Genomic DNA, 72089 nt, shown 5'->3' on the forward strand with positions numbered 1-72089 from the left:
CTCTGTGGAGACTTATGAGAAAGGCGCGTGTGATAGGGATACCCCAAAACCTGGTGTGTAGGTCACATACAAACCATCACATAGTCCCCATGGGCCAAATTTGATGAAGCAGGACTCTGGCTTGGAAAGAACAACATGCCATTCATCCTTGTAGATTCAGTGATTCACTGTTCAGTGTCAGAACAGGATTCTGGGATGTACATCTCAGCAAACCTAGAGACTTGTGCATAGTTAGTGATCGAATGTGAGCACATGAGCACTGGTGGGAAGAAACAAGAGTTGGGTAGCAGAACCTTTCCTTGGAAATGCTGTCTAGGAAGGCTTGGAAGCAGTGGTCTGACTGGGGTTGATTCAAGTTTTACAGGGTAAGTCAGCTTGTAGTCAGCCAGTTTGGGAATGATTGGTCAGCGTTCTGGGGGAGAAAGGAAGTGTTCTTGCAGATTAGTAGACATTTTTGAGCTATTTGCATTTTACCCAGAGGGAGGGGGGCGAGTGGTCTGAGCTAAGGGCACGTGCAAGAGGGTATGTGGAAGAACGACCACAGGCATCAGGACATACAAGGATGGCATGGGAAACTCTCAGTCCTTAAGGATCTCCGACAATAGCCACAATATTAACAGTGATAATATTGAGACACAAGAGAGGAGGAGGCCCTTTAGTGTTTACAGGATGACCAGCAAGACCTTGGGGATGATGAATTCCTTGTGGCAGTGATGGCCAGGGGTATCCTGTGATTCTGTGGAGGATCCCTGGAGTGGTGTTGCCATTCATGATAGTGTTCCCGTATGGTAGAAAGTTTTAGAGGAAGGCTCTATACACTCATGGACTGAAGACTGTCCCCTAGTTGATGTCACCCCTGCCAATGGAGATGTCAGGATGTAGTTAATTGATCAGGACTCAGCGGACAGTTTAAGCTTAGAGTCTGGAGTCCCAGCCTAGGTGAGGGAAACAATGTCCTGAAGATAGATGGGACATTTATAGCTCCTGGACTCTTACGGGTCTGCAGTCTCCCACCCCCTCCCTCCCATGTTCTTTCCTCCATCCCAACCCAATCCAGACCACCGGACATGGAAACTTGTTGGACTTGGTGGCAGTAGAAATAAAAACCAGTCAGGCAAGGCTTTCCATTAGAGCTTCTCCTAAGAGAAGGAAGATGCAGCCCTGACCAGAGTGTCAGGAGAGCTCCCCAGACAGAGAGAGAGGGCTAGTTTTATTCATGTGAAAGGGCTGTTTGGGGCAAAGGTTAGGAATGTTGTCTTTAGGTACATTTCAAAGATGCCTCTCTTTTCCTATGAGGGCACTTGAACTGAGGAAGTCATGATCAGTTGGTCATCGGAGCCAAATGTTAGTTTTTCATATGGATACCACATGCTGCTGTAGCGGTTTAAGAGAACCCATAGGTGAGAAATGGAAGAAAAGATAAACTATGGCAAGTACAAGTGAAGGGCCCTGGGAATTTGCTGTTTTGATGGCGCCTCACAATTTTTATTCTTTATGTTGTTTGTCCATGGAGAGTCGTGGCAAGAGCATCCTGACCCTAGTGATGTACCTAGTCTCTGAAGCTGATAAGGGGGTGGGTAAGGCACATACCAAGATTTTTGTACCCAATAAGCTGTGAGTTAAGGTGAGAGAGCAGAGGAAAAAAACTTATGTTATCTTTTAATGGCTGTCAGGTCATGAGTTAAGGCTCGGGTATGTATTTGCCCTTTGTCCCTATGGTGGTCTGTCTCAGATATACAGCTGACCACATGACCCGGGGATACCCATGTGTCACCATAGATACCAGATAAAGGACAGCCTCAAGGATTACCTTGAGATTCTGTTCATTTGCTGCACAATAACTTCAGCCATGTCCTCCGTCCCCCATGTTCCCAGCCCTCTCTGTTCCATTGCACTCAGCCAGATCTGTCCTTTAATAGTTGCCTGTTGATATGCTCTTTTGCTGGGAAAGGTTTGCATCAAGCCTGTAACTGTGTCCACATAAGTCAATGCACATTTGATCCCTTCTGATAACAGGAGAGGGCCAATGTATTCTATCTGCCATTGCTGAAGAGAGACCTCACTTCTTTTGATATGTTCCTTGGTGGCATCCAGTCACTACTGGCATACAGCAACAACATCAGACATCTTTATGGGCAGTCCCTAGAATATCACAGCTGCCCACCTAGTCTTTTGACCTTCATGCTTTAATCTATAATATAGCAAAGTGGCAATTTCTTCTCCAGGGGCTTCCCCCAGCCATCTTATCTTTGCCAGTTGGTCAGCCTCATTAGTTCCTAGAAATTGAAGAAGGCAATGAACACTTCCATGGTTCTTTGTGACAACTTTGTTTTTGACACATCCAGTATCTTCCTACAGTTCTTTCCCCATAAAGCCTTGCCATTAATTATCTACTGTTGTTGCTATTGGGGTATCTTGCATGAATATGTAAGGACACAGCAAGAAAGCAATCATCTGCAAACCTGAAAAGAGCTGAATTTTCCAACATCTTAATCTTGAACTTCTATCCTCCAGAACTGTGAGGACCTAAGCTTTTGTTGTTTAGACTGCCCATTCTGGGATATTTTGTTATGGCTGCCCTAGTTGTCTGATACAGACATTTTGCAAGATCATTTGTCAATTTCATTTTTTAAAAATTAAATATGGTTTTACCATATGATACAGCAATCATACTCTTATGAATTTACCCTCTTGAACTGAAAATTTATGTTCATGAAGAAACCTACATATGAATGCTTATAGGAGATTTATTCATAATTTCCTAAAATTTTAAAACAACCAGGATGCCATTCAACATGTGAATGGATAAAAGTGTGTGTGTGGGGGGGATCTCTGTACTGTATCCATACAGTGGAATATTATTATGGGCTATCAAGGTCCTAAAAGGTCTAGAGTTTCCTTCCATGCATACTCCTAAATAAAAGAAGCCTGACTAAAAAGGCTATGCAGTGTATGACTACAATTGGCATTCTAGAAAAGACTATAGATAACTAGATTGCCACAGATTAGGTCCAAGAAGGTCCTCAAAAGAGGCACAAGTAAAGATTTATTCAGGAAAGCAAAGAATAGAGCAGCATACACACTCAAAGGGAGAAGGGCACTCAAGAGTGAAATGGACTTTGGAGGTCTCAGACTTTTCTTTTAAAGGAAATCTTGTGAAGGGTGACCATGAGAAGGATAAGGGGCGGCATCGGCCTAAAGAGCTGGTATTTTAGTCAGCTCTTTCACCCCCGTAACTAATAGATCTGACCAGAACAATTGTAGGGGAGGAAAAGATTCTTTGGAGGCTCACGGTTTCAGAGGTCTCAGTCCATAGACAGCCAAATCCATTCCTCAGGGCTCCAGTGAGGCTGAACGTCATGGTGGAAGAGCATGGCAGAGGGGAACAGCTCACATGGTGATAAGGAAGCAGAGAGGCTCCACTTGTCAGATACAAAATATATACCCCAAAGCCAGGCCCCCAATGCCCACCGCCTCCAGCCACACCCCACCACCCTGCCAGTTAATCCCTGGCAGGGGATTAATTCACTGTTGGGGTAAGACTCACAACCCAACCATCTCTCCTTTGAACCTTCTTGCATTGCCTCACACGTGAGATTTTGGGGGACACCTCACACCCAAACCATAACAGCTGGATTTCTTTGATCATGGAACAAAGCAGGTCACAAAGGTCTGATTCTCAGAATCTTCATGTTGATGTTATCTACTTAATATATAGCATTTGAACCCTACCCATATTGTGAGAGTCTCACAGTATCTTTCTCTAGGCTTCTTTTAGTTAGTCTGAACACACATTCTATAAATTAACAAAGTATATAGTCACTAATTTTTTAATATTTATTTTTTAGTTGTAGTTGGACACAATACCTTTATTTTATTTATTTATTTTTATGTGGTTCTGAGGATTGAACCCAGGGCCTCTCACTGCTAGGTGAGCGCTCCACCACTGAGCCACAACCCCAGCCCCCTAGGCACTAATTATTGGAGACAGTAAAACCTAGGTAAAGACCATTCCCTATAGTATTCAGCCAATGATGAACCAGGGGAGGGATCTTTCCCTCTAGGGAATAAAACACTGGTTGTACCCAATCTGTGTGCCCCTGACTACCAGACACCCAATCTTGCAAGACCATCATTAAAGCCTCACTTTTTGCTGTACATTGTGTCTCTTAGTCCATTCTTTGGGCTTGGACAGGTAAGTGTGTTTCTTACAGCAAGAAAAGACAAATCTCCTGTGCGGAATTCCAAATATATTAGGTAGATACTCTATGAAGGAGGGGAAGGGAAGTATAACTCCTTAAATATGGGCTGTGCACAATGACTTCCTTTCAAAGGTACAATATGGACAATGCGGGGGAGTAACTTAACAGCAGAGAAATTTGAGGAACACTATTTCAACCAGATGATCACATCACTTTGGTGGTATGTATGTATCCTTAATATGATGTAATAACAATGGAACTCTTCATCTGTGATCTTCCTCCCCCATCAAAAAAATTCATAACTTATTGAGGAAAACCCGTAATCATGAGAAAATCATCTAATAAGTTCTAGCAGAAAGATATCCTACAATATGCCTGACCTGACTCCTCAAAACTGTTAATATAGTGCTCCCTTTGACAGCACATATACTAAAATTGGAACAATATAGAGAAGATTAGTATTGGCCCCTGCACAAGATGACACACAAATTCATGAAGTGGGAGGGAAAGGGAGAGAGAAGGGAAAATGCATGGAAATGGAAGGAGACCCTCAGAGTTATACAAAAGTACATACAAGAGGAAGTGAGGAGAAGGGGAAAAATAATACAAGGGGGACAAACGAATGTCAGTAGAGGGGGCAGAGAGAGAAGAGGGGAGGGGAGGGGAGGGGAGGGGGGATAGTAGAGGATAGGAAAGGCAGCAGAATACAACAGACACTAGTATGGCAATATGTAAATCAATGGATGTGTAACTGATGTGATTCTGCAATCTGTATATGGGGTAAAAATGGGAGCTCATAACCCACTTGAATCAAATTGTGAAATATGATATATCAAGAACTATGTAATGTTTTGAACAGCCAACAATAAAAAATTTTAAACAAACAAACAAAAAAAAAAAGGTCAAGGTCATCAAAATCAAGCAAGTTCTACATCTTTCCATCTCCTCACTCCCACAGATAATCATCATTTTTTCCTTCTATCTCTGTGTATTTAACTTTTTAAAGATTTCACATATAATGGATATCATGCAGTATATTTACAGCTTTTTTTATTGGTTGGTTGGTTGCTTTTTTTGGAGGGGGGTTCATTGTACTGGGGGTGAACACAAGGCCTCCTGCATGCTAGATGAGCACTCTACCACTAAACTATAACCCCAGTCCTTTTTCTTTTATTCTTTTTTTCTATTTTTTTTTTAAATAAATGACAGCAAAATGCATTACAATTCTTATTACATATATACAGCACAATTTTTCATATCTCTGGTTGTATATAAAATATGTTGACACCAATTCGTGTCTTTATACATGTACTTTGGATAATGGTGTCCATCACATTCCACCATCCTTGCTAATCCCCTGCCCTCTCCTTTTCCCTCCCACCCCTCTGCCCTATCTAGAGTTCATCTATTCCTCCTATGCTCCCCCTCCCTATCCCACTATAAATCAGCCTCCTTATATCAAGAGAAAACATTCAGCATTTGTTTTTTGGGGGGATTGGCTAACTTCACTTAGCATTATCTTCTCCAACGCCATTCATTTACCTGCAAATGTCATGATTTTGATCTCTTTTATTGCTGAGTAAAATTCCATTGTGTATATATATCACATTTTTTTATCCATTCATCTATTAAGGACATCTAGGTTTGTTCCACAGATTAGCTATTGTGAATTGTGATGTGTCTGTGTTCCTGTAGCATGCTGATTTTAAGTCCTTTAGGTGTAGACTGAGGAGAATAGCTGGGTCAATGGTGGTTCCATTCCCAGATTTCCAAGGAATCTCCATACTGCTTTCCATAGCTGCCATAGCTGCCATTCTGACTGGAGTGAGATGATATCTTAGAGTAGTTTTGATTTACATTTCTCTAATTGCTAGCAATTATCAAGTTTTTTTCATATATTTGTTGATTGATGTATATCCTCTTCTGAGAAGTGTCTGTTCAGGTCCTTGGCCCATTTATTGATTGGGTTATTTAGGGTTTTTTTTTTTTTGCTTACCTTTTTGAGTTCTTTACTTGGAAATCAACTTAATGAAAGAGGTGAAAGATCTATACAATGAAAACTACAGGACCCTAAAGAAATAAATCAAAGAGGACCTTAGAAGATGGAAAGATCTACCTTGCTCTTGGATAGGCAGAATTAATATTATCAAAATGATCATACTTCCAAAAGCACTGTACAGATTTAATGCAATTCCGATCAAAATCCCAATGGCATTCCTCATATAAATAGAAAAGGCAATCATGAAATTTATCTAGAAAAATAAGAGACCCAGAATAGCTAAAACAATCCTTAGCAGGAAGAGTGAAGCAGGTGGCATCACTATACCAGAACTTAAACTATACTACAGAGCAATAGTAACAAAAACAGCATGGTATTGGCACCAAAACAGACTGGTACACCAATGGTACATAATCAAGGACACAGAGACTAACTCACAAAATTACAATTATCTTATATTAGACAAAGGTACCAAGAACATGCATTGGAGAAAAGATAGCCTCTTCAACAGATGGTGCTGGGAAAACTGGAAATCCATATGCAACAAAATGAAATTAAACCCCTATCTCTCACCACGCACAAAACTCAACTCAAAGTGGATCCAAGACCTAGGAATTAAACTAGAGACTCTGCATCTAATAGAAGAAAAAGTAGGCCCTAATCTTCATCATGTGGAATTAGGCCCCAACTTCCTTAATAAGACTCCTATAGCGCAAGGATTAAAACCAAGAATCAATAAATGGGATGGATTCAAACTAAAAAATTTCTTCTCAGCAAAAGAAACAATCTGTGAGGTGAATAGAGAGCCTACATCCTGGGAGCAAATTTTTACCTCTCACACATCAGATAGAGCTCTAATCTTTTTTTTTTGTTCTATTACAGGGTCTCACTTATTTGCCCATTTTATTTCTGTGTCTGTCTTACTTCATTCAGCATAATGTCCTCCAATTTCATTCATATTGTGGTAAATTCAGGATCTCGTTCTTTACGTCTGAGTAATATTTCATTGTGTATGCAAATGTGTGTATCAGGTTTTTTATCCACTTATCTGTCAAGAAACACTTCAGCTGTTTCTGTATCTTGGCTATTATGAATAATGCTACAATGAACATGGAAGTGCAGATATCTTTACCAGATAGTGATTGTATTTCCTTTGGGAGTATAATGAGAAGAAACATTGCTTGGTCATATTGTCATTTTATTTTTAATTTATTTAGGAATCACCAGACTGTTTTCCACATGGATGCATCAATCCATGGAATCAGAATTCAATAAAGGAAAAAATAGGGACATATAAGTCAAAGGACAAATAGTAGTACATATGTAGAATGAGAAATCTAACATACAATGTGAGGTCTGCAGTTAATTATACTGTATTTTGCCCAAATTTTAGATTTTAGATGCTTGTTGCAAAGTAATGGGTAACTGTGATATTATTAATTTGCTTGACTATAGCAACAGTTTCACTGTATCTATATCACACCCAAATATATACAAGTATATATTTAAAACAACAAGCAAAATCTAATAAACTGTTACAGCTAAGGAGACATAACTAATGCAGCATATATCCTGGATGGGCTCTTGAAACAGGAAAGTTATATTTAATAGACACTAAGAAAATATGAATGAGCTATGGACCTCAGTTAATAATAACGATTCCGTATTGATCAATTAACTGTGATAAATGTACCACACTAGTGTAAGAGGATAACAATAAGTGAAACTTTATTGTGGGAGAGTGTAAATATAAGAGCCCTGTATTATCCCCAGAACTTTTCTATAAATATGAAACTGTTCTAAAAATAAAGTCTACCAGTTAAAAAAAAAAGGAAAACAAATTTCAAAACTCAGAGAAAATTCTTACATAAGCCATCCACTTCAGTATTTGTGTTTTGAAACATTAATTCTCTAACAACCTGGCAATGTGGAAACTTTTATTGTATCAGTGGGGTAGTTAAGGCTCAAAGAATGAAGTGACTTCCCCCAAATCATGCACCCAGCAAATCTTGGTTTCTAGAGGCTGGACTGAAACCCAGAGTTTGGCTTCAGAGCTGGGACCCTCAGACACTTGACTACAGTTCGTTGAACCCCTCCGCATGGTGCCAACACCCACCAGGGACCACTGGGCTCCTGATGCTGCTGTTGCTGTTAGCTTTGTTGTAATTTTTGTCAACATTTCCTCACCCTGACACAGCAGAGCACCTGCTGTCTGCACCTTGTAGTCCCCTTCTCAGTAGTGTCTCCAGTAGCTTCCCCATAAAAGGCTTTTTTCTTTGACTCAACACACAAGATCCAAAGGCAGCATCTGCCTCCACAGTGAGCATGTCACAGAGTCACTAGATACGCTTGGTGATTCAAGCCTTGGGTCTGTCTGCACCTTTACCAGGGACGCAGCAATAGGCTCTGATCTCATCCAGCCCAAGGCCAATATGTCTGTGTTTGACTTTTCAGTTGTCCATGGCCTTCCAATACTTAACTATGATCTTCACCTGGGAAGAATGGGGGAAGTTGGACCTGTCCCAGAGGACCCTGTACCAGGAGGTAATACTGGAGACCTGTGGGCACCTGGTCTCATTAGGTAAGCCTCACCTCTCTCCCATGTGTAGACAGCCTCTTACTTCAGGTCTGCCTAGTAGGAAAGGCCTCTGAGCCCACTCTCCCTGCCCAAAATTCCTGCTATTTTTGTTTCACTTCCCCCTATCTTATTATCCCTGTCTACCCAGGCACCCTGAGGGGCCGAATACAGGAAATCAAGAACCAAGCCTGCACTCTCAATTCTAATATCTAGCACAAGCTGCCCCCTGTCTCAGGTCCTTAGTCCTGATTCTCACCAGAGGGAGATTGAATGGGCAAGTTTTGTTGGTTAAGTGTTCCCATGACCCAGTTTGCTTGGGCTGCAGATGATGGTCCATTCTCAAAAAAAGTCCATGAGTCTAGCAGGCCAGCTGGCAACTTTCTAAATTACACAGTATCCATTACGCTCACTTTTTCCTGATGTCTACACCATCATCCTTGATTCCTAGGGCCTGTCTCACAATCCTCTTTAGGTGCAGATGATTTTAAAAGGTGCACAAATGTATCATTAATGTATCGTTGATGGCATTGAATGGAGACCTCTGTGCTGCTTTCTGATTGTTGTCAGGAGAAAGTTTTAATTAGTGATGAGTCTCTGGTGCCTGCCCTAACTTTTGCTAATTTTCCTTTTCAACAGAGGAAGTAGCCCTAATTTATAGCACAAGAATCTATAGCATTATTGTTATTTCATTGTTGTATTGTGATGGCAAATTATTTGTGAAAAATGAAACTAGTTTTCCCATTTAAAAGTCATACAAGATTCCATTTCTGAAAGAATCTATTTAAGTAAACAAAATGTGTGTCAGCCCAAAGAAAAAATAGTTTACAGTAATGGTCACATTTATGTCCCTTGAGCACTAACACCATGTTAAGCCCTGTTCCAGTCACCCCCCCTGCTCCACTGATTTAATCCTCACAATGTCCCTTGTGAAATGTGGCTTTATTGTTGTTGTTGTTTAAGGCTACTGACTCTGCACCCAGTTCTCTCCCCTGTAGAAAGCTGCTGCCCAAAGACAACAATGACATTTTTAGCATTAGGGGTTTTTTTAATAAGCTTCCTTATTGAGGTATACCTACTATTTGGTAATATGTATGATCCTAAGTGTTCAGCTGGATGCACATTTCATCTGTGGCTTTCATTCCTGTGATTTCCACCTGGATCAAGCTTGGACATTCTCAGCCTACGACAGATTTCCCCCACTGCCTCCCAGTCAGTTCCCCACAAAGGCACCGCTCCACTGACCTCTGTCCCCATAGATTAGATTGGTCCCTTCTTGAACATTATATGAATGGACTCACACTGTATAATTCTCTGTGTCTTGGGTCTCTTGTTCAACATCCTGTTTGAGAAATTCATAGCACAAGTATTACTTTCTTTCCTGAGATCATTGATGCAGATGTTCCCTAGTTCATACACTTTCCCTTCGCTTCACTCTGCTTCCTTAGAATAGCTTCGAATAGCTGTTTTCCCAAATAAAACCAAACAAGGTCAGAGTCAGATGTAGATCAATTTGAACCATGCTTTTTCAATCCTCCCCGCATACTTGGAGAGCTTTTAGAGCTACTAATGTTCAGATCTAATCCCCAGAGATTCTGTTCCATTTGGTTCATGAATCACATCAGACATTCCCAGGTGGTTTTAATGTCCATGGAGATTGAGACCTACTTACTTAGGTTAATTCGAAAATAGCTTTTTCTAGAGGGGGGAAAAGGAAAAGAAAGATAGGGCCAATCTCATGTAAATTAAATGGAGATCAGTAGAGGAAAGGGCCTAAGGGGTAGGAGGTGGGGAGGGAGGGGGGAGTGCTCGGGATTGATATTGGCCAAATTATGTTGTTATATTGTGCATTATGTGCATGTCTGAATATGTAACAACAAATACCATCAGTATGAACAACTGTAACGCGACAATTTTATAAAATGTAGGAAAAAGAAAATAGTTTCTTGAATGAAAGGTCTCATTCTGGGGGTCCCATGATTCGTGTAAAGGGGGAAGGGCTGCTCCTGAACAGAGTCAGATTCTGCAGGATGGAGATCCAGGGGAGTGGCTGTTAGGTAGATGGCCATCACTACCCTCTGCAGACTTTTGACGCAAGGATGGTGTTTGTGCTCTTGGTTTCCAGGTTACAGGTCAGCATTTTCTTTGCATGGTTGGAAGGAGTAGCCACATTCTAAGATCTTGTTCTTATGTTGAATACCATATTGAATATAGAGGTTCATTTTGTCTTTACCAGAATATTGCTGTCCTGTTTCCATGTTCAGGGTATCCTGTTCCCAAACCAGAACTGATCGGCCTGCCAGAAAATGAGCAAAATCTATGTATGGTAAAGAGAGGCCACTCCTAAAGTTCCTGCTCAGGTGAGTGTCTGAGATCCAGGCAAGTGGTGATGGTGGGGGATCCCTGTACCCTACAGACAGTAGGGAACCTCTTGTTGGGAACAGGAAAGGATCTTGTGACTTTCCTGGGGGCTTGGGAAGCCATGTAGCCCTGTGATCTATTCTTTCCGCCTCATCTTAGTACATACTTTTTTGAGACTCTAACGTGGCATCTTTCTAACTTCGCAGTGGAACATTAGTCATTTTATACAGATAATGAGCAATGTTTTTAATCCACAGATGCACTTCTGTCTCAGATCTTCATTTCATCACTTATCGAAGATATTTCACCTGAGATGACTTTTCATCATCCTTAAATAGAATTTCCTTAAATAAGAATTCCATCTTATGCAGTTTATTTTTCATTAAACTTTTAGCCTGAAGTACTTTCATCTCATGCTTTCTTCAAAGACATTTTTACTACGTATAGAAATTTAGGCTCATGTTTCTTTCTTCAGCAGTTTCAACTGATCCCCGAATCATAATTATGTATACATAGGTAGAGAGTGGTGACAGATAATTTATTCTAGTCATAGCTTTCAAGTATTAAGTTAGGATGGGAGCAGAAAACCCTAATACTGAGAGAGCAGTGATTATTGGAGAAACTTAGGATTGTTGGTAAAGAGAATGAGAGTATTGGTATGTAGGAAAAATAATATGAATATCTGCTAATCAAATCATTGTTCTGTGCTAGGTGCTCAGCAATCCCTTTCTCCCTTCCTGGACCTGGCTTCCCTTACACTTAAATTGGTTCTCACTTGAGGGACTGCACATTCAGGTAATGGAATAATTAAATCTTGCTGAGGGTGATACCAGGTAACTGAATCACTGAACATCAGACTCTGCAATCTCTCAATCCAGACTTTGTACCTGGTATGGCTGCCCTAAAGGTCAGAGGGGAGGCAGAAGAGAGGTGAATTTCCTGAGAATTAGACATTTGTCAACTGATGTTAGACGTTTGAAATCATGTCATCTGCACTCTCCACTTTGGCCGATGGGCAGTTAGCTAGTTGTCAAGTGTTGAATCATGTAGCCTGTGAAAATTCATCACAGGCAATAGGCCTACCTATTCATGCATGATCTGTTTTTAAAAATAAAATTTTAAAAGGAGCCACATGTTACAAAGATGTACTTTCATGTAAAAACTTTAATGAATACTCTGAGGCCACTTGCTTAATTGTAGTGATTATATTTTATATTTTTTAATATTTTTAGTAGTTGATGGACATTTATCTATCTATCTATTTATCTATCTATTTTTATGCAGTGCTGGGAATTGAACCCAGTGCCTCACACATGCCAAGCAAGCACTCCTCGACTGAGCCACAAACCCACCCCCTGTATTTTATGTTTTGACAAATATCCCAAATGCAATACAAACGGGACATCTTAGACTTGCAGTATAAATGGAAGTCTCGTGATGATTCATAGAATATTTCCCAGAGACCTTGGAGTGCTGGTTGGCCATTGTCATGAAGAACAGATACGAGACAGAAACTATACTACCCCAAAGTGTTTCTTTGCCTCCACTGGAAGAAGGCATTTTCTGTACCCCACAAAGACAGTAGTGGAGTTTCTGGAGATGCTGTTAGGGATGTTCATCTGGCAGTGGTGGGTCACTCACTCCACAGAGACCAAGCTGATTCCCAGGCAGGTCCTCAGGACTGTTTAAAAAGTATTCATAAAACTTATAAAGAACAATAGAACAGATTTCACTCAGAGAGAGTATTGCAAGAGGTGTAGAAACCACTTTGTGATAGGGTTTTGCAGTGGGGTGGATAGATTAGGCTCAACTCCAAACACAAGGAAAAGTCGGGATTTATAGCCAAGGAGAAGGGCGGTGGTCAGTGCATGGAAAATTTCTAAGAGGAAGCATCAGAAATAAGGGGACACTCAGGTTAAACTGACTTAGGATTCTTGCTAAAACTGAAGAGACAACATGGAAGTCCAAAAGTCAAGTTCTAGTTGAGAATAGAATTTAGAAGAATATGCTAGAGTCTCGTCGAGTAAAGATCTTTGTCAGGACCAAGCAAGGAAACAGTGCCAAGGAAAGGTCCTTCCTCCGCTCCTCTGTATGAGCCATGAGTCCCCAGATCAGGAGTTTTGCCAGGATCCTCCAGAATGTCTGCACCCACCCTTCATCTCCATGATGCCACAGGACTTGTGTGTATTTTATATTGGTGGAGACCAAATCTTGGAGTGCCAAACATCACACCACATCAACTGTAGAACAAAGTGGGAGCTGGTTGAGCCTGGGAGGCACGCTTGTCTCTCAGCTGTCATGACCCTACTGCACCCACTTTGTTCACTGGTGGTCCTGGTGCTGACAGACCCAGTGAGTGAGTAGAAGATCTCAGGCCCCAAGATGTTCAGACTCCTACTCTCAGGTTCTTGGTGCCAAGATATAAAGAATGATGTTGACCTGCGCCTTTCCCGCTGCCCACATGTGGTGATTTAGAAAGAGGAATTTTCTGGTCATGATGGCAACACTAGTATGTACAAGTAAAGGGGGCAAAGAATGGGTCACCTTGCTTGGGCAAATCATTGGGTAGTAGGTGTCACAGGGACAGGAGAGTGGCTATGAGAGGGTACATATAGGGAAGATCAGAATATGGCAATGTCAAATTGTCCCAGGGAGGGTCAATTTGAGAGGGATGCTAAGGCTTAGAGGGAATGGAGGTCAAGTTACAATATGACCTGTGAGGGAGCTTATTCACCCTTGAATGGATTCATCAGGCTTTGGTGGTGACTGGACACCACTCCCTGGGTGAAGAGACACAATATGAAACACAGTCGAGAAAGAGGATATGAGGGTATTAGATGTATGTATGGTTGTGAAAGGTTGAAGCCCCAGATGGCCAGGCAAGGTCTTCAAAATAAAGTTGGTGCTGTCCCTGTCAGTGGGAACCATCAAAGGTGTATTGAGTTGAATTGTGCCCCTCTCCTCGCCAAAAAAATAGATGTTGAAGTCTCAATAATCAGTACATCGGAAAGTGACCTCTTTTGGAAATAGTCTTATATAGAGGTCATGAAGGTGAACCTTAATCCAATATGACTGGTATTGGTATGAAAAGGGGAAATTTGGACACTGAGACAGAGAGGGAAGACAACATAAAGACACACAGAGACCTCAGAAAACTTGGAATGAGACCACAGTTTGACCCAATTATCCCCCTCCTTGTTATATATCCAAAGGACTTAAAATCAGCATACTACAGTGACACAGCAACATCAATGTTATAGCAGCTCAATTCACAATCGCTAAACTATGGAACCAACCTAGGTGCCCTTCAACAGATGAATGAATAAAGAAAGTGTGGTACATATATACAATAAAATATTACTTGGCCATAAAAAGAATGAAATTATGGCATGTGTCCGTAAATGGGTGGAACTGGAGACTGTCATGCTGAGTGAAATAAGCCAATCCCCCAAAACCAAAGGCCAAATGTTTTCTTTGATATGCGGATGCTAGCACACAATAAAGGGGGATGGAAGAATAGAAGTTTGTTGGATTAAACAAAGGGGAATAAAGGGAAGGGAGGGAGATGGGAATAGGAAAGACAGTAGAAGGAATTGGACATAACTTTCCTATGTTCACATATGAATACATGAAGAGTGTAACTCCACATCATGTACAACCATGAGAATGGAATCCTAATTGGAACAAGTTATACTCCATGTATGTACAATATGTCACAATACACTCTACTGCCATGAATATCTAAAAAGAATTTTTAAATGATAAAAAAAGACACAGAAGACAGCCACATGATTGGAGTGACGCCTCTTCAAACCAAGAGACACCAAAGATGTTGGCACCAAGTGTCAGAAGTTAGAAGAGGCAAGGAAAAATTCTCCCCAGAGCCACCAGAGAAAGCACAGTCGTGCCAACACCTTGACTTAAGTCTTCTAGACTCCAGAACTGTAAGAAAAAAAGTCTGCTGTTTCAAGCCACCCAGTTTATGGTACTTTCTTACAGCAGCTCTAGGAAACTGCATCTAGGGCAGGATGAGATCCTCATTGCTTTTACTGACAATCTCTGAATGCTGTGTGCAGAGAGACTTGCAGGGAGCCCATGCAGATGTTGGTTTGCAATGGCAATGGGGTTCACAGGTGGGATCTAGAGTGATATGCCTGTGGGAGGAAGCATTAGCTTTTGGGCCTGGTGTTAGGGGTTAAGGAAGACGATCAAGTTCACTTTTGTCTGTATCTGGAAGGTATATTTTATGATGCTTTGACATCTTGGGGCCTGGCTTCAGTCTCCTGGAGAGCCCCCCTTTCCTAGAGCTGGATAACTCATTTGTAATAAACAACTGGGCAGTAAGCAAGTTACTGATACGTAAACCTATGAATCTGAGTCCATATTCCCGCCTACCTTCTGCAGTCCAGGACACTATCCCTCTGCCCTAAACCACTCCAGGCCAGGTACAGAACCTCTAGGAACCAACCACACTTATAGCCCAAGATTCACCAAAATTATTCAAATTTTTCAAATCCTTAACTGACTCAGCTTACCTGATCTGACCCTGGCTCATGTTTTTCCCATCACTTTTTCTTCTTTTGTTTTTTCAGAATATCAAATTCTGTAGCACTTTATTAAGTAGTTACAGCCATTCTAAACATCAGTCAATAAGCCAGAGACTTAGCAAAGTCACTGCTTTCCCCCCTCACTTCCACCTCCTGACTTCGGATGTCTGTCAGCTCTATAGTGATCTCTTCTCTCTCATTCCCGGCAGTAGCAATTTGTATATTTCTTGGTAAAACTTAGCTAGATGATTATCCATTTTACTGATCCTAAGGATTTTGATTTCATTACTATTCTCTATTTTTTCTGCTCATACACACACACACACACACAAACACACACACACACACACACACCTGTGAAACCAGTATCACAATTAAGGTAATGAGCACCCCTGCCACCTCCAAGAATCCTACTCTGTCTGTCCCACTCTTGTAATAAGAAGACCTTAAAATTCACTCTTTCAAAAAAATTTTTAAATATTATATCATAAGCAAATCTAGAACTTATCCATCTTGTATAACTGAAACTTTATAATTTTTTAATATTTATTTTTTAGTTATAGGTGGACACATATCTTTATTTTTTTTATTTTATGTGGTGTTGAGGACTGAATCCAGTGCCTCATGCATGCTAGGAGAATGTTCTACCTCTGAGCCATGACCCCAGTCCCCACCCCATAACTGAAACTTTATACCTTTTAGTCAGCTTTTTGTTATTGTGATCAAGATTCCAGACAAAAACAATCCAGAAGAGAAAAGTTTATTTTGTCTCATGGTTTCAGAAGTCTCAGACCAACTCTATTGCTCGGGCCGGAAGTGTGGCTGAACATCATTGTGGAAGGGTGTGGCAGGAGAGAGAGAGAGGTGGGGGGGAATTGAGGGCATCCAGGGACACTCCTGGTGCTCTACTTTCTCTAGCTATGCCCCACTTGCCTATAGTTACCATCTAGTAATCCATTCAAATTATTCTCTACCAAATGGATTAATCCATTAGTTACGTTATAGCTCTCAGATTCTAATCATCTCACCTCTAAACATCCCCAAATTAGTAAGATCCATTCAAACCATAACTATATCTGTTGGACAGCAGCTCCCCATTTACTCCTTCCCCAGTCCCTGGGGCCACCTTTCTACCCTCTGCTTCTGAGTTTGAATATTTTAGGTATCCCATGTAGGTGAAACCATGCAGTTTTGTCTTTCTGTGCCTGGGTTATTGCATTTGTTTTAGTGCCCTCTGGGTTCATCCCTGTTGTTGCATATGGCAAGACACCACTCTTTTTAAGGCCAAATGATATTCCTTTTTTGTATATCCAAGAGCAATCTTTTTTAATTGGTAAGGTCTAGTATTTCTGAATTTTCCCCTTTTATGCTTTTGTATCTTGTTCAAGAAATTTTTACCTAGGCTTGGTCCTGATCATTTTCTCTTGTACTTTTTCATAAACCTTTATAGTTATACATTTTGTATTTCAGTCTGTGCTTCACTTTATATTTATAAATATAAAAAAATATGAGGTTTAGGTGGAGCTTTTTTCGCCCAGTTACTCCAACATTATTTATTGAAAAAAACTGACCTACCTCCATTTAGTTGTTTTGTTCATTTATTAAAAATCAGTTGATTTTATTTTGGGGTCTACTTCACAGTTCTTTATTCTGTTTTCCTTTGATCTGTGTGTTTATCACTTAGCCAGCACCACATTATTGTATCTTGTTTACTGTAGCAACATAGTGAGCTTAACATCAGGCTGAGTGATTCCTCCTATTTTATTCTTCTTTCTCAAATTGTTTTAGCTACTCTAGATCCTTTACCTTTCCAGATATATATATATATATATATTTAAATTTCCTTTTTAGTTGTAAATGGACACAATACCTTTATTTTGTTTATTTTTTTACTGTGGTGCTGAGGATCGAACCCAGTGCCTCACACATGCTAGGCAAGTGAGCCACAACCCCAGACCCCAGATATATATATTTTTAAACTTTTCTATTATTTTATTATTTTAACTTTATTATTTATTATTTTTATGCGGTGCTGAGGAAGGAACCCAGAGCCTTGGACGTGCAAGGCAAGCGCTCTACTGCTGAGCCATAACCCCAGCCCCGCCCAGATATAATTTTTTAAAGTGTGCTTATATCTATAAAAACTATTTCAGTGATTTTGACTGACATTTTGTTAAAGCTACAGATCATTTTGGGAATAATCAACGTTGTTATTGTGTTGATGCATAAAAATCCATGAACAGTATACCTGTCCATTTTTTTAGGTCTTTGATATCTTTGTGTCTTGTCATTTTTCACATATTCAATACACATTTTGCACAATAGTGTTCCATTTCTTGAGTGATTATAAATGAGAGTGTGCTTTTATTTTCAGTATCTCCATGTCTGTTGCTAGTACATTAAAATGCATCTTAGTTTTGGGTGTTGATCTTATGTTCACTTACTTTATTTAATAGTTTTATTGCAGATAACGTGGGTTTTCACATAGATCACCATGTTCTGCAAATGTAGACAGTTTTATTTCTTTTAATCTTATTCATTTGTATTTTATTTCCTGCCATGCTTTGTTGCCATGGCCAGAATTCCAGTTATAATAAGAATAAGAGTAGTGTGATAAAATATCCTTTCTGTTTTCCCAATCTTAGGAGGAAAGCATTTATTCTTTTGCCATTAAAATTGATGTCACCTACAGATTTTTTTCTGTAGATATTCCTTATGAGGTTGGAAGAATAACTTTCTATTTTTAGTTTATCTAGAATTTTTTATTATGAATAGATGTTGGAAAATTATATTCTAATTTCCATTTTAATATTTCTTTGATCCATGGATTATTTATAGATTCCACATATTTGGAAATTTTCAAGATTCCATATATTTTTAATTTTTATTGAATTCCATTATGATTAGAAGACAAATCTTGTGGCTTAAAATTTTTTTTAATTTATTCAGATTTTCCTTGTAGCTTTAGTATATAGATTATATTTGTAAATGTTCCATGTTCACTTGAAACAAATGTGTTTGCTGCTATTGTTGATTGTGGGATTCTGAACTTGTCAATAGTATTCTCTAGGTTTTCTATACTCTTACTGATTTTCTATCTATTTAGTCATCTGTTATTTGGAGGATTTGATTATTTTGTCATGCATTTTTGTTGTTGTTGTTTTGTTTTTTGGTACTGGGCATTGAACCTAGAGGCACTTTACCACTGAGCTACACCCCAGTCCTTTTTTATTTTTTATTTTAAGACAGAGTTTAGAGTCTCCTAAAGTTACTGAGGCTGGTGTTGAATTTGCAATCCTCTTGCCTCAGCCTCCTGAGCTTCTGGAATTCAGGTATGCATTACCACACCCAGCTTCTCCATGCAGTTCTTTCAGATTTTGCTTCATGTATTCAAAAATTATGTTATTAGGGGACTAAACATTTTTAATTCTTATATACATGTTTTGTTTTCGTTTTTGTGGTACTGGGTGTTGATTCCAGGAGCACTTTACCACTGAGGAACATCCCCAGCTCCTCCCCTCACCCCTTTTCTTTTGTATTGAGAAAGGGTCTCACTAAATTGCCTAGGCCGTCCTGGAAGTTGAGATCCTCCTGCTTCCAACTCCATAGTAGCTGGGATTACAGGCATGAACCATTACGTTCGACTTGTTGGAGCATCAAAACTCCTAGAGGACACAGTGTCTGATATAATGAATCTCAGGTAGGGTCTGAGAACTTGTATTTGTAACAGATGTCCAGGTAATACTGACATGATCTAAACATTTAATATTATTATGTTAAAGAATTATCTTCATTTTTCTTATAAATCTCCAATTTCAAGGCTCAAAGACATTAAGTGTTGGTGCGGGGCAGGAAAGTCAAGGCATGGGTCACCTGTTAAAGACTCTGGAAGATCATACTTCAACGCCCTCTCTTTGGAACCTTAGGTGGCAGTTTCATAGAGTACAGGAAGTGTGCGCCAAGTTCCACTCGGTTCAGGTAACTACATTACCCAGAAGGCAGTGCTTCGGTCGTCGAGGGCAAGCAGGCGCCGAGCCAATGACGGAACACGAAGGGGGCGTTGCCCAGGGCCGCGGGGGCGGTGCTTCTGGCTTCCTATCCTGGGATGTCCCTGGGCTGTGGCTGATCTGTCCTTACCCGCGCTGGGCGGAAGCGGCTTCCCAGGCCTTTCAACACCAAAAGGAGAAGGACGGTGTGGAGAATAGGACCAAATTCCACCTTTTGTGCGAACCGCTACCCGCTCCTGCCCGCCCCTCAGCAGGGTTCACGGCTGAGCGCTTTTCGGGACCTTGGCATCACCGGTCTCCACAGCACCCGGAGGCGGCGCCCAGAGCTTTGTGCTCATTTTACGTGGCAGAGACTGAGGTCCTAGGCTGCCTCGGTCTGAAGTGAGGGATCACCTGAGGCCGCCGGACCAGCTTTTGTAGCCTCCACTCGCGGCCTCGCTCTGCCCACTGGGTCCCATGGCTGCGCCAGCGTTGGTGAGTGGAGGGTTCCTCCTGGATCTGGGGATCCCGGGGAAGGAGGGCAGGAAGGGACAGGGGCACTGAGCACTTCCAACCCAGGATTTCAATCTAGGTCGGGGTTTGTAGGAAATACCCATTTATGGCTCTACCTTGGCGCTTGTTGCCTGGCCACCCTTGTCCTCTCTTCCCGGGTCTGAAACGGGAATATTAATAATTATTTTTGAGGAACTGAGGAAAGTGACTTGTGCCCTTCAGTGCTCAGTACATAAGCATAACTGTCATTTCTGGGGAGGAACTTCTCAGATCCTGCTGTTTTCTTAGGGGCTCACTGTTATCTTAGGGGCCCTCTGGCCTTCCTGTCTAAGGCTTCTATCCCCCTGAGAGCTGGGAGACCAGATGAGAATCTCAAGGACAGAGGTGAGTTGTGAGCAGCATTTTTGGGATTGCTGCTCTTTGACAGGAGTAGAAAGTACCCCAGGAGGTTAGGGGACAAGATCACTGGATTCATCTTCGCAGATGTCATCTGTTTATTACAAGTGAATTTTGCTTACCACTTGACCTCAGTGAATCCGTTTTCCTGTTTAACACATTTGTCTGTATTGGCAAAGCAAATCCATTGCAGTATTCATTTCATGACAGTGTACCAGCAGTGTTTTGTCTCTTGGAATGTGAACACAAAACAGGCCCCAAGTTACTCTCCAGCATGCCACCCTGGTTACTCTCATTATTACCCTGATTACCTTCAGAACCTGTCTTATTAATTTTGGTCGCCTGACCTGCTTTCTCACTTCATTCCAGCCTTGTTCAGGGTCTCTTCAGAGAAGTCTTCCCTGGCTGCCTCATCTAACATCTCCCCTAATCTTTATGGTTATCTCACTCTCTTGTTGTTTTCAAAGCCCTTAGAATCATCTGATTTTACCTTGCTCATTTATTATCGAGAAACCATCCTCAACCCTGGAATGTGAGCTACTAGAACAGGTAGGACCTGAACCACTTACTCAGTAAGTGGTTGATGAGTGAAAGTCTCTGCCTTCTGGAGCTTCCATTGTCCTTAAATTAACCTTCCATGTGGTTAATCTAAACTTTTCACCATGGCTGAAAGTTTCCACCAAGCTACTATTTCATTCTTTTCTCTACCTTACCCTTGGGCCATGCTGGCCTAAATGTGCCAAACTGGTTGCCCACTTTTCTCTGTCACATTGTCACCAAATCTCTGCAAAACTTCCCCTTGGAGGTGTGTACATTGAGCTTTCCCAGGGTGCTAAGAAGCAAGTGGAAAAATTCTTAACAATATTCCACCCACAATGGGTTGGGGGCTCTAGGGTTGATACCCAAAGTAATCTTTGCAAGAGGAAGGTACAGGCCTATCTCTGGCAGGTGGCCATGGGAACAAAGGGGATTTTGGGAAACTTCTAGGCAAAAGGAGCTGCCAAGGACAAAAGCAGGCTTTGTTCAAGAAGGCATGAAAGGACCTGGGGGATTTCCAAGGGGTCTCATAAGCTACTGAAGTGTGTCTCTGGAAGGTGAGATTGTGTAACCCTGAATCCACATCAATCATTCCATCTTCAACCAAGATAGACCTCTTACTAAATGTTGCTGCCCATGTTCTGAGATCCATAACCTGCAGTATCCTTTGTCACTTGTGTTACATGGTGCTTAGGTAGCAATATCTTAGGGAAATGTGCTGACAGTGGCTCAGAATGACAAATAATAGACTGGTGATTCCTTATGGAATCTTTCAGGGAATCTGCAAGTCCCAGCTATAGCTTGAGGACAGGGAGAGGTTGTTGGAACCCTGCCAAGCCCCAGTAGTTGGCACCTGCTCAGATATCTCTTCTGTAAGGCACTTGACAAGGGCTCTGCTCTTCTATATCTATGGGAATATTTTCAGGAGTGGCTGAAATGCTTTTTAATGTCGATATTGGAAATGTTTCTTGCCCTTGTTACTGTGGATTCACTGTGGTAATAGAGGATTATACCCTTAGACCTCGAATCAGAGGATCTGGGTTCAAGTTCTGCCTCTTCTCATTACATGTACAGCTCTGAGTGACTTGACTCAACCTCAATTTGCTGAGTGTGACATGGAGATGATGATGGCATTTATCTTATGGACTATGGGATGATCATAAAATTTGCAAACACACAAATCTATCCCTGTGACATGTGGCAGACTCTGCCATGTTTGTTTTATGAACATTTTCTCTTTAATACCCACAACAGTCTAGTGAAGTAGGAACTATTGATGTATTCTTGTGGAAATTGAAACTCAGAGTAATTAAGAGATTTCCCCCAAGGTCAAACATCTGGCAATTATCGGTTCAAGAGGCTGGATTGAAACCTCAGGAGACTGGAGACTTTTAGTTGCTTTAACCAGCATGCACAGTCTTCAGGGGAAGGCAAACAGGCTCAGATGCTGCTACTGTAAACACTGTTTGAATTATTGTTTTTCCTCACTCTTCTAATGTCCCAGAGCACTTATTATCTGCTCCTCACAGTCCACATGGGACTATCATTGTCTTGTGGCTTCCTATATAGGAAGCTTTTCTCCCCCATACCTTTGTATTTTGTCAAAGCCATGTCTTCCTCATCTGAGGCCCAGTACCAAGCTAGGTTCTCATATACTCAGTGGTTCAGGCCTTGGGACAGTAACCAAGCAATAGGCTCTAATCTCATCTGTTAGCCACACAGTTCCCCGACCACCACTCTGTTTGGCTTTCCAGGCATTGGTATCATTTGAAGATGTGGTCGTGACCTTCACTGGAGAGGAATGGAGGCATCTAAACCTGACCCAAAGGACCCTCTACCAGGAGGTGATGCTAGAGATCTGTGGGCTCCTGGTCTCACTGGGTAAGGCTTCATTGTCTTCAGGTAGAGCCTGAACTCTCTTTCAGTCCATTCTCTCTCTTTCTCTAGGCATGACTAGAAGAGAAGGCCTCAGGAACCCACTTCCCTCTTTCCTGCCACCTCAGCGTTTTGTGGTCTGATTTCCTCTTGCTTGGTTTCTCTGCATCTCCATCAGGGATTGTTGTGTAGGCTACACAGTCCTTCTCAGCACTTTCAGTGTCTAATACAAGCCAAAAGCAGTCTTGACATCCTTTCTCCATAATCCCACATGAAGGAAGGTAATTGGCCCAGCATAGGTGAAGCAAATGCCCTCAGTCTGGTTGGCAGGATTGACCGAGAATGGGAGGTTCTTGTCTTATTCAGACAAGCAATAAGAAGGCATTTGTCTTCAGTGCTGCTGGCATCTTTCTAAGCAACACTCTCATCTGAAAGGCTTCTTTGGGACCAGGCACAATGATATACACTTGTAATCCTAGCAACTCAGGAGAATGAGGCATGAGAATCACAAGTTCAAGCCCAGCCTCTGCAACTTAGCAAGACCCTGTTTCAAAATAAAAAAGGACCAGTGATTTAGCACAGCAGTAAAGTACCACCTAGTTTCAGTCCCCAGTCCAAAAAAAGAAAAGGTTTCTTTGATCCCTAGTACCTGCACAGTTGACCCTTATTTAGGCATGTGCTTTGCTTCTCTGCTTGTATGGGAGATGACTTTTAGCTGATGTATGGTCAGGTTATCAAATGGCATTGATGGGCATCTGAGAAAGCTGTCCTTTCTTACATTCCCATAGCTATTGCCTAAAAGCAATAAGAAGTAGCCCCAAACTCCCAACCTTGAGCAGGCATGAGCTTGTTGGGACTTAATATCATTTTAATTTTATCATTTTTATGGTACCTTTTTTGCCAGTTTCTAAAAGCAAGTGAGCTAATACTTACAGTGTGCTTAGAAGAAAAATGGGAACAAAGCAAGTTTTGCACATGTATTTGTTTGTGTAACAAATGAATAAATCCCAAGTGTTCTCCCGTCTAAACCTTTGACAATGACCACTTTATCCAGAAATTGGTCTGAGTAGGAATTGAATAAGACCCGAGGTCTCCATTTTCCCAGATGTTCGAATGGTTACCTCTGCTAGGCTTCTACCAGTCTTGCCATCCTCGAGGATATTATCCTGTTAAGTAAGGAGGACAAAATAACATTCTTGTAGATTTTATGACAGCTGTGATTGAAAGAAGATGTATGGAGAACAGCATTCTAGCAGAGTCCCTGAGGGGACGGGGAGCTCGAATCCTTAACAGACATAAAGGGTTGATTCACCTTTACCACTGCCCCATCACCTACCTCAGTGCCATGGCAGACATCAGCGAACATTGGCTAAGTGACAACTGGATGCATTCTGGCCTGCTGTCCAAGATTTTCCAGTTGATATTTGTGTCCTTTTTCCTCAGTCTTTGACTTCTCTTCAGAGTTTTATTTTAGCCTTCACATTTGGCCAAGTTTGTGTGACTGAGTATAATGGAAGACTATCTCATGCTGTTTTCATCCCGAAGAAAAGAAAAATTACCTCATCAAATAAGAAACCCAAGGTAGTACTGGTTCTCAGGTTGATAGAGACCAACCCAGCTCTGTTCATCTGTTTTCCCTCCTGGTCTAGATCATCAGGCCAGCACCTTTGTAGGGGCCCCAGGATGATACCAAAGCAACTAGAGCAGGAGGCTGCCACATGGACTTCTCTCCTCCAAATATGAATTAAAAGCTTTTTTTTTTTTCAGAATGGGTAGCTGGCTTAGGTCACCTTCCTGCCTCAGACAATTGACTGTTAGTAGATCTGTTCATCTGTTGATTTGGTTCAGTATTTCTAATCATCCCTGGGCACAAGAATGGCCTGGGAAACTTTAAAAACTAGCAGTGCTCTGTCCTGATGCCCAAAGATTTCATTCACTTCATTCCATTTTTGGAACCAGGTATTGCTAAGTAGTTCTCAGGCACAGAGAAGTGAAATCTACTGACTTGGATTTGTTAAGAGATTACCTTCAGATGTGAGAGTTGGGTCACCTTTCTGTTGTGGCCTAGCAGCATGTTAAAGATATGTACTCCCATAAACTTGAGACTTTTCCTCTTGTCTTTACCTGTATACCGATGTTCTATTTATTTCTTATGCCAGGGCATCCTGTTCCGAAACCAGAGTCGATATTGGATCATGAGCAGGGACTATGGACAGAGAAGAGACACCTCTCCCAAAGCACCTGTGCAGGTAGGTGATTAAGAATCTGGCACTGGGTGTCATGGCAGCCTGCAGACTACCAAAGGATCACTGTGTCTGAAATTTATGGGCAGCTTCTTTTTGTGGACTTACTCGGGTCAAGTTTGTATGCAGCACTTTGAACTGTGGTCCCCCTACCTTCCCACCCACATCACACACACTTATTAGATAGGAGATAAACTCTGGGCTGTAAATTATTTGGCACTCCCAGCCTCTTGATCCTGTGGGAGCTGCACAATCTCACTGTTCCTGAGTTAATGCTACCTGCTCTCAAAGATAAACTCCAAAATATTGGTGGCTCAACAGATTTTTTTTTTTCTCATTCATGCCATTCTTCCATGTGGGTCAACAGAGGCTCTGTACCACATATTTATTTAGGGATCCAATTGTATTCTGTTGTCAACATGTGTTTTTCAGTTTTCCCTGGCCCATAGAAATAGGTGAGAAGGGCAGCTGTCATATTTACTCACACATGCATGTCACTTCATTTACATCTCACTGATGAGAACTGGGTATTAGGCTACATGTTTGACCAAGCTGGGAAATGTAGTTGAGTTTTGTGCCCAAGGAAAAGATCTCAGGGGTATACTTGGCCTGCTAAACTTTGGGAAAGGTAGTAATAATAGTTTCTGCATCCTTGGGTTGTTTGAGAATGTAATTGGATAACAGGAAATTATTTAGCACACAGTACTGGGGTCAATGCCCAGCATCTCACTGAGGGGTTCTTCTTCCTTCCCAGGAGAATCTAAGCCACCATAAAAAAACTTAAAATCTCAAATAATTATTGAATAACAAAACACAAATATTCAGAAATATATTTACAAAAGGCAAAGCCCCTGATAGATCTAGTCCACATGGGTTCTAGAACTAGCAGTTCACACCCATCTCAGGTGCTGTGTGGGATCTCTGGCCGAGCTTGAGGGGGAAGTTCACCTGCATCAGGCAATCAATCCCTGTGAGGGTGCCATAGGAGGTTTCCAAAATGCCAGACCTATCCCCTATATAGAAATTATACCTCAGTACAAAAATACAAGGGAAAAAATAGTATAGGGTATTTAGGCTACTATACGCAATATAGCCCACATACAGCCCACGGATGGCTCATGACAACATAGCCTGACCCAGAGTAGCTCAACAAAAGTTCCCTGTGGTATTAATATTTATGCTTTATTAGTCATAGTGAATAGTGACATCTAAACTTCCTTCCACATTCATAAGATGGGCCTTTCTTTTTCTGCATGTAACTCCAGCTGTACTCTGCATCCCATCCTCTTTCCCTTCTCCAGACAGTCATTTCTTGACCTAACCATCAATGCACGTAACTCGCCTTCCATTTGTGAATCAGATGCTCAGAAGCATCCCCTAATCCTGTTGTCCTCTTGCCCTGCTGTCCTGTTAAACCCTCAAGGTGACATGTTTTCCCTTGCCGGTCTAAGAGCATCTAGAACTATCAGGTGTGTGTATTGCTGACACTGCAGATTCGTGGCCTCTCCCCTCTAGTGTTCTTTTAGGCTGCTCAGCCAGCTTCAGCCCTCTCCCTAATTCCCCATCTTCACTTGAATGTCTCAGGGGCTCCCTACACTCATCATGCCTAAAAATAACCTCATGATCTTGCCCACTCCTCCCTTCTCATTTTCAACTAGTGGCCCTTTTAATCAGTGGATAAGTTCAAAAACAAACCTAGAAAACCCACCAATATCTCCATCTCTACCAAACCCAATATTCAGCATTCCGAATCTTGACCATTTTATAACATACATAGCTCCAAATCTATCACCGTCACCCATCCCATCAGCTCCAGCGATAGCACTCTGGGCTAAGCTGTTTTTACCACTTAACCTGCATGATGATAACAGATCCAGAACTGGTTTTCCTACATCTGCTGCATGCCGCAGCTCAGTGTGTTATATTCACTTCCCCATTTACTCACACACTATTCCAAATGTCACCACCTGCTTTGCCATTGATGTCTCAGCATATGACCTACTTCATGTTGAAAACAAAGCCTACGTGCTTGTCTTTCTTGCTCCTTCATCCTTACTGAGTCGACCCTGCAGCTTCCTTCTCACCTTGTGGAGGCATTCTCAACCCCAGCGTGGCTCATTCCCCCAGCAGAGTCCAGATTACACCTCTCCTGCCTTCTCAAATGTGTGAGTTATCTGTTGCTGTGTATATAACACAGACATCGCAGCCTGAGAATCCCTCATTTTATCTCATCCAGGCACACTTAGCTGGGTCCTCTGTAAGGCCACAGTTGTAGGCAGCTGACATCACATCAGCTCACTTCTTCAAATCAAGCAACTGTGTGAGAGACTGCAGCAGGACTGAAGCTGCAATCTTGTAAAATCAGATATATTTTATCACATACATTCTTTCACCTTTTCATAGTCTATTCTTTAGAAGCAAAATCCTGCCAATATTCAAATGGAAGGGATAATAAAAGGGTATAACGGGTGTGAACATCATGAGGTGGGGATTGTGGGAAGCCATACACGAATCTTGAATGCTGCAGCAGGAACACACTTCTCTTATTTCCTACTTTTCTATCCTCTCTACTCAACCTTAAAAAAAAAAAAAAAGGTGAAGTTCTTGACATTTGGGAGAACCAAAAATTAAAAATTTCTTGGCTTTCCAACAGTATCTAAATATTATTGATTCTATCTCATCTGAATAACCAAGCTTTTTGGAGTTTTCTCATTCTTAGAAGAGACATCTGCACAAGATCTACCCTTTATATTTATTTGTAGACATATGATTAGTTTAATTGAAACCAGCAGTTTTAAAGTAACTGTACCATTTTTCATTTCTACCTGCCCCATATGAGTCATCATTGCTCCACATACTCCTGAGCAACTGGCGTCTTCCTCTTTACTCTGAGCGGTGTTTCTCAGCACCATAGATTAGAAGTGTTCTTACTCAGGTCCCTGTTGCCAAATATAACAACAACAACAACAATAATAATAATAATAATATATAGTGGTCTGCAATTTACTGGACATTTACTCTTCACATGCAAATGGATGTTTTATCTCATGTAATGCTCATAACAACTTGTAAGGCAGGAACTGAGAATCTCCCAGTTTTTCAGATGAGGAGATTGAGTCTTTAAAAGTATTACTACTTGAACTGCTGAAACAAAATACTATATAACAGGTATCTTATGCAATAGAAATTTATTTTTTTTCTGGAGGCTATAAGTTCAAAGTCAGGGTTCCAGCATGGTTAGGTTATGCAGATGGCTGCCTTCTTGCTGTGTTTTCATAGGGTCCCTGGTGCATGCATGCAGAGAGAGAGAGAGAGAAATCTCTCTCTGCCACGCGACCAGTGCTGGCTTCATGAAAGAAGGTTCAATTCATGAGTAAACACTAGGGAGTTCTAAATTAAAGAGACAAGACTCTAATTACCTTTAATACCAGCTCTGGGACTGCTTCTCCTAGCTCCCGCCTCCAGCCACCTAATGCAGTAGCGAGGTTTACAGAAGAGACGAGCGCGCGAGAGAGAGAGAGAGAGAGAGAGAGAGAGAACATGCCAGGGAGTGGACTTTTACTGGGGAACAAAAAATTCCAGGGAAAATCCCATCCAATGAAGGTTAAGGGGGGCAGCATCCCAAGGTCAGGGGCGACAATTGGGTCTTCAGGGCAGTGGCCAGACACCCTCTGCACAGACAAGCCCTCGGACCTGGAGAAGGGTGGAGAAAGCTCTGACACAGCCATGTCTAAGCGCCTCTCACCCAACCAGGGAGGTAACTCAAATCACATGCGAGGATGGCCTCCCCATCTCTGTAGTATCTCTTTTTATAGGAACACTAATCCTAATAGGTCAGGGCCCTATCCTTATGACCTTATATAACCTTAGTTACTTTCACAAATGCCCTATCTCCAAATGCAATCACACTGGGAACTAGGGTTTCAACATAGGAATTTGGGAAGAATATAAATATTCAGTTCCTAACAAAAAGCTAATTTGCCAGGAACACCTAGCTTTGGTAGAGGCAGAATTTGAACAAAGTGTTCTGGCTTTATACTCTACATGCCTAATGATACTCTGCTGCTTCTCAGTTACCCCAGAAACTTTCCTCACATTATCATGCTGCAGCTTTATAGCATTCTGTTCTTGTTTCTTCTTTCCTTCTTCTGACTTGACCTTTACTATTGTTTTCTGATTCTCATCCATTCTTCAACACTGGATTCATGGCCCTTTCTTTCTATTCTGTACACTTTCTCTAGGTATACTCATTCATGTTTACCATCAACTTTAACCCTAGTGCAGTTGGCCCATAACACAGCCATGACGGGGATGCTGACCCAGTGCCTGTGCCTTACTACGGACTGTGTATGTGCTGTTTCACATCATCCTCACAATAGTCCTTTCATTGAACCTTTAGGAATTCAAGTGGGTCACTAAAGGTGACAGAGCTAGTGTGGGGTACTGCAGGAATTTCAGACTGGGGTGTTTGTCTTCAGAGTTCATGAAGTTAGCTGCAGTACTCTGTAGGTCCTCTCTGACTTTTATAACTGTCTTAAGGTGTGCAGATCTAACTGTGATATATAACACACTACCATCATTGGTCAGTTCATATCTTAGTTTTCTATTATATTTTATTTTGTTAAGGTATTTATTTATTCATTGCCTTTTAAAAGATTATAATGAACAACTATGAACCCTTCACCCAAGTACAAAGTTACCTTCTTCCCACATCTGTTAATATGCTTTTTCCTTTCCCATTTCTACACCACTTCCCTTGCTTATATGGCTACTTTATTGTGGATTTATTATTCCTGTGCTTGTTCCATAGGAAAATAAATGTTTTGGATAAATACAGGCTATCCATGGATTCTGTTATTTTTTGTATCAGCTTTGGTAATTTGACTCACTTAAGGGATTTGACTACATTATCTGATTTGTTTACCTATTACTTTTTGTTTCATCTTACTTAAAATAGTGAATTTCATGTTATATATGTTCTACTGCAATAAAAAACTTAAGATGTATAGATACCGTTTTTATAATACCACTAAAAACTGACCAACATTCTCAAAAAAAATTAAGGTAGTTTTGTTGTACTTTTTTTTTTTTTGTGTGTGTATATATATATATATATATATATATATATATATATATATATATATTGCTTTTAAGTGTATCACAGTTTATCTTCTATGATATTCATATATCTTCTGATATTCATACTGTTCAACAGGATATTACTAATTCATGATGTGTATAGCAGTTGTTCACTTTTTTCTGCTATACTCATTTACATGAATATAACCCAGTGTATTCATCCATTTTTAGGGGCATTTACATTATAGTTTTTTGTTCTCACAAACAGTGCTGCCATGAAAATTCATATACATGTATAGGAGTTTCTCTTAGTAATGTTCATCAGACTGGAGTTTGGGGATTATAAGGTTAGCAAAAGAAGAGCTTTACTAGATGATACTCTGTTGCCTTCTAAAACAGTTACAGTATTATAATAAAACAGAACAATTATAATAATATACTGCAGTAAATTATGTGAATATATATGTATTCTCTCCTAATTCCTTGTCTGGTAACTCTTACTCTTCTTTAGAAATAAGCTCCCATAGTGCCTTTTCCAGCTGCATAGCCTCCACCGATGTCTTTCTTCCACCTGTTGCTCCCTGTGTTGTTACAGTGCCATGGGGCTTCTTCTCTTGGAGCACATGAATCACATACAGTGTAATCATTCCTCTGCCCACCCTCCCTCATTCCAGATAATGAGGCAGTCTCCACTCCATGTTCTCTGTCCCCTCCACCAACTTTTCCTTATGTGTTTCCCTTGAAATATATCAAGAGCCCAAGGATTAGAAAAGAAATTGCAAATTTAGTTTTAAGAGGTGTACAAAAAAAAAAAAGTGAACAAATGCAGCAGGCATTAGAGACTCTATTTTCATCTTCATTCTTTTACTAAAGTGATGATTTTCTTTATTCTGTGTACATCACTAAAACACCTTTTTATGTTGGATTTCCTTCAGGTGAAAAAGCAAAACCCAACATCACAGCACCTACTGCTTCTCAACTGACCTTCTGTGAGAAATCTTCTTTTCAAGAACAACTGGCAGAGAGGTCCTCAAAGGATTCCAGATTGGGGCAAACCAGAGACGAGGAAAAGCTATCAGAAATGCAGGAAAGGAACTGGAGACCAGGAACAGACCCCTACAAGGAGACATGCCCTGGAAAGTGGTGCCATAAAAATGATGATTTCGAGACAGATGATAATCTGTGTTTAAGAGTTTTACAGGAGCGAGTCACTCCACAAGATGCTGTCCATGAACATGACTCCCAAGGACCAGGAAAAGACACTGGGATTAATTCAAGGAGCAGCCTCTATAAATGCAAAGAATGTGGAAAAGGGTTTTGCAAAAATTGGGCCCTTGTTCGACATCAACAGATTCATACTGGAGTAAAGCCTTATGAATGCAGTGAATGTGGGAAAGCCTGTCGTTATATGTCCGACTTCATTCGACATATGCGGTTTCATACTGGGGAAAAACCATACAAGTGTAAGGAGTGTGGGAAGGCCTTCAAACGCAGGTCTCACCTCACGGAGCACCAGCGTATTCACACTGGAGATAAGCCCTATGAATGCAAAGAATGTGGTAAAGCTTTCACCCACCGCTCTTCTTTTATGCAGCACAATATGACGCATACTAGAGAAAAGCCCTTTTTGTGCAAAGAATGTGGAAAAGCTTTTTACTACAGCTCTTCATTCGCCCACCACATGAAGATTCACACTGGAAAGAAGCTGCATGAGTGTCGTGAATGTGGAAAGGCCTTTACTCACCGCTCCACTTTTATCCAGCATAATATGACCCACACAGGAGAAAAACCCTTTTTGTGCAAAGAATGTGGAAAAGCTTTTTGTCTCAACTCATCCTTCACACAACACATGAGAATTCACACTGGTGAGAAGCCCTATGAGTGCAATGAATGCGGAAAGGCCTTTACTCATCGGTCCACTTTTATCAGACATAAGAAGATCCATACTGGGGAGAAGCCCTTTGAGTGCAAAGAATGTGGGAAGGCCTTTTGTGATAGCTCTTCCTTGATTCAGCACATGAGGATTCACACTGGTGAGAAGCCCTATCAGTGCAGTGAATGTGGAAAGGCCTTTACACACCACTCTGTTTTTATCCGACATAATAGGACCCACAGTGGAATAAAACCACTGGAGTGTAAACAATGTGCAAAAGGCTTTTATTATAGCTCATCCTTCATTCGACACATGAGGATTCACACTGGAGAAAAGCCCTATGTTTGCAGAGAATGTGGAAAGGCCTTTACCCAACCTGCAAATTTTGTTCGGCATAGTAGGATCCACACTGGAGAAAAACCCTTTGAGTGCAAAGAATGTGAGAAGGCTTTTTGTGACAACTTTTCCTTAACTCAGCACATGAGAACTCACACTGGAGAGAAACCCTTCGAATGCAGTGAGTGTGGAAAGACCTTCAGCCACAGTTCATCCTTCACTCACCATCGAAAGACTCATACCAGAGTTTAATCCATTTTGTCTCATCAACCCAGAGGTGGAACACCTATAATGATAACTCAAACTGAGCAACAGATATACCCCTGGGGTCCCTCTGAAATAAGTGTTTTTAGAGTTTTATTCTTTTGATGAGAGAAAAAAAAAGGTCTCATCCTCAGGAGATGGACCATTAAGGGTAGCCTTGCCAACACTTATTAAAAGCATTCTTTGTACCAAAATATTGTCATTTCTACTCTCAAGTAGCATAAGATTTTGTGAGGAAAAAAAGCATGAGACATGAAATACCCACATGCACACTTCTCTGTATTTACAGTGAATTCTTGTTATTCATAGTAGTTGTGTCCTATGAATTTGCAACACTGAATTGGTAAATATGGAACCATTGTTGATAGGGGAAATAATACAGTTAGAGTCCCATAAGCCTCTGGTCCAAACGTTTTCATTAACCAATAAATTCATGATATTTTTCATTTTTAATTTAAAGACAACTTATATATTAATATGAAAATATATATATATATATATATTTTGTTGTTGTTGTTGTTGTTGTTGTTGTTACCAGGGATTGAACCCAGGAGCAATTAACCACTGAGCCACATCCCAGCCATATACATGTGTGTAAATGAAATATTTATTTCATTTACAGACATAATCTTGCCAAGTTGCTAAGGCTAGCTTTGAATCCAATATATATTTTGTAAAAATTTATAATTACTTTCCTTTACAATAAATGTTTTAAGTATAGTATTTTGGTATAATGTATATTAGTGTACTGCTTTAACTCAATTATATACATAACATGCACAGTATACATGTACAATACTCATGTACAATAAACACTATGTTATTCATAGGAAACAGTACTTTGAGCATATGGTCTATTCATCCAGGCAAATAAAAACATCCATAGAAAAAAATCTATTAAAGATTTAAATTTTACTTTCAGTAGAGCTGCAGGATGTGTGATAAGACAGCACTCAGTGTGATGAAACCTCTTGACCTTGACTTGCCCCAAGAAGAGGCTGATGAAACTTATTCTGCAGAAGAGTAAAACATTTATGAGGGTGACATGTTAACATCTGTTAGTCCTACCTCAAGAGCTTGACTCGCCACTTGTTGACAGTATCAGGAATTTTCCCTCCAAAAATGGCTTGAAACTTTATCAGCCCTGTTTGGCTTTTCACTTTAAGCATTCCACACAAATGAAGTTGGGGCATCAATCTGAAGTTGCATTTAAGCATAGGGTCGTATTCTTAGATGTCATTGAACATTTTTCCAAGGCAGAATTCCAGTTTGATATTTTAGCTACTGTGAAAAGGACAATTTATGGAATAAGGCTGACTTTTTCACTATCCTGTCATTACTGGCTTCAGTGCCTCATTTTGCATCTCGTCTGTCTTCGTTGGTGGGTTCTAGGGACTTTCCTGCCAAAATGTTCTCCATATTTTCATGTCATTGATGCCTTTTCTGCTTACTTGCCTTGCACTGTGCATTCTGTTCAATACTGTTCTTCCTACTTTTTATAATTTTTTCAAAGCCTTCAAAATGTTTCATATGATCCAGTTACTTAAATATTTTTCCAACAATCGTTGATAGTGGCTTGTTGAGCCAATTCCAGGCTTTGTCAGCACTATAACTACATATAGTGACTGACTTCCATTGGTCTTTCATGGTGGTTTCCTAGGTGATGAGAGCCTTGCAAGACTTGCTGTAAAGCTCCCTCGTGTTGAAACATTTTGGAAGCTTTTTAAGTGTGCCCTGGTGTTCCCTGATTGAGAGATTGGATAACAAATATAGCATTAGGGGACATGAAAAGAACATCTAGTTTGGGGTGAGAATTTTCAAGTTCTTGATGGCAATGGAATAGGGCATTATCCAAAATTAAAACCTTGAAGACAGGTTTTTGCCCTGAAGATAGCATTCAGCTTTGTAGGGTATGATGTAACATGTGGGGCATGTTGCATCAGAAAAGAGGAAACCTAACTTGCTACCCGCTTCCCTGTCCTAGGGCCACATGTGGCTAAGATAGCACCTGGCTGTCAGCCAGAAGGTGTTGCCGTGGGTGTGACGAAAAATCAGACCACCCCTAGGATAGGCTCAGAACCCTTCACAGCTCGTGTCTCCCATTACAGCCTGTAGGATGGGTGTACACATGAACTCGCCCCACTCTGCTGACCTTTATCCTGATTGGCTCCTGTACATTATGTTAGCTGTGTGTGTTTTCTCAATAAACTGAGATCCTGCTTTGACTGGTCTCCCTGACTGATTGTCCTCTAGTGGGGGAGGGCTGAGTGGGGCAGTCAGTCGACCTTTGTGACCTTTGCCTTTCTTGGCTTGCCCTGGTTGGGGCATGCTCTCCCCAGTCTCTCCTGCAGGTCAGGAGGGAACGGGAGGGTGGGGGGCTAAAAACCCCAACACAGCTTCTTGAATGAAACTGTTATAAATCCAATCACAGAATCTTAAAAAAAAATTTAGTTGTCGAGGGACATTTTTATTTATTTATTTATTTGTTTGTTTGTTTGTTTATTTATTTATTTAGCCTCATACGTTAGGCAAGTGCTGTATCACTTGAACTACAACCCCAGCCTAATCACAGAATATTTTTTAGGTCGCTCATATTTTTTTGTTCCACTTACAATGGACTAGAATGCAGTTCAAATTTTTCCCTTTAAACTCCTTGGAATTTGGGATTCTATACACCAATAGAGATTTGCACAAAAGAGTCACCATTGCTATTGACACAATTGCAAGACTGCACAATATTCAAATAATAAAAATCAAGAACTTTGGAAGCCATTTGGTTCATTTGCCAATGATCTGGATCAGCATTGATACCTACTTTTCCATATAAGCCTTTTCCTGTGTAGAACTGATTATTCAAATATTTCTATAGCTCTCTGATCTGCTAGTTTCACTTTTTTTTTTGGGGGGGGGATACTGGGGATTGAATCCAGGGCCCTTTACTTTTTTTTTTGCTTTAATGTCTTCCAGTTTCACTGCCTTTGTCACTCTGAGCCTATTTTGATTGATTGCTTTTTCATCTCATTTTGGATTTATTTTCCTGCTTCTATATACCCGTTTATTTTTTATTGCATGTCAGATATTGTGGTTTGAAAGTTTATATTCTTGTAAATGTTCTTGAGCTTTGTTTTAAAATACGGTTAAGCAATTGGGAAGCAATTGGACATTGCTTGGAAAGCATGTCCTTTTGGGACTTAAGCTTTTTTAGGAAAGACCAGAGAAGTGTTTCATTTAGGGCTAATTTTCCCATTGCTGTGATGAAATTCTGGAGAATTTTAATGATGCTATATGAATTGAAAGGTTTCTCTATTTTGATAGTAGAACAGACAGTAATTGGGGGCATTTGTGCTATCTGGAAATTTTTCTTTTTCTTTCTTTCTTTCTTTTTTTTGGATGTAGAATCTCACTAAGTTGCCCAGATAGCCTCAAATTTGTGACCTCCTAAGCCTCCTGAGTCGCTGGGATTACAGGCATGCCACCACTTCTAGCTCTCACTTGTCTTTTTGATAGTTCTTTTCCTGCTCTGTGGTAGTTTCCTCACACGCTCATTGGTTCTTGAATGAAGACAGGAAGGGACCCTTTGCAGATCTCTGAGGTGCTCACATGTAGGGTTTTCTCTGTTGTTCTGGCTGTGAATGCCAGGTGCCTCGGTCCCCCCCACCCCATATTTGTAAATCCATCCTCTCACCTGAGGAGATTTTCACATTCCATCTGGGTTGCCTTCCCATTGGTATTTTCTCCAGCAGAAAGAAATGTGACAATGGTAGGGCTCAGTTACTTTGTGCCCATCCCTCAGGGATCACTGTCCTTTGCTTGGCACACAATATATTCAGAACTATTTTTCATATATTATGTGTGCCTTTATAGCTTTTTACAGCAAGAGAGTGAATCTAGTTCCTGTTTCTCCAACTTGACCAGAAACTGAAGTTGTACATGGAATATTTTGACTTTGGAAAAGTTGCTTGACATAGGAAATTAATTTAAAAATAAAAATGTGAGGGCTGGGGCTGGGGCTCGGGCTCAGCGGTAATGTACTTGCCTGGCATATGTGAAGGACTGGGTATGATTCTCAGCACCACATATAAATAAAGTTTTATCAACAACCAAATACATATTTTTAAATAAATAAATAAAAATTTGAATATAATTGATTCAGCAAAACCTATATACTGGCTGAAGATACTTCCCTAAGCTAATAGTTATAACTTTCAGATAAGAATAGAACAACTCTGGGGCTGGGGATATGGCTCAAGCGGTAGCGCACTCGCCTGTCATGGGTGGGGCACTGGGTTCAATTCTTAGCACCACATAAAAATAAAATAAAGATGTTGTGTCCACTGAAAACTAAAAAACAAATATTAAAAAATTCTCTCTCTCTCTCTCTCTCTCTCTCTCAAAAAAAATAGAAAAACTCTGGGGTTGGGGTTGTGGCTCAGTGGTAGAGCGCTCACCTAGCATGGGTGAGGCCCTGGATTCAATCCTCAGCACCACATAAAAATAAATAGGCGTTGTGTCCATCTGTACCTAAAAAAAATAAATATTTTTTAAAAAAAGAATAGAACAACTCCTAGGTAGACTTTCTGGGAAGAAAAAAGGTATCCTCAGATATTAAGAGCTATGTGGTGGGGAAAGTATACCAACTTTCACCTCCAGGGACAGAATTGCACATAGGTATCTGATCAGTTGGTGCTACAGTTCTAATGAAATTCTCTCTACCACCCTGAGTTGTACTTGGGTACCTGATCTCAGGTCCTCTTTTCCTAAATATAACTCCTGACTCCTAACTGCAGACAACATGGAGGGTCTGCCTGGAATGAGAGTAAAAGTCTACAAAAGTCACATGGGGTTCACATACTTAAGCATATAAATAATGATCGGTAAACATAAGTCATCAGGGTTCAAATTCTTTGTGTTGTCAGCCATGGTTAGTTCCTGTAAAAGAGCCTTCATTCCATAGGTGAAGAGACCTTTTACTCTTTCCACAACCTTAGCCTCTGGTCATCTCTGGGATTTTTAACTCAGAAGCTAACTTTAGGGCTTGGGAGATGTTTTCCACCTCATGGGTGCCCATCACTTGATCTGTGCATGTTATGGACGGGAAGTTCTATTAACCTTTGTTTTAGGCTGAGTCCTGGCTGCCCTGAGATTCTACTTCTCCCCTCACAAATGGTAGCACACATTTTCCTGTTTCCTCAACCAGTAGGGGACACCTTCCCCAGACCTCTACACCTTTTTCAGTGTCATCCTTTCAACAGTTCATCTGAAAAGTCTTGTTCTTCATAAACCACTTGAATCCCCTTATTTAGATTGACATCATTGTCTTCCTATTTCTTTGTTCTTTACTGAACCTCAGGCTGAACTCTGGTCCTCTGCACCTTTAAGTTTCCTAAGTGCAGCTGTACCTGTGAATTTCAAAACTCAAAGAAATATTTATATTTGTTTGTTTTAGGGACCCAGACACATAAAGAAAATGGCTCAATGATTTAGTGTCTAGGGGTGTTTTTGTCTTTTTAAAGGATATCCAAGGAAGCAAAGTACTCTTCTACCTGTAGTCCTCATGGCTTCAGGGTAGTCATTATTTCCTCAAAAAATTGAAATAGCTATGAATACTCAGAATTTTCTATATTACCCTGGAGAACAAGTTGACCCTCTTTTGAATATTCCTCGCTGGATACTTTCAGACTCTGAAGTAACTCATAATGTAAGGTGTTGTCTTGCTTTATAGATGTCAGCAAGAAGGTCCATTTTGGTCTCTTTTTTTCATTTCCCTGTCTTAATTGAGATTTGCACTAATGCATCAGGCTCTGGTATTTATAATCATTTAGCCTCAAAAGCCCTAAGCAGACCTGGTAGATATGCAGAATGATCCAAAGAGGACTTTGTTGCTAACAGTGAGAGAAATATAGTATATCCATGCAGCAGCTCATTTATTCACACTCTCATTCATCAGATATTTATTGAACACACACCTCAAATCTGGCCAATCAGAGCATTCTAACTGCAGCTACAACCACTGGTTCAGGAATTTCTTGTGTTCCCTGAGCCAATTCCATTAGTATTATTAAGACTTTCTGCTAGAATTGTGAGGAAGGAGGGGCTTTTTCCTGGGGTTTGATTAGCCAGGAGGTGGGAGCTGTGTTGCTGGAAGCCATCTTTCTTCTTAATGGACAGGCCTCTCTGTGAACTAGTCTTTGTGGAAAACAGAGCTGTGCTATGGCAAGAGAATTTCCTTAGCATGATTAAAACATGGCTGTTCCTGAACCCAGTGGTATCAGGTAATAACACTGAGGACAAATTGCTGTGTGTCCGGTAGAAGTCTCACTTCCAGGTGACTCTGCTCTAAATGGCTTCAATAAAAATGAAATGATTTATTAGTTCATGAAACTACATCACCATATTGTATATAACCGCTGAGCCACATCCCCAGCCCTTTTTATCTTTTATTTAGAGACAGGGTCTCACTGAGTTACTTAGGGCCTTGCTAAGTTGCTGAGGCTAGATTTGAACTTATAATCCTCCTGCCTCAGCCTCCCAAACTGCTGGGATTACAAGTGTGTACCATGCCCAGCTGTACAATAGATATCTTAAACTGATCCTCTCTAACTGAAAACATGCATCCTTTAGGCAACATCTCCCCAACCTACCCACCCCCATTTCCTCCTAACCACAAATTTACCCTCTACTTTTATGAGTTAACTTTTATAAATTCCACATAAGTGATATCAAGCAGCACTTGCCTTTTTGTGGTTTATAATTATTTTATACATTTTCCTTTCAAGTTGTTTAGAAAAAAAAAACTGGAGTTACAAGCCACAATTATAAAATACTGTCTTTTAAATTTGCCATGGATCTTTATTTCTTCATGTGTCTGTTGAGTTACTCTCTAGCTTCCTTTCATTTCAATTTGAAGGAACTTAGTATTTCTCAAGGGAATATCTATTTGTAAGGAATGTCTTAACTTACTCTCATTTCAAAGGACAGCTGTGCTAGATACAGAATTCTTGATTAAGGGGTTTTTTTTCCACATAATACATTTATTTATGTATTTAATTATTCATCAGTACTGAAGATTGAACCCAGAAGTGCTCTACCACTGAGCTACATCCTCAAAATGATCAGACTCTTTGAAATAACTCAACCCTTTTATTTTTTTAATTTTAAGACAAGGTCTCACTAAGTTGCCAAGGCTGGCCTCAAACTTGAGATCCTCCTGCTTAAGCCCCCCATGTAGCTAGGATTACAGGTATGTACCACCTGCCCAGCTGCAACATTTTACACATACTATACTTCTGCCTTCTGACCTGCAGGGTTTCTGCTGCAAAATGACCTGATGATTTTACCAAGGATCCCTTGTAGGAGACAAGTCATCTTTCTTTTGTTGTTTTCAAGATTCTTTTTGTAAGCTTGACATGGTGGTACATGCCTATAGTTCCAGCTTCTTGGGAGCTTGGGGCAGGAGAATCATTTGGGCTGGGGAGTTGAGTCCTATAATCCCAGAGACTTGGAAGGCTGAGGCAGGAAAATTGAGAAATTGAGGTCAAGCCTTGGCAACTTAGCAAGAACCTGTCTCAGAATAAAACCAGTTGAGTATATAGCTCAGTATTAAAAGTGCTCCTGGGTTTAATTACCAGTACCACAATTTTTTCTCTTTGTCTTTGACATTCAGCATTTGATTATGTCTTCATGTGGATCTTTGCAAATTTATCTTCGAGTTTATCAAACAACTTAGATCTGTAGGTCCATGTTATTTCCTCAGTCTGGGAAAGTTTTCAGCAAATATTACTTAAAATAATTTTTCTCAGGCTGGGGCTGTAGCTCAGTGGCAGAGTGCTTCTTAGCATGTGTGCAGCACTGGGTTTGATCCTTAGCACAACATGAAAATAAACAAATAAAATAAAGTATTCTGTCCATCTACAACTACAAAAAAAATTTTAAATAGTTTTTCCATCCCTTCTCTTTCTATTCTTCTGGGACTCCTATAATGCATATAATGATCCACTGATGGTTTCCTATAAAACCCTTAGACTTTGTTCACTATCTCCATTCTTTTTTACTTTCTACTGCTCATATTCAATAATCTCAAATGTCCTACCTTCAAGTCTGATGATTTTTTTTTCCTGCTCAAGTCTACTATTGAGCTTCTCTAGTGAGTTTTTAAAATCAATTATTGAATTTTTTCAGCTCCAAAATTTCTGTTTGATTCTTTTTTCTAATATATAGCTTTTTGTTGATATTTTCATTTCATTTATTATTTTTCTGATATCCTATAATTCTTTGTGCTTCCTTTATGCCTTCAAGCATCTTTAATACAATTATAAAATTCTTCATCTAGTAAGTCTGATACCTGTCTTGCTTCAGAGGTGGTTTCTGATGCTTTATTTATTTCCTTTGAATAGGCCATGTTTTCCTATTTCTTTGACTTGTGATTTTTCAATGAAAATTGGGCACTAAAAAAAAAAAAAAAAAGAGAGAGAAAGAAACAGAAAACATCCCCTTCTCCAGTCCTTGCAAACTGGCTGTGTTCCCAGGGAAGCCTGTTGTGTTCCATGACTAAACACTCAAGGTCACTTCAGGTGAACTGGGCTGCATGAAATAATCAGAAAGAGAGAGAAATACCTTTTTCTTTGGGTCCTATGACAGCTCCTCTGACCTTAGGGGTCATGAAAAGAGAGAGGAGCACATCATGAACCCTTTTATTGGTAAGAAGCCATTCAAAGGAGACAAGGGATAGGATTACAAAGGAATAGGTGAGTGTAGCTCAACCCCCACAGGTGATGCCTACACCTAAGACCCACTTTGCTATTTGCGCTGGGACAATACCCAAGTCACCACAAAATGTAGTGATTGGTCAGAGCCTTGTGCTTCAGGACTGGAAGGCATGGTCATTCAGAGTGGCTTCCCATAGAAGCCCTTTAATACCAGCTGGTTATATTCTGAGACTTGAGACCAGTGTGAGGAAAAAGTTTAAGGTTTTCAGGTATTTTTTCTGAACATGTATTTTGCCTGGGTCTCCGTGTCTTCTGATTTCCTTGAATACACACCTGCATTTAAATATCTTGATTTCCCAGGGTCATACCGCAGGTTAACTTGGGACCTTCATCTGTATTCTCTTCCTCCTTGTGTCTGCAGGGAGTCTCCTTGAAGCTTTCCCAAGCAGTGCCTGATGTTTCTTCTACCCAATATCTGAGTTAGGCAAGGCAGAGCTCAGTTCTTCTAGCAATCCCAACAGGTTATAACACTTCAATAAGATCTGCTCTGCTACTCTAATTCAAAAAAGAGAATTGGAAACTATAATGCTGTCTCCTACAGACCACAACAATGCCATAGCATGATGAACTGTAAAAAGAATGCACATGCCAGGAAACTTCCTTCTTTCTAAGATCTGGTTTTACTTAATTGGACATTTACATGCTTGCTATTTTCTCCTTTGTCCAAAGTCCTCTGAACCTCTAACTAGGATCTAACCCTGGGTTCTTTTTTTAGTCCAGTGGCTTTGTCCATTTAGTCTGATTTTAGCAAGAATTCTGATGAGTCCGTTTTGCAAACCCCCCAACTCTTGATATTGTATCAACCTGGTCTGCCTTTAGCAATCAATAATCTGTCAATTCAGTTTAGTCAGAATTCCCTTTGTCCCTGATGTTTCCTTTTTTGTAATTTTCTGTCTGCTTGACCCTCATCCTGATCCTTGATCTCTCATTCTTGTTGTCCTTGGAGTTGAGTCCAATCTTTCTCTCCTACAACAAAACCCTATTATAGCAGCCCCTTTGAATAAAGTCTGCCTTTTCCCTTCTTTAACAATTCCAATAAGGTTATTTTAGCTAGTTTTTGTAGGTTTTTTTTCCTAGTAAGTAGAAACTTGAACTGTACATCTTTTTTTTTAATTAGTTACACATGACAGTACAATGATCTTGACATATTTTATAGGGTTTTTAAAAATGTCTTCTTGGAAATAAAAGGGCTTGGATGTTGTGAAGTCCACCATTTTGCTGATGTCAAATACTGTTTTATGGGTTGTTAATATATTCTGGATATTAACTTCTTATCAGCTATATCATTTGTAAATAATTTCTCTCATACAATAGAAGGATGGGATAGTATCTTTTGATGCACAAAGTTTTTAATTTTTATTAAGTCAATTTATCTAATGTTACTTCTGCTTTCAATGTCAATACCCATAAAACTGTTGCCAAATCCAGTGTCATGAAAATATCTCCCAAATTTTTCTGGGAGTTTTATAGTTCTAGCTCTTACATTAAGATAACTGATCCATTTTCAATTCATTTTGGCATATGGTAAACAGTAAGAGTGCAACTCCATTCTTTTTAAAAATATTTTATTAGTTATTAATGGACCTTTATTTTTTGTTTATACCCAGTGCCTCACACATGTGAGGCAAGCGCTCTACCACTGAACTACAACCCCAACCCCACAACTCCATTCTTTTATATATATAGTTTTCTCAGCACTATTTCTTGAAAACACCATTCTTTTCCTTTTTTCAATATTTTTTAGGTGTAGTTGGACACAATGCCTTTATTTTTATTTATTTATTTTTATGTTGTGCTGAGGTTCGAACCCAGGGCCTTGCACGTGCTAGGTGAGTGCTCTACCACTGAGCTACAACCCCAGCCCCTGTCCTTTTCTTTTTGATGGCCTTGACATCCTTGTTGAAAACTGACTATGTATGTAAGAGTTATATATGGGCTCCCTATCCTATTCAGTTGATTTATGTTTATCCTTATGCTAGTACCCATGTTTTAATTACTATAGCTTTGTACTAAGGTTTGAAGTTAGGTACTATGAGTTATTTATTTATTTAAATCAATATTGATGTTAAAGAACTGGCTTTTCCAGTTCTGGGTTGTTGGGATTTTTATAGGAATTGCATGAAATCTGTCTATGTCCTTGCATAGTAGTTACATTTTTACACATTACATACTTCTATCCATGAACACGGGATATCTTTCCATTTTTTAAGTCTTTCTTTGATCTCATTCAGCAGTGTTGTTTAGTTTTAAACATAGGTTTATTTCTAGTATTTACTCCCTATAAGTACTATTATAAGTTGAATGTGTTTCCTAATTTCCTTTCTGGACTGTGTGTGTGTGTGTGTGTGTGTGTGTGTGTGTATCATACACAAATACATTTTTATACATACATAAAAATTATTTGGGGGTATTGATTTTCCAAATTTACTGGGTTCATCAGATTTGTGGATTCTTCAGGATTTTCCTTATATAAGATCATGTCATCTGTGAACATAGTTTTACAATTTCTTTTCCATTCTGGATGCCTTTTCTTTATTTCTCTTGTCAAATAGTTCTGGATAGCGTTTTCATTGCAGTTTTTAATAACAGCTATGAAAGAAGATATCCTTGACTTTTCCTGATCTTGGAAGAAAGATTTTTATTCTTTCACCATTAAATATGATGTTAACTGCGATTTCTTACAAATACCACTTATCATGATGAGAAACTTTCCTCTGTTCCTGAAAATTTTTATCATGAAAGGGTACTATATATAAATTGATTGCATAGAATTTTCTTCATTCTATTAGTGAGATTAATTACACTGATTTTTTAATATTGAATCATCCTTGCACTCCTGGGATAAATCCCACATGGTCATGAAGAATAAACCTCTTATGTGCTAATGGATTCTATTTTGTTGAGAATTTTTATGTTTATGTTCATAAAGGACATTGGTCTATAATTTTCCTGTGATGTCTTTCTCTGCCTTTGCTATCAGAGCCATGTTGGCCTCATAAAGTGATTTAGGATGTGTTCCCTTCCTTTAATTGTTTGGAAGTGTTTGAGAATTGGTGCTAATCAGTACAACTCACTGTTGCCTCTGACTGTTGAGATGTTCTATTTCTTCTTGAGTAGATTTAGGTAATTTATGTATTTTGCCTGATTTTTTTTTTTCTAATTGCTGGCACATAGATGTTCATGTTTTTTTGGCTCACATTTTTAAAGGTTTCAGTCCATGAGTGTTTGGCTCATTCCTTTGACTATCTGGAAAAGCAGTACATCATGACAGGAGCACAAAGGAAGCTGCTCACCTCCTGGCAACTGGGAAGCAAAGGAAAAGGAAAAGGAGGCCCAGGTCCCAATATTCCTTTCAAGGGCACACTCCCGATGACCTCACTTCTTTCCTTAGTTCACCTCCTAAAGGTTTCACCACTTCCTGATAGTGCCACAGTTGGGGACAAAGCCTTCAAAATAGGGGCTTTGGGGAAACATTCAAGATCCAAAGTATAGCAAATAGTAAGGAAGACGGATGTTCAAATCTAGCCTATGTTCCCTAAAAGGGATAACTTTGGGGAACTTGTTAGAACCAATTGAGTCTCAGGTCACTATTAACATGGAGATGATTATGGAATTTGCCTTATAGTCTGTGGAAAGATTACTAAAAGAAGAAAAAACACACCACTCAACTTACATGTGCCAAGCACTGCAGTGTTTACTTGATGAATATTTTCTAATTCTTATACCACCATTTCAAAGCAGAAATCAGGAAAAATGTGACTTCCCCAAAATTATATAATTGGCAAATGTCAGAATCAATAGGCTGAATTCAAACACAGGTCCAGAACTGGGAATATTTAATTTCTTAATTAAATTTATTAATTTAATTTATAAATGCTGCCCCCAAAACCTCCAACACACACCCATAAGGTTCAGTTGCTGCTATTAACAAACACTGTATTATTATTGAATTTTCCCCTATACACATTTAATGCCAGAACACTTATGTTCTGCACCTCTTAGGCCTTATGACCTTGTCATTGTTTTCTTTCATCAGTGACTTCTCTACATAGCCTTTTTACCCCAATTGCAACCTGTTTAAAGACAGTGTCTGACTCCCCCTGGGAGTCCAACATAGAGCGAGGCTCCCAGAAAGTAATGTGGTATGTGCCTTGATTTCTTTTCTAAATATTTACTAATGACTGATCAAGAGGTTGTAATCATGCCCGACTAGCCCAAGCCTAATAACATGACTGACTTACCAGGCATCAGTGTGCAGTGACATGGCTGTAACCTTCATTCAGGAAGAGAGCAGTTGCAGGCAGCCCAGGGGATCCTGTACTGGGATGATGCTGAAGATTTGCAGGCTTCAGCCCTCACAAAGTAAGCTTTTCCTCTTCTCCCTGCAGTGACTTAAAACTTCTTTATTCTTCTCCTTATCCAAATCTGTAGGATTTGGAAGTGTTCCCACATCCCTACTGCATACTTGTTTCACCTTCTGCCTGGTCTCTTTGTGTCCTTGGATTATTTGGGGCAAGAAACATGTTTCCCTTCAAAATGGTTCAGACACCAAAGGAGATATTAGAAGGAAATGAAAGTGTTTTATAAGGCCTCTCCCCACAAAAAGTGTAACAGTAAGTAGAAGAGTGAAAAGTGATTAGGAAGACACACTAGATGTGACATTTGAGACTAGAATGACAAAGCAGCCACGAAAAAATGATTAAATCAATAGCTAATATTTACCGTTTTTGAGGTGCCACTGTTGTGTTTTACACCAAGTAACTTATTTAATCTTCATAATAATTCAGTGAGATAGGTCTTATTATCATTTTACAGATGGAAAAACTAAGGCAGGACACACTGGAATAATTTGTCCAAGGTCACACAAAGCCCGTAAACATGCAACCTGGCTCAAATCCACATAGCAGGCTCCAGAGTTTGTGCTCCTCACACACAACATACAAAGCTTTTAGCTCTTGAAAGGTATGGTCTTATTTGTCTAGCCCACAGCAGATGTTCAAGAAATGGTTAACAGACCTGAGGAAACAATATTATTCTGTCAATTAAGGCATATTATTAAGATCTTAGCCCAATTTTTTACCATAAGGTAACATCATTTCATTGCTTTTCTAAAACCCTGTCTTTATTTTAAAATTTGGTTTCTTATCCCCTAGTTTTGAGCCATTGTAAAGGCACTTTAACTCAAGAATTGTAAAATAATGAGTTCACACTGATATTTACATGATTCCTCTCATAACAAAATGTCAAAGTGGTATAAACTATGATAGTGGGAGCTGGGGCTGTAGCTCAGTGGTAAAGCATTTGCCTCGAATGTGTGAGACACTGGGTTCAATCATCAGCACCACATAAAAATTAATTAATTAATTTAAGTTAAGCTAAAAAAAAAAAAACAATGGTAATGAAAGGGAGTAAAATCTAGTGATTAAATGACCATAGAACTACTTCATTTTTGCAGTACCAGTTGCTTGGGAGGGCATGGGAAAGAAAATGAAACATAGCTACTGCCATTAATAAATAAATATATATACACACACCATGCCATGCTTCCTTAATTATAACTCTCTTAAAGATCCTTCAGCATTCCATAGCATTTCAAAATAAATCTTGTCACTAAAAATAAATCAAAGATACATCCTGGTGAATATTAAAAACTTACCACCCCATGATGGCTTAGTGGTAGAGCACTTGCCATGGTATGCATGAAGGTTTGGGTTTGATCCCCACAACAAAGAAAAAAAAAATCACTATCCCATTCACAGCCCACCATCTCTACTGAGCATTGGGCATTGCTATTGAACTATGCTCCCTGCTTTGGCTTTCATTTAAAGTTACACAGCTATTAGAGAGCATCTTGCCTAAAATCAGAAACCCTGTCATTCATTCCATGATATTTTATATCAATAAAATATTCATTTTTAAGACAACATTTTATTTGTAACTCCAAAATGCCATAAAGAACACAATATGAAACATAAGCTACGTAACTGCCCATTGCTTGCAGGTGACCATACACTCCTAATCACATTAATCTGTGCTATCTTTCTAATCACAAAATAGGAAGCCACAGGGTCACCAAGACTATTCCATTTCTTACCAAGAACTTAGAATATGTGAAGCCATCCTCCTCACATACTATATTAAGTTTAGTGCAGAAAACAGAAACTCTAAGTATTTTACGAAAACATACTGCAGGAAGTTAAAGCTTTCAAAATTGGCAGGCTGGCAAAAGTAATGACTACTACTTCTGAACTACTGATTTCAAGGTAAAAACCCATAACTTGACCAAGGGATGGAAAAATGACTCTGCTGTTACCAATGCTGCAGGCAGCAGTATTTCAAAGCTACAGAACTTGAAATTAGACAGTGGAACAGAGTCCAGCTGTACAATGTAAGAGAGAACTTGCTTGCCTACTTTACCTAGAATTCCACAGCACACAACATCTACAGGACACATGGTTACAAAATCAGGATTTAGATTGAAAGCTCACCACAGCAAAGCACACTCTAATCTCTCGTAATAGATTGCTTCTTAATTGTTGTCACAGCATTTGGGAGTTATTTCAAATTTGCTATTATTCTCTTTTGACAGCTCCAATCCCTGAGAAAAGGATAAATTTATTAATTGTTACAGTGGTTATCAAAAGGTGCTTCCTGGCAGGCAGCATTAGTGTCACCTGACAACTTGTAAAAAATGCCAATTCTTCACCTTAAACTAACTGATACAGAAATTCTGGAGGTGGAGCTTGGCAATCAGTGTTTGAACAAGCTCTCCTGGTGATTCTGACATACCACTAAAGTTCACTAAAATTCCTGACCCATGGACCTGTAATATATGAGTAATGCTCAACAAATTATCTTGAAATATGTGAATTAAATAAAGCCCATAAGAAGTGAACTACAAATTTTCTTCACCAAAATAATATTCTTTGCACACAGACCAGGCTATTTTTCCTTAGGTTTGCCAGTTTCCCGTTAAAGTATGACTAAAATTAGCTTTAAGAAGTAACAACAACAAAAATTCTGCAAGAAATAGAGCCACAGTGAAATTTCCTTATGTATAAAATTGTTTTATTAGAGACCCCATTCTTCTTTTGCAGCTTTGATTTTTCAACATTATAACATTTATTGGATCCACTGGATGACTAAGTATCTTCACATACCCATTAGCTAAAACTAATTTCCATGTAGGTCTCAAATTGCAAGTTACTGCTATGAGATGCATATTTATTTATAATATGCTTGTCTGCTCTTCTGTAAAACTGTTTACAAATAGTATTATTGCAAAGAAAGATATATACATAATTCCTACATCTTTCAAGTTGTTCTACGATTCATGTCTTGATGTCTAGCAAACTAACCCTTAGCAAATACTACCTTTTTTACATCAGATTTCTCTCCAATGTGAATTCTTTGATGTAAGATGAGGGATACATTGAATGAAGGACTGCCCACAATTTCTGAATTTTCTATATTCCTATAGCTTTTCCCCCATATGAGTTTGTAAGAGATTCATACTACCTAATCTTTCCTAAATCTGCTATGTGTATAGTTTTTTTTTTTCTTGTCTGTATTTACTTATGTCAACTAAGGGATTAATACTGACAAAGGCCTTCCCACATTTGTTATCCTCTTATGGTTTTCTATAGCATGAACTCTGATAGACAATAAAGGTTTCATCATAAAGGTCTTCCCATAAACACTACACTTGTAAGACTGTTCTCAAAAATTTTGATATTGAATTAGGATTTGTGGCTGAAATTTATTATGAAAAATGATGCTTCATATAGTTTCTCTCTTGTATGATTTCTCATATGCATACTGATTTATACGGTCTAAAGACCTTTCCATATTTACTGCATTACTGGGTTTTTGTCCATTATGTGTTCTCTGATGGGCAGTAAGATTTGAACCTTTACTAAAAGCTTTTCCACATTCATCACATTTATATGGCTTTTCTCCAGTATGAATTCTCTGATGTACAATAAGGTTTGAACTACAGCTGAAGGTCTTCCCACATTTAATACACTCATAAGGTCTTTCTCCAGTGTGAATTCTGTGATGTTGAAGCAGGGATGACCTGTGACTGAAGGCTTTCCCACATATACTGCATTCATAAGGTTTCAATCTAATGTGATTTCTCAAATGCATATTCAGTGATTCAGGCTGGCTGAAAGATTTCCTACATTTCTGACATTCAAAGGGTTTTTCTTCAGAATGAATACTCTGATGTTGAATAAGAAATGAGAGGCTACTAAAGACTTTCAGACATTTGTTACATTCATATTGTTTCTCGATAGTGTGAATTCTTTGATGTCGAGTAAGGTGTGAGCTACAGCAAAAAGCTTTCCCACATCCACTACATTCATAAGGTTTCTCTCCAGTATGTATTTTCTGATGGTGGATAAGAGATGACCTATGAATGAAGGCCTTCCCACATATTTGGCACTCATAAAGTTTTTCTTGAGTATGAATCCTCAGATGTTCAATGAGATGTGAAACACGACTAAAAGACTTTCCACAGTTCGTACATTCATATGGTTTCTCTCCAGTGTGAGTGCTTTGATGATTAGTAAGAGAAGAGACATGACTAAAGGCCTTTCCACATTCAGTACATTTGTAAGGCTTCTCTCCACTATGGCTTATTTGATGTCGAGTAAGGGATGAGCCATGGCTAAAAGTCTTCCCACATTCACGACAATGATAAGGTTTCTCTCCTGTATGAATTCTCCAATGGCGATTAAGGATTGATTGTTTACCAAAGGCTTTCCCACATTCACTACATGTATAGATCTTCTCTCTATTAAAAGTCTGATGAAGGGTAAGAGATTTGCTTTTGCTAAAAGTTGCCACACTTTCATTAGAACTCAAAACTTTCTTTCTGCCACCGATTTTCTCGTTTTTTATAACTGACCTTATTGGTAAACTCTTCTTTAACATATCATATTTATGCGATGTCCCTTCAGCAGAAATTCTCTGTGGTTCAGAAAGAGTAGGCTTTACATGGAAGATGCTTCTAAATGACGTACTGTATTTGTCAACACTTTCCCCAGAGGGGCTCTCACTAAAGGTGAGGGTCATTAGTCTGCAATGTTCTACCTGATGTCCATCCTTCCCCTCCAACTTCCCTTTATATTTTCCGTTCTTGTTAAAATCTGAAAATTCACAATGCCGCCTTATGTTTTTTTCTATTTTTTCTGTTTGGGGTGAATCTTCATCATAAATATCCTTTGTTGATAATTCCTTGTTTTCCCATCTTGATTCCCAATCTGAAATACATCAAGAAAGCAAAGCAATGCTTTTTCTATACTTTTGAGAGGAAACTTCTCAGATGGAAATAGGAGAATTAGATAAGAAACAAAGCCTCTAGAAAACACATGGCTCTAACAATTCATGTATTTCAAAGATTCTGAACAATGCTGAAGTGAGGCACAGAAAATACAGAGAGCTCACAGAAGCAGGAACAGAGTATAACAAGCGAAAGGAGGAAAATGTAGACAACCACTATTTGAAAAAAATGAAGCTATTCTAGGAAGAAAATGTAGAAAGCATTCTGTATTCAGCCATCATTTTGTGCCTATATTCATATGAAAGATCACATTCTACTTTACATTTTTCTTGTGCAACTTTCAGTTAATCTCAACTAGCTGCCAGATTAACATGCGTGAAATACAGAATTTATACTACTACATTAAACAGTTACAATGACAACAAAATATATCTATGTGCTCCTTTTTGGTAATAAAGTTTAAGACTTTCTGAGTTTATATAATATCTGTGTGAAATCATATGAGAACTTACTGGACATTAGAAAATATTATTCTTAGAAATATATTCTAATACATTTCTTATTTCCACTAACATTTATGTTCACGTATATCCCAAGAAACTCAGCGTTAAAGACAAAGTGATTTTTCATCTAATTGACAACTTTTCTTAACTTAAAACAATCAGTAAGTCCATTTCCTTAAATGGGATTAAAAAATAATTTGTCTTACTGTGTTATGAATAAAATAGGAATTTGAATTATTGTAATGGCAAAACCCTTCACTTCTGATTAGATGATATGAGTCTAATATCATATCATATATTATTCTGAATAATCTGGGAGTGGGGTGACTGTTTTGAATCTAAGCTGAGGGTACCTCAATTTTGTTTACCTCTGAGATCTCATTTTAGTGTCCCTAAAATGCCTCCACACTCACACTCACAATAAGCATCTTTAACAAAGACCTCCTTTGCTTGATTCACTAGACTCACCCAGAAGCATACCTTTTGACAGTGTTTTCTCCACCATCCAGGGTTCTTTTCCATCCTCCAATAAAGTGATCACATATGGCTTAGTTATGGAAAGACCTGCTTACAGAAAGAATATAGAACTTTTTAAAGCTATGCTCCTCAAGGTTGAGAGACCATCACAAGAGCAACCAAAGGAAGGGTGGAAGGATGTCCACTGAAATGAGAAGATAAGCTTCAGGTAGGCACAAAGGAGCTACACATTCCCTTCGGAACATGGCACAGAAATTCAGCCATTTACGTAGGAGGAGCTTCAGCAATTGGAGTAGCAAAAGAAAGATCTCCCTCACTGCAGTGGAGGGGGAGATATCTTACCTAGAGAGACCAGATTTTCATAGTTCTGCACCATCACATCCTTGTATAAATCCTTCTGCGCAGAATCTAACCATGCCCACTCTTCATGAGAGAAGTCTATAGCCACATCACTAAATGTCACCTAAAACAGCAAGATATTTAGATTCAACCACAGCCCAGGCCTCTTCTAACACTGTACAAGGGGTAAAATTTCTTGGTTGTGGAAGAAAGCAAACAAGATTCAGGACTTGTGATAATGATCAGAAATCCAAACTCAGTTACACGATAACTGAATAATTATGTGCTCAGCATTGTCATATAGTACAAATGACAGGCACATACAAGAACTTTGCTTCAGAAGAGTTAACTTCATCAAAGAGAATAAAAGTATACAAAATTTGAATAATCAGCATTCAACATTTGACAGTATACATTAAAGTACTTAGTTAAATCTTATATACGTTAAGTGTTATGTAAGTAATGAAAAATAAGGCCAAACCAATTTCTCTCACATGAGATACTCAAGATGATTCACTAAGGTTCAAGGGAAAAAAGAATGATCTAATGGATTCAGAGAAAAAGACATTTTTCTATTAAAGACTGATAAACATAAACTGCTATGGTTTGCACATGACCCTCAAAAGGCATGTGCTACAAACTAAACTGCCATCATAACAATACTAAGAATTGGGACCTTGAAGAGGTAATTAGGTCACAAGGGCTCTGCCTTCATGAAAGGATAACTGATATGGTAGGAGGGAGTTCATTTTAAAAGGATGAGTTCTGTATCCTGTTTCTGTGCCCTTCTGCCATGGGATAATGCAGCAAGAAGGCTTACCAGATGTTGGCCCCTTAATCTTAGACTTCTTAGCTGCCAGAACTGTGGGAAATAAATATCTATTGTTTATAAATTACTTAGTCTGTGATATTCTGCATAGAAGCACAAATGGACTGACATATACATAAATAATTTATGAACAAAAAAGAAAGTATATTTATGGTGTATCCTTAAGCCTTGTATTGCCAGTCACCCGACAATTAAAATAATTTGACACCCATGGGTGAGAAGACTGACAGATGGCTTCATGCCAATAGATAGTACTTTAACAGGATCTCAAAGTAAGGGTAAAAAAATAAAAGAAAGGACACATATCAGAGACTATATTCTAAAGGAAAGCTCACAGATGTGTTTAGAAATTTCTTCTCAACAGAATTCATTCATAATGTTATTTAAAATGGCAAAACTTTAGAAAAAGTTTAAATGTTCAATAATATATTATTGGTTGGTCAAATTAAAATATATTCATTTAAAGTGGCATTGTTGCTTTCATTTACAAAAAGACATGACTTGGCAGTGGTAAATTTTCATTACGAGAGAGGTTGATTCAATATTTTACTACTCTTGTACAGTGTTTTATATGTACGTTCACCAGTAACGCATCTTTAGTTTTAAAGGGGGGATTTACCCTTGACAAGTGCTGAGAAAATAATTAAAAATTGAATCTCCTACCAATGCAGAAGATCCTCTCCACAAATGTAGAAAAGAAAGAAAAGTTGCATTCTTGAATAAGCAATAAACCAAACAGATGCACTACACAGGAATCCCACTAAAGATTGCCAGGACAGAAAGAAATCTCACTCTTTTACAAAGCCAGGAAGATATAATCCATTATATACATGTTTTCAAATAAATGGTAACTGTCCTCAACTAAGAGGACTTAACAGAAAAACATGCCACCTTATAGTTCATCCTAAATTCACCTGTTAATTGGAGTGTCCATGGGTTAGTTAATTGCATTTATCCCAAAGAAAAATAAAATTTTTTTCTCATATCTTAATGACAAGCAAGTCTTTACAACTTGGAGCCAGAACCTAGGCTAAATACTCACATACCGCAGAGATGGACACTAATTTCCATAATGTCTACATTTCAAAATGATGACTTCAATACTTTTAGGACTAGCAAAATGGGCAAGAGGCTGATTTAACTTTTAAAAAAATTTACACACGACTCAAAGGGATGGGGAATGGTTTTACAATTATAGATTTTTCACAAGAAAATACTCTAGAAAAGGATATGGAAGTCTCCTTCCTTTTTTATTTTTTATTATTATTTATTTAAACCTGTTTGCACTTAGCCAGGTACTACAGGGTTAAGTCATATATGAACTGAATGTTTTCTATCTTTTCCTATTTTCCATAATAGTTTTTAAATTATTAGCTTTTGCAAATTTAATCTGATAAGCCTAATAAAAAATTCAACACAAAATAGACACATAAAACATTACCTTTCATTCCATAGAGTCATTTCATGTTTTTTTAACATATATTAATATTAAAGAAAAAATCCACATAATCTCAACAACAGATATTCTCTCTTCTTTATTTAGTGCAGCATTGACACTATTGACATTTTGGGCTAGATAATTCTTTGTTGTGGGGAGCTATCCTGTGCATTACAGAACATTTAACAGCATTCCTGGACTCTACCTACTAGATGCCAGGAGCAATAACATCTCACCCCCATCCAGGCTGTGATAACTGGAAAAAAACAAAAATGTCTACACATCACCAAATATCTCCTATGGGTACAGCCAGAGGGGGTAAAATCACTGGTTTGAGAACCACCGCTTTAGAAAATGTGTGTAGCTCCTTGAAAGACCTGCTAAGGCCTCTCTATCTATACTCAGGGGTTTTCAATATAACTTCACTTCTATAGCTTCCTCCCTGTTGCTATGTCACCACAGCCAATGTACCCTTACTTCCCCAGGGGTGGTTCAACCCTTTCTTCCTTTCAATTGCCTGGGTATCCTGGGGTTCACTATCTTTGTCCCAGAAAGAATTCAGGAGATCTGTCCTAGCATTTGTCCCATAATATCTTTTGCTTTCTTATTTTTCTTCCAGTCCTGCAGTGCTCAATACAGTAGCCATTAACCAGTTTGGCTATATAAATTAAAAATTAGATTAAAATTATACTGAGTAATCATAGGAGGTTGGTGTCTGTTGTACTAGACAGCACACATATAGAACATTTCCACCAATGTAGAAAGTTTAGACAGTACTGTACCACATTAGGAAGTCCTATCAGTGTATACCCAAACTGATGTACAATTTTTCCTACCAAGTGCGTTATAATTGCTTAGAAGATAAATCAACAAATGATTTTGGTATTCCTTTCCTTGTTTAAAAAAATAATAATAATAAGAGGGCTAGGGATGTAGCTCAAGTGGTAAAGTGCTTGCCTAACATGCATGAGGCCCTGGGTTTGATCCCCAGTATCTCAAAAAAAAGTTTTTCTAATAGTCTAATTTTCTCAAAGCTTCACCTTCCACTCCATAATTCTGCCCATTTTTTTTGTCACTTATTTTATTCACTCAGTAAATATTTACTAAGCATCTGCTTGGTGCCAGGTACTACTCTGAATACACAAAAAAGAAAAACAGTATTCCTTCCAGTAAGAGGAGACAAACAATGAGCAGATCTCAACACTGAACACATGTAACACAAAGCAGTGATGAAGGCAGAAGTGACAGGTCAGGGAAGGTGGCTACAATTTTAAAAAGTTATTCAGAGAAATTTTCCTGAGGAAGTAATCATCAAGCAAAGATACAAAGAAGGTCACTGCAAGCTTGTACATATCTGGTGAAAAAACATTCCAAGAAGATGATACAGCAACTTCTAAGGCCTGGCAGCAATCACTTGCACTCACAGGGACAAGAAAGGCAGAAAATGAGGTGGGATCAGAGAGATAATATCCTAATTGTTCAAACTTCATACATCATTGCAAATCTAACTTCCATTTTGAGTTGGGGCCACTAAAAACTTTTAAGTCAAGGGATGACAGAATTTTAGAAAACAGCAGAATCCACTGTGACAGCTCTGTTGAGAAAAGACTGAAGAGAGTAAAGGGCAGAAGCAAGGAATCTAGCTAGTAGCTACTACAATAATCCAGAGAGCTTGGATCAGAGGCACAGTGGTAGAGGGAGTGGTGGGGTAACCAAGTCAGATTTTATATATATTGTTTATACTTTAGTTCCACCTAGAGCATTTGAATGTAATACATGAAAATAATCAAGGACAACTCCAGACATCTCTTCATTTGAGCAACTGGCAGGACCCATACACCATTCAGACCACATGACAACCATAAAGCAAACCACCTAAAACTCCAAACTTGTGTTTTGAATTATAATTTTAAATTTTGGGGCAACGACTCCAAAGAGTCTTCTAGTATAAAATTATGGTTGAACTGAGAGAGAACAGTACCTTGCAACTCTCCTGTGGGCTCTATCTTCTCCTATAACAGAAGGAACCATAAATCTAATCCCTAAATGTTCTTAAGTGGGAACTGGAAGCAGCCCCAAAGTGAACACTAGAAAATGCTAGTAAGAAAGCATTTCAGAAAGATTTGGGGACATGCAGACTTACCTGAGTCATTACAATTTCCAATAGTCCACACAGTTCCTTTTCTAGCCTCGTGGCTTACGGATGGGTAGTGTTCCTGAGAAGCAGAGCAAGGGGGGTGGGGGGGAAGGTCAGGCATTTTTTGGAGCTCTGTGATTCACCATAATGGAAAAGCACACTGGTAATCACTCTCTTGGGCTCTCATCTCTGACAGAAGTAAACCTTCACCAGGTTCCACCGGTGACGAAAATCAACTACTGTGTACTAAAGAGGCAGATGCATAAAGCAATAAAATAATGTGGAGCATCACCACGTTCTATCTTCCCTTCTAGGCATGACAGGCATTCACGTTATTCTGGACTTACTTTTTAAACAATGACAACAGAAACCCAAGAGATACTTAAAACGTATGATCAGGATTACAAAACCAGCGGCGTCAGGGTCCTGACTGAATAACATTCAAACTGTGGATGGCATCTGTCTTGAGCCCGGACTGCTGGCACTCGCGCGGGCTCTCGGGAGGCCAGCGCCGTCCCTCCTCACTCCCTCTCTACAGAGCAGGACACGGAGGCCGGGTAATGCTAAGGCCGCACTCGAGGACCCGGCGCCGGGAGGACCCTGCAGTCGGCCAGTTCCGGGGATCTGGTGAGGCGCCGTGTTCCGCCGGCAGCCTCCCCGGGACCCACACCTGCCCGAGTCCTCAGCAGCACCCCGCGGGCGCCAAGCCGCCAGGCGTCGTGAGCGGGCATCTCTGCGTACCTGACGCTCCGGACGCCAGAGAGCCGGCAACGGCCGCCGCCTCCCGGGAATAGTCCGCTCAGACTCCCAACCGATTCCAGAAGAGCGGAGCCAAGCCGGACAGCGCCGCGGGACGAACCCAGAGCGGACGCCGCAGTCCAGCGACCTGTCCGGACCCCTCCGCGTCCGGAACGGATGCTCCGGGCACGGGGGACGCGGACCTCCGGAAACCACACTTCCCGGGAGCCTCTGCGGCCGCGGCGCGCCGCGAGGAAAACGGCCTCGGCTTTCTAGGAAATGGTACCGCCCGGAGATGTCTCCCCAAAGCGGGCCAACGGGGACGTGCGCTCAGCGGGACGGGAGCACACAGCGTCTTCCGGCTCACTATCCTTCCCAGGACAAAGGCGACGCTCTCCTTACGTGAACGTTCAGACCACGAAACTACACTTCCCAGAAAGCCGCGCGGCAGCGACGACCGTCTTCCGGGTCATCGGTGAGTTCCAAAAGCGCTCTCCTCCTTGTTGGCGCCCTAGAACTGGCCTTTGCTTAGCCGACTTTTGCTGTCACGTTGTCCGCGTCGTGTGGGATACTTGGCGTCCGCTTGCTCTGAACTGTTATAGCTCCCACGATGCCCAGTGGCCGCACCGTCTCAACAGTCGTCGTCCACCAACCCAAGACATTTCCGGAAGTTCATGAGGACAAGGCATCTCGATGGCACTAATGTCGGCCATTCAGGTGTGCATTACAGGCTCACAAAAAACCTGGAAATAATGAACTGTAGCGAGCGTTTTGATGACAGTAACCCTGACCCTGGGAAGAATCGCTCCTCTCACAACTGTCAGCCTGACCCGCCTCTGTCCCCTGACGTGCTGCTTTGGCTTTGTCTGACTGTCCAGCCTGCCTAAAGGGATGGTGGACACCCTTTAGGAAATTAAAAAATCCCTTGGAAAGAGAATTTTGAATGGCTGATAGAGCAGAATAAATTACACAGATTGTAATTTATTCTCTATCTGCCATTCATATCTTACAAAATTATGAATTTTTTTCAGCTCTGTATAGGCCAGAACAATCTAGTATTGGTGTATATTTGGTTATTTGCTTTCTTTTTAAATTTTAAATTTTGACTTTTATAGTGTGGCTATGAATTTTCTTGTCCTTATGTGTCTGATGTTAATTAGACAATGTTTTGACGGTCTGTCTTGTGAATGTGATATTTAATTACTGTAAGGGCCAGAGTTTAAAAAAAAAAAAACCACTGTGGCCTCAGCTGGCTTCCTCCCAAGGCTTAGAGTATATAGTAAGGAATAACATTTGCCAGGGCAAAGTGTGTTCCATCTATGACTTTATTATACAATGACAGATTGCTTTTCAAAATAGTACGGATTGACCCTCCTACCAGAGTTCATATGTATTTCGGTTGCCAACCATTAGTGTCACTGCTCAATTTTGTGAAACTGAAAATTTAGCATTTTATTAGGTGTGAAATTGTAACTCATTGTTGTTTAAATTTGCATTTGTTTGTTTTTAGATTGAGAATCTTGTCATGTTTATTGATCTAGTGTGTATTTCTGAGAATTCCATGTTTTTTGGTCAATGTTCTTTTAAAATGATGACCTTTTTAATATTAAAATGCAAGTTATATAGAAAAATTCAGGATTAAATATGAGTGCATCTATATCTGGGATCTCTATTCTGTTCCATTGACTTATCTATTCTTCACCAATACACACCGCCCTGAGAACTGTAACTTTACAGTAAGTACTGATATTAGATAATGTCATTCTCTAACATCAAGCAAGAATGGTGTAGGCTGGTGATCTAAGTAAGGGAACATTTATTTTCTATCCATTAACTGTAATGTTAGTTAAATGGTTTTCTATCTGGCTTGTATCAAGTTGAGGAGATTCTACTCTATTACTGATTTGCCAACAGATTTTATCATGAGTGTTAGATTTTTGTCAATGTTTTCTGTATATATTCACCAAGTCCCAGTTTTGTCCAAATTGAGTTTTTATATAGCCAGCCATTTGGCGACTGCTACCCGCAAGGCAGGCAAAAACCACATCTGGATTGATGTAGCTGCAAGCAAGCAGGTACAGAAGGTGAATTGGGCAGTTAGCAAGACAATGCAATGAGTACACTGGTATTTCCAGAGGGACTTTCCAGGTTGGCATAGCAGCAAGCAAGCAGTAGTAGTTGTTCAACTTGTAGTTCAGTACAAGTTAAAGACAATCAACCTCTGACAAGGTACATTGCCCAAGAAACATGGAAACCAAAGAGAACAATTTTACTTTGTATAAGAATTGCTATTTTGTGTTGCCAAGTATGTTATGCCAGGTGACTGTGAATGGGTACAGAGTGGGGCTTTCCCACGGGAGAAGCATTTCTTACATGATATGCAGTCTCAGGGTAAAATGGAGTCTGTTTGGTCATAGTGCATGTAGCCTGGCCCATAACACAATCATAGGAGTTTCCTTCTTCAGCCCAATAATGTGATAACACTGATTTTTAAATTTCATTGCTATGAACTAATGTGTCCCTCCAAATTCATAGGTTAAAACCACAATGCCCAATGTGGTAGCATTTGGAAATGGGGCCTTGAGGCCTTTGGGAGGTAATAAGAAGATGAAGGTGAAACCCTCGTAATGAAACTAGTGCCCTCATGAGAAGAGATAAAACCTCCTTCTTCTCCTTCCTCTCTCTGCTCTCTGCCTACCTGAGGTTACAACCAGAAAACAGTCATCTGCCATAAAGAGAGCCTTCACCAGACACTGGATCAGCCAGTGTCTAGCCTCTGGACCTATGACAAATAGATGTTTATTTTTTAAGCCACTCAGTCTATGCTAATTTGAACTCAGACAGAAATTAAGACACTAGTAGTATACAATTAAAATAATAGCTTGCAAATAGAATACAATAGTATATGATTTACCACATTTACTACGCTCATTAGACTTGTGTCCAGTGTGAATTTTCTGGTGTTGAAGAAAGCTGTGTGTGTAACTGAAGGATTTCCCAAATCCACTACACCTATAATGTTCTTTGGCAGTGTGAAAAGCCTTTGGGTACTCAGGGTTTATGGGTAAATTCTCCTTGGTGTGAGTGATCTGATGATGCAGAAGGCATGAGCTGTGTAGGAAGTCCTTCCCACCACCCTCACAGGAATCTCTGGCTTGTGTACTCTACCATTTTTAATATCCAAAGCCCTGTCCTTACCACCTCTTCGGTGTTTCTTCCCACTGTGCTACTCTGGGGCTAGGGGATACTTATACTAAACTAGAATTCTCTCCCATATGCCCCACATGTATGCATTTTGTGCCTGGGATGCATTCCCTGCTGTTCAGTCAGCGGCAAGACATCTTTCATGGCTGGACCACACATTCCACAAGGGTAGGCTCTCAGGATGGTTGAACTGGCCTTGGGAGCCCAAGCCTGGGACCCTCCTTAAGAAGTTGCCTCCTCACCCTCCACTTGAAACCAAGAATCTGAAAGCAGAAAATGTTGTTGAAGGATATGAAGACCCTATCACAAATGCCTGTGTTTTAGAAGAGAGAATATATAGAATGAGCGAAAATATTTGCAAACTATATGGGGTTAATATGCAGAATATATGTTGACAATAGCAACATACAAATAACCTGATTCCGAAGTGGGCAATAGAAGAAACATTTATCAAAGGAAGACAACACAAATAGTCAACACATATATTGAAAAAAAAATGCTCAACACCCCTAAGCATCAAAGAAATGCAAATCAAAACCATAATGAGATATCACATCGTTCAGTTGGACATTATCAGAAGGTCAAAAGATAATAAGTCTTAGCAAAGATGTGGAGAAAAGGAAATCCTTACACACTGTTGATGAGAATGTAAATTATAGTACAACCACTATGGAAAATGGTATGGATGGTCCTCAAAAATATATAAATAGGGGCTGGGAATATAGCTGAGTGGTAGAATGCTTGCGGGTCCTGGGGTTGATCCCAACACTGAAAAAAAATTGGGCATATATCCAAAAGAAATGAAATCAATTTGTTGAAGAGACTTCCGCATTCCCATGTTAATTGTAGCACTATTCACAATAGCAAAGAAATTAAACGATCTGTCAATCAACTGATGGATGGATAAAGAAAATATGGTAGATATACACATGGATGATGAATGAGCCATAAAAAGAATAAAATTCTGGTATATTCAACAGGGATGGGACTGGAGTTCATTACATTAAGTAAAATAAGCTAAGCACAGAAAGATAAGTTGCCACGTGACTCACTCAGCTATGAGAGCCTAATAATTTGATACCATGGAAGTTTAGAATAGAATGGTGATTACCAGGCCCGGGGGTGTGGCTGAGTGGTAGAGCACTCGCCTAGCTTGGGCAAGGCCTTGGGTTCGATCCTCAGCACCACATAAAAATAAATAAATAAAATAAAAGGTAAAAAAAAAAGTAGAATATATGATTAGCAAAAAAAAAAAGAATGGTGATACCAGAGGCTAAGGAGAGTCAAGGGTAAAGAGTCAGGAGAGAGAGGTTAATCAGTGGCTAAGAAGTAATAATCAAGAGCAAATTCTGGTGTGCACAGTAGAGACTTTAGATAATTAATGTAGTATTCATTTCAAAAAGGTAGAAGAAAGGACTTTGAATATCTTCACCATGAAGTGATAAATGTTTAAGGAGATATGTTTAAACTGATATAACTATTATTCAATGTATAGTTATAATGAACCGTCATGTCATGACACTTAAAAACATATAAAATCATTATTATATATTTTCAGTTAAAAAAATTGAAGCTAAAAAAGATACACCAAGTTCTGTGTTCCATTCCCAGCACTGCAAAAACATAGCATTTAATTAAATAAAAATACATTTAAAAAATGAAAAAGCTTGAAAATAAAAGGTCTTATTTGACACACCAAAGCCTGTTTTCTCTCCAGTTAAGTGTTCATGCACTGAAGTGCTCACAGCTAAACTGTAAAGACTGACACATGAGAAAACAAATGTGTCTAGAGCCATGGACATCAGGATAGAATGGTGGTTCCTGGAACAAGTACATGGACTCTTGGGAGCACAACACAGCTAAAGGCAGTGAGGCGAAGGGTCCATGGTACCGAGACTGGCGACAACACGCAATGGGCGAGACCTCTGTGAGTCAGGGAGACTGTGCGCTGAGAGGTTCCGGTACCAACAGAACCCAGCGGACATGGAGCCATCTCTCATTTCCTTTTTTAACTTTTATTTGCCTTTACTTTATGCTGAATTTCTCCCCATGCCATACATTGTTGTTTCTTCAGTTTCTTCTGGGATGTCCCTGTCTTCTGTGCAACCTCCCCTCCAGGTTTGGGAACAATTTAATTTATTCTTTTTCAGTGAGAACATCTCAATGCAGCACGGGGTGGGGGGCTCATGTATGGATCCAACTGACCATATAACTGCAGCAGTGCATCTCAGGTGCTGCGTTCACCAGGATGAGTTCAAGATCTAAACCCTTAAGTTTAGATTACTCTGCATTTTTAAGCATGTGCTGCAAAATTTCTGCACTCTTTTGGGCCACCAACCCTGTGTCCAACCCTACTGTTTGGCACAGGCACACCCACTAATACTCATTGTGATGCTGGACTAGCACACACTGTTTAAGAAACAATAAGTGGGAGAATCAAAGACTAAAACCAAGAACTTAGGTGGTCATGTGGAGGTCACCCAGCTGCAGGGCTGGGATGGGGGTCAGTCTGTCTTTCCACAGGTTTCCATGGCTTCAGAAACAAAGAGCCATGCACAAGTGAGTAGAGGATATTGTAGGCTCTCCCCTTCACCAAGTTCAGCTTATATCGTCTGTAGGATAGGTCCTGGGACTCTATGCCTACTGTTCTACCAACCATTGGGTTTGGTACTTCTGGGGTCTATTTGGACATAGGATCCTGAATCCAGGCCAGGGATTATATGGAGATGACCCAGTGTCTTGGTCACCTGTAGAATGTCCTGTATAAGGTATTACAAACAGTAATCAGTTATGCAAATACTTAGAGGTGAGACTGAGCTGGCAGCTGGCTGTTCTAGGTCTCTGTTGGGTCTTGTGAGGCCAGAGATCTGGGATGCAAAATTTAGGTCTGGAATGGCAGGATGTGGAACTGTACCTTTATCCTGAGGGTATTAAGAGCCATGAAAGTTCAGTGGAGTAGAGGAGTCATGTGAATCAGATCTTAACCTACTTCCTCTGCCTGCAGGGCAGAGGCTACTGCTGCAGCAGTTAAGAAGAGTATTAGTGATGGTTGTTTCAGGTTGTGGCTGAATCAGGGTGGTGGCTTTGGATGTGGGAGAAGAGTATGACTTTGGATTTGTTGTAGGTCCACTTTGATGACCTGATATGGGGGTTGAGAGAGAAGGAGAGGAGTCAGGCCTGATGCCAGGTGTTTGGTCTTTGTAGCTGAAAGAAAGGAGGTGTCATCAGCTGAAACGGGGAAGTCACTTGTAGGATACTTCTTTGAAGGAATGTCAGGAATTAGATTTTTGGCCTTGTTAAGTCAGATGTTCCAGGGACCACTGTGAGGAGGACTCGAATGGACAGCTGGACATACAGGTCTGGAGTTCAGGAGAGGTGTTCTGGTTAGAGACACCTCAAGTTGGTGGCCTATGTGTAGACTGGGGAGGAAGCATAAGGGAGAGAATTCATGTCATGGCGAGAGAGTTGGGGGTAAGGAAGGGGAGGGCCAGATAAAAAGTTATGGGTCTGTTTTGGGCCCCTGAAAGGGATTAGTGAGTGTCACAAAGACTGAAAAGAGAAAATGGTGGCTGTGGGTTTGCAGCTGATTGGCAGGGGACCAAGGCTTCCAAGGTAGAGTGGCCATGAGATTGATGTGGAAACATGGCACAAATGGAGGTGAGATGATAGGCCAGGGCTTACAACCCTTGTCATACTTACTGACTATTCAGATATCACAGCCATGATGGCCAGAGTAGTTCCATGAGCATTCTTAAAGTGAACCTGAAAATTCAAACCTCTTAATTTGCATGATTTTGTGGGGTTTTCTGGGTCAAGAGAGTAGTGAACCATTTCCACAAATCACCTCTGGGCACTTAGAGGAGGAGCCATTGCCCACTCTTCACCAGAGCCAGTTCCCCAGCAGGGCCCTCCTGCTGTGGCTGGAGTCAAGGCTGCCCTGTCAGGCACCCAGGCCTGTTCCCCCTGCTCCAGCTGGACAAGCACTCAAATCTAGGAAGATGTAAGTCCTGAGAGGAAGACAAGGCAGTAGACAAACCATAAGAAACTAACCAGGAGTACGAAAAAACTCAGAAGAATGCCTTCGGGAAAACACAGCCGTCCCTGCAAGTAGTGACCATGTTGGTATGTGATTCCTGACACTATAAGGCACCAGGAAATGTCAGTGGGAGGGAAGGAAGCAGAACTGGAGGCAGAGAGGTGTTGATTCTAGATGGTGGTTCTACCAGGGAAAGGCCACACTGCATGATTCCAGGGCCCCATGTGCCTCCCTGCATTCTCAGCCCCAAATGGTGGTGCTTCTTACGGAGAGAATGAGCAGAACATCTACCCAAGAAAACCTAAAAGGCAGCAGTGTCCATAGGAGACTTTGGGAAGCAGAAAGCAGCCCCTGGAGAAGAGCAGAGAGAAAGAGCCCAGCCCAGGATGCAGGGGGAAGTGTGAGGGACTTACCCAGTGAGGCCAGAGGGCAGAGTTCTCCAGCATCACATCGCGGTACAGGAGTGTCTGAGTCTCATCAAGAAGCTTCCACTCCTCCCAGGAAAAGCCCACAGCCACATCCCCAAAGGTCATACTGTCCTACCACAAGAGGAAGAGTTGGGTCCCTGAACACAGGGCCTTTACCCAGGGCCTTCATGCTACCTCTTGCCCCTCAAATCAGGCACTCCCTGCTTCCTGTCCCCCCAGTTCCCAACACAGATAGGAAACTAGGAGCTCCTGTGCCCCCTTCTTCTCATGTTCCTACTGATGGCTATCATATCACTATCCATGATCACTATCGTCCATATCCATTATGGCATGTGGGCAGAAAATGCCATCAAAGCTCTAGGCGGGGCATGAAGGGCCCTACCCACCTCATACAAACAAAGTCCCCTGGTCGTGGCCACCAAATCCTGCTTCTCCGTACAAGCAAGCCCAGGCTCAGCTTTCCCCCTTCAGAAGCTGGAACCAAGTCTCTGGAACCATCAGTTCTTGCTGTCTCCCAGAGCACATCACAGTGTGGGCATCCCTCCCTCACAGTCCTCACACCCCAGAGCCCTGGGCAAACCCCTGCTCCACACTAAGACATCTCCATGACCTCTCTCCACATTCTATTCTGCACACGGCATCCAGAGAGTACTCGGGACATTCAATCATGATTCTATCCTGTTTTGGATCTCTGATGGCCCACAGTGCCAGAGGAAACCCCAAGCCCTGTTTTTGAGACCATTCCACCTTGCCCTGCTTCTCGCTTGACTTCAGTCACCCAAAACTACTTGCAGGCAGAAGACTACTTGCACAAGCTGCCCCCTCACCCTTCTTCACCATCTTCTTTCCACCAAAGCCCTACTCAGTGCTGAGACCCACGGGTCCCCCAGCCTTCGTGAACTCTCCCTTTAGCCACAGATCTTATACACCAGGCTCAATGAAGCTCTCCAGGCCCCACTGGGAAGACTTTCAAGGGTTGACAAGTGTAAGCCCTGGCCTATCATCTCACCTCCATTTGTGCCATGTTTCCACATCAATCTCATGGCCACTCTGCCTTGGAAGCCTTGGTCCCCTGCCAATCAACTGTAAACCCACAGCCACCATTTTCTCTTTTCGGTCTTTGTGACACTAATCCCTTTCAGGGGTCCAAAACAGACCCATAACTTTTTATCTGAGCCTCCCCTTCCTTACCCCCAACTCTCTCGCCATGACATGAATTCTCTCCCTTATGCTTCCTCCCCAGTCTACACATAGGCCACCAACTTGAGGTGTCTCCAACCAGAACACCTCTCCTGAACTCCAGACCTGTATGTCCAGCTGTCCATTCGAGTCCTCCTCACAGTGGTCCCTGGAACATCTGTTAACAAGGCCAAAAACCTAATTCCTGACATTCCTTCAAAGAAGTATCCTACAAGTGACTTCCCCGCTTCAGCTGATGGCACCTCCTTTCTTTCAGCTACAAAGACCAAACACCTGGCATCAGGCCTGACTCCTCTCCTTCTCTCTCAACCCCCATATCAGGTCAACTAAGTGGACCTATAACAAATTCAAAGACATACTCTTCTCCCACATCCAAAGCCACCACCCTGATTCAGCCACAACCTGAAACAACCATCACTAATACTCTTCTTAACTGCTGCAGCAGTAGCCTCTGCCCTCACTGTGCAGGCAGAGGAAGTAGGTTAAGACCTGATTCACATGACTCCTCTACTCCACTGCAAACTTCCATGGCTCTCAATACCCTCAGGATAAAGGTACAGTTCCACATCCCGCCATTTCAGACCTAAACTCTGCATCCCAGCTCTCTGGCCTCACAAGACCCACAGAGACCTGGAACAGCCAGCTGCCAGCTCAGTCTCACCTCTAAGTATTTGCACAACTGATTACTATTTGTAATACCTTCTACAGGACATTCTACAGGTGACCAAGACACTGGGTCATCTCCATATAATCATATAATCCCTGGCCTGGATTCAGAGTCCTATGTCCAAATAGACCCCAGAAGCACCAAACCCAATGGTTGGTAGAACAGTAGGCATAGAGTCCCAGGACCTATCCTACAGACGATATAAACTGAACTTGGTGAAGGGGAGAGCCTACAATACCCTCTACTCACTTGTGCATGGCTCTTTGTTTCTGAAGCCATGGAAATCTGTGGAAAGACAGACTGACCCCCATCCCAGCCCTGCATCTGGGTGACCTCCACATGACCATCTTAAGTTCTTGGCTTCAGTCTTTGATTCTCCCACTTATTGGCTTGTGACCTTGGATAAGGATTCAACCTCCCTGCGCCTCAGTGTCTAATTTTGTAAAAAAAAAAAAAAAAAGGCATAAGAGCTGGGTGTGGTAGCACACTCCTGCAATCCCAGCGGCCATGGCTCAGGAGGCTGAGGCAGTAGGATTGCAGGTTTGAAGCCAGCCTCGGCAGTTTAGGGAGGCTGTAAGCAACCTAGTGAAACCCTGTCTCAAAATTAAAAACAAAAAGGGCTGAGATGGCTCAGTGGCTAAGCACCCCTGGGTTCAGTTCCTGGTTAAAAAAAAAAAAAGATATAAGAATGGCACCAATCTCAACAGAACTGGTGTTGGTATCAATGCATTAGTACATGTCAGGTTCTAGGCATAAGCCATCAAGGTTCACAGAATTAAGGCTTCTATTAATGTTGTCAGTGCAAATGATGTGAATTTTAAAACTTTAGATGTTTATTGTACTTACATTGTAAGTATTCATGAGACTATAATATTCAAAACTTTTTAAATTTTTTAAAAATACATTTTTAGTTGTAGATGAACACAATACCTTCATTTTATTGGCTTATTATTACATGGTGCCAGGGATTGAACCCAGCACCCAACATATGCTAGGCAAGCGCCCTACCACTGAGCCACAACCCTGGCCCAATATTCAAAACTTTTAGCATAAAATGTTTTGTGATATATTGTTAGGTCCCTAAACATTAGTAACTCCATTTGGTTATGGGACTCCATCTTGACCCGAAACCAATACTTATAAACTGCCAAGAAAAAGAAACTTAAGATACCCTGTTCCCATAGCCCCCCACCAAGGTCCCTAAACACACACACAAAAATATTTCCCAACCACCAGCACCCAAGGTCAAGTCTAGCTTGCTCTTGTTCCTTGTCCAAAATATAAGTTTCTATTCAAATGACACTGGCTGCTGCACCTTGCAGAAGGGCAGTCAGGCAGATATTCTCTGTCAATGAACCTTTGCTTGAACTCAGATCTGTGTCCTTCGTGGATATTTGTGCCAACTTCCCTAACATTAAGGTGTGAACCAAATATTAAGTGCTTGCTTCACTTGTTAAATTCACACATTTCAATATGTACACTTTTAGAGAAATGTTGATCCATTTACATTCAAAGAGGCATTTCATAAATTCAAATAAAGAACGGCGTGGGGTGGGGTACGCAGGCTGGTGGATGCCTTTTCTGTCCTTAAAAACGGTCCTGTAATTGTACAAACTTTGCTGCTGCTCTGACCCATGAGTTAGGTCTCCTGGTTCCGTTGCAGTAGCCGCCTCAACGTATCTGGTCTCCACTCAACAACCCTCCGTCCCTCTGACGCCCAGTCTGTTTTCCTTTGTGCAACCTCTGAGAATCTTTTTTAAATCCTAACTCAGATCTAGTAAGAAAGCTCAGAGGCTCAGGCGACTGTCATTCCACAGCTGGATCATCTGCTCACAATGTCTCCCCACAGCTCCTCAACTGCATCTCAAAGCCTCACATGCCGGTCGCTCTGTAAAAGAACTCTTCCACTCCTCATCACGCTGGGTGTCAGAAATGGGGACTTCCCTAGCAAGGACACCCTGTCCCGAACAACGCAGCCTGGCTGATGTGACCTGGGCAGGCGTCCCGCACTGTGGATTTCAGGATTTGGAGATGGGGATCCGAACACGTGGCAGCCGGGGACGGGAGAGAGGGACACAGCATCCAGCCTCAGCTGAGTCCCCCACTGTGCAGGTGGCCGAGCAGGGAGAGGCGGGCGCCCAAGCCGAGCCCGGCACCAGCCAGTCCAGCACAGCGTCGCCCCTGAAGCGCCGAACCACGACCCCGTCTGAGCATCGTGGACAACGTTTCCTCGCGCGCTCCCGCACGGCTACGTTGGGCCACCTGAGGGTCAACAGGACGCAGCCGCCTGGACAAAGCGGGAAAGCCCACCGCTCACCAACTACGAAAACGCCCCCTCCCCTGCCCCGCGCCGCCGACGCCCGCGCAGAGGCTTCTGGGTAATGTAGTCCCCCGGCCGGAACCCGCGCGGGCCGCGCCCACTCCGACCACGCCCAGTCCGACCACGCCCACGCCCGGGCCCCCCCCCCCCAGGCCAGCCCCGGAGTCCCAGAGGGCTTCTCGCTCCAGTTAAAGGGGACGCACCGAGAATTCCATGGAAGGGACTGAGACCACTCACAGAAAACTTGAGAGACACCTTATTTTAGATCTCAAAATCCAACCAACACACCAAGCCAGGTCAGTTCATTGCAAAAAGCGTGTCCACCCGTTATCCGGAAGCATACGAGTGTTATCTTTCTTTTCAGACCCAGGTAGACTGGTCCTTTAGAGTCAATTCTGTGGGATCAAGAACATTTGGGCAATGACAATAGAAAAACACTCTAGTCAGGGTCATGATGGGGAAGCCACAGGGTGGCTGGAGCAGCTGGACACGAGTGGACCAAGCTCTGTCACTGCGTCCCACCAGAAACATGCTGCCTGTGAAGTCAACCAGTGGTTGTGCCCAACTCAGCCAGCAAAACCATTTTTTCCATATTATTTGTCTTACTTTGTATCCTGAGATATAGTCATCATTTCGGTAAGGAATTTAACAGGTCTGAATAGGAGGGCTATTTACCAAGGAACACTTGCTGTGGAGACAGCGTCTTCGTGGGGTCACTGGTGGAGGGTGTGTGAGGAGAGGTAGCTCATCCCTGAGAGAAAGGGTTGGGTTCCACCAACCCGTTTTGCTGGGATGTGACTGTTATTTCACTATCAGTTGCAGTGAAAATATCAAGAGTTAAGATTATCCTAGAAAATCAATTATAATGTGCAATGACTAAAAACGTTAAATATGGCCCACATAGTTCTGAGGGAACATGTCTGTGACATGTGTACACAGTTAGACTCAATAGTTTGATCAAAGGACGCTGATGTCTGAGAAGCGAGAGAATGAGGTTGATGACATTGGAAACTTGGCTTTCACTTTTAAAGTGTGATTTTAAAAGAAATTTTAACTGAGAGGCTGAGAAGTGTAAGTTTTAAAGGAGAGTAAGGAAAGCATCTGGATAGAGTTGCCAGAATCTTAAAAATGGGTGGAAAATCATATTGACCTCCAGCTTCAAGAATATTCAATTAATTTCTACTGTATTCCAGGCACTTATTGTAGATACAAGGGACACATCAGAATGCAATGAGACAATAACTTGTACCCTAATTAGCCCTCCAGTAGACATACATCATAGTCAAGAATGGTAGAATATAAGTATGGGACTACATAGTAAGATATATTTCATTTTATTTGTGATGATATGTGTGATGGTAAGAAAAAGAATAAGTTTAGGATCTTAAGAATTGGGGGATCAGAGCTCGGCATGGTGTCCTTATATAACCTAAAGATTCTGTGTGTGTACTCTTAAAAAGTTGATCTCGAGAACACACACCGAGCCCGGATCGGCTGAATTCAAGCTCCCGTTTGCCTGTGTCTCGCAGACAAACCGCTGTGACTCAGCACTAAATGATCCCGCTGAAACAACTGGTCGGCCCTTCTGAACCTGAGGAGGTTAATACCAACCGAGCCTTCATAGGCAGTGGCCACAGGATTGAGACGGGGCTTGGGAGAGCCAGTCAGGACCCACCCGTTGCATTGGTCACACAGCAAAGGGAACGAACTGTCGCCATTTGCATGGCATACTACCATGGCAGAGAACTGACGTCACCAGAATGCGGCGGAGGAGATAACTTCATTGAAACCAGCGGCGACAGGTGTGTAACCCCCAGCCCTTCCTCTCCACACAGCGGGGAAACCTTAAGGGCCCCTCCCAGCTCTCCCGTGAGAGCGATAGTCAGACCGAGGGAATCAGGAGTGGCGTGGGACCCGCGGCGCAGAACCCCCGGCTACCGCTCCCACCAGTGCTGACAACTAAGATCTCTTGCACCAGCTATCGGGGGCGTGGCTACCGGAGGGCAAACAAAATTCGCTGAGGGTTCTCAGCCCCAAGCTCCACAAACTTAGGGTCTGAGGGAATGGCAAACGGGGAGAGTGTGCCCAGTCGTTCAAGAAAATAGGGCTCCTGGGAGCAGCAGACCTGGCATGTAGCCAGTATTGTGGTGAGCGCCACCGGTGAGCGGGGCCTGGCTTGAGGAAAAGTGAGGAAGTGACTAGACACAAGAAAAGGCCCTAGACACTCAGGATTGGAGACCCGCCCAGTCTGGGAGGAGGAGCTGCTGCACAGTGATTGGTTCCCGCGTATTGAGAGGAGAAGCTTGGCCCGGTGGGCACAGCTCCACCTACTGGAAGAGAAGTTAATCAAACTCTAAGACTGCATTTATTAAATTTTTTTTTAATTTGGGTTTTTTTATTTTTTAAATTTTTTAAATATTTTTTATTATTTTTTAATTTTAATTTTTATTTTTTTGATTATTTTTTTCTTTTTTTATTTTCTATTTTTTTTCTTTTGTCTTTTCATTTCTTTTCAGTTTCCTTATTCCCCCTTCCCTGAATTCTACCTGCTTACTCTCATTCTCTTTAGTGACTTCTTCCCTTCCCTTCTAATACCTTTCCTCCCAAGCATCAAATAAATTTATAGGAGTAAACAGTAACTCAGCAGTCAAACAGAACAAGAAGTAACATGAGCAGCATGAAAAAGCAAGGAAGAAAAGGAGTACAAACAATGCAAGACAGCCTAAATATTCAGGAGGACCTAGAGGCATCAGAAAAATGGCCAAATAAAGAACTCAAGGAATAACTTAGACAGATGGAATGGAATCTTAAAGAGGATATGAGACAGCAAATTCAAACAGTGAAAGAACACATTGAAAATGAATTACATAAACAGATAAAAGAAGCAAATAAGCATCTTTATCAGGAGAAAGAGATTATTAAAAAAATCAAATAAT

General features: G+C 40.8%; 2 protein-coding genes and 1 pseudogene across 4 annotated transcripts; 2 read left to right on the forward strand and 1 right to left on the reverse strand.

The window, feature by feature from the left end:
• The first annotated feature begins 4607 nt into the window (after positions 1-4607).
• On the forward strand, positions 4608-4702 carry LOC114097552 (U6 spliceosomal RNA; annotated as a pseudogene).
• Positions 4703-19790: 15088 nt separating this feature from the next.
• Positions 19791-35011, forward strand: Znf599 (zinc finger protein 599). The gene is made up of 4 exons (XM_027941267.2): positions 19791-20165; positions 22871-22997; positions 25151-25240; positions 31249-35011. Exons 1-4 carry the CDS (start codon positions 20148-20150, stop codon positions 32772-32774), a joined length of 1761 nt encoding a protein of 586 aa, XP_027797068.2. The 5' UTR covers positions 19791-20147; the 3' UTR covers positions 32775-35011.
• An 11972-nt stretch (positions 35012-46983) lies between these two features.
• Znf181 (zinc finger protein 181) lies at positions 46984-57697 on the reverse strand. Of its 3 annotated transcripts, none has more exons than XM_034636648.2 (5): positions 57302-57697; positions 56567-56639; positions 52160-52280; positions 51821-51907; positions 46985-50817 (listed from the first exon to the last, which is right to left on the reverse strand). In XM_034636648.2, exons 2-5 carry the CDS (start codon positions 56573-56575, stop codon positions 49331-49333), a joined length of 1704 nt encoding a protein of 567 aa, XP_034492539.2. In that variant the 5' UTR covers positions 56576-56639; positions 57302-57697; the 3' UTR covers positions 46985-49330. The 3 variants fall into 3 exon arrangements, with proteins under 3 accessions (XP_071460310.1, XP_034492539.2, XP_034492540.2); XM_034636649.2 differs by having other exon boundaries at positions 51821-51904; positions 57302-57696; XM_071604209.1 differs by lacking the exon at positions 51821-51907 and having other exon boundaries at positions 46984-50817.
• Between the last annotated feature and the right edge of the window lie 14392 nt (positions 57698-72089).

Source organism: Marmota flaviventris, chromosome 18 (genome assembly GCF_047511675.1).
Source record: "Marmota flaviventris isolate mMarFla1 chromosome 18, mMarFla1.hap1, whole genome shotgun sequence".
Taxonomy (NCBI): domain Eukaryota; kingdom Metazoa; phylum Chordata; class Mammalia; order Rodentia; family Sciuridae; genus Marmota; species Marmota flaviventris.

Coding starts and splice junctions, on each gene's coding strand:
- Znf599 (XM_027941267.2), top strand. Junction 22,998..25,150: donor TGGGCTCCTGGTCTCACTGG/GTAAGGCTTCAT, acceptor TTCTTATGCCAG/GGCATCCTGTTCCGAAACCA. Junction 25,241..31,248: donor CTCCCAAAGCACCTGTGCAG/GTAGGTGATTAA, acceptor GATTTCCTTCAG/GTGAAAAAGCAAAACCCAAC.
- Znf181 (XM_034636648.2), bottom strand. Junction 51,908..52,159: donor TGAAAATCTGGTCTCTCTAG/GTAAGATATCTC, acceptor TCTTTCTGTAAG/CAGGTCTTTCCATAACTAAG. Junction 50,818..51,820: donor GGAGAAAACACTGTCAAAAG/GTATGCTTCTGG, acceptor GATGTATTTCAG/ATTGGGAATCAAGATGGGAA.